General features: G+C 38.6%; 3 protein-coding genes and 1 pseudogene across 4 annotated transcripts; all 4 read right to left on the minus strand.

Moving 5' to 3' along the window:
* Window positions 1-6,393: 6,393 nt before the first annotated feature.
* On the minus strand, window positions 6,394-36,605 carry TAAR5 (trace amine associated receptor 5). 2 transcript variants are annotated; one of them, XM_004044692.4, is made up of 4 exons: window positions 36,540-36,587; window positions 28,983-29,160; window positions 28,303-28,399; window positions 6,394-7,535 (listed from the first exon to the last, which is right to left on the minus strand). In XM_004044692.4, exon 4 carries the CDS (start codon window positions 7,486-7,488, stop codon window positions 6,475-6,477), a length of 1,014 nt encoding a protein of 337 aa, XP_004044740.2. In that variant the 5' UTR covers window positions 7,489-7,535; window positions 28,303-28,399; window positions 28,983-29,160; window positions 36,540-36,587; the 3' UTR covers window positions 6,394-6,474. The 2 variants fall into 2 exon arrangements, 1 of the variants encoding a protein (XP_004044740.2); XR_010134126.1 differs by lacking the exons at window positions 6,394-7,535; window positions 28,303-28,399; window positions 28,983-29,160 and adding an exon at window positions 17,930-18,476 and having other exon boundaries at window positions 36,540-36,605.
* Window positions 12,111-13,362, minus strand: TAAR4P (trace amine-associated receptor 4 pseudogene; annotated as a pseudogene).
* On the minus strand, window positions 28,046-29,075 carry LOC101124226 (trace amine-associated receptor 3-like). Its single transcript, XM_055391442.1, is given in 2 exon segments — window positions 28,046-28,940; window positions 28,942-29,075. Coding segments are annotated over 2 exon segments (1,029 nt in total).
* A 384-nt stretch (window positions 36,606-36,989) lies between the features above and the next one.
* Window positions 36,990-44,133, minus strand: LOC101123867 (trace amine-associated receptor 2). The gene is made up of 2 exons (XM_004044693.4): window positions 44,074-44,133; window positions 36,990-37,985 (listed from the first exon to the last, which is right to left on the minus strand). The coding sequence occupies exons 1-2, from the start codon at window positions 44,131-44,133 to the stop codon at window positions 36,990-36,992; spliced, it is 1,056 nt and encodes a 351-aa protein (XP_004044741.4).
* Window positions 44,134-62,902: the final 18,769 nt, after the last annotated feature.

Here is a 62,902-nt window from a genome sequence, read left to right on the forward strand (position 1 = left end):
AGCCCCTTTGCAGATTTTTTGAATAAGCACTCAAGTTTAGTAAAGGCGGTTTTAAGTAGCTATTAGTCTGTATACCGCTCTTTTGGTTTAACTTCAAAGTATATTTTTCTACCTTTTATATCCATTGGGAAGCGACCTATCTTTAAAACCCAGTCCAAATTCCACTTCTTTTTAAATTAAGTCTTTGTGATTGTGACAATTTATGGAACACTTACTGTGTGCCAAGTACTTCAACAATTGGTTTATTCACATGATTATCTCACCTCATTTTCACAACACAATGAGATAGGTGTTACTATCTTCATTTTTCAGATGAGAAACCTGAGGCTAAGGAGAGGCAAGTCACCCAAGACACAGGAAATGGAAAGGGTTAAATCTGAAATTGTCCAGGCCTGTCTGACTCCTTAGCTCTTGCTTTTGAATACTGGCTTCTCTAGAAATAAGCCACAACTCCCTCCTGTGATCACTGTAGCTCTTTGTTCTACCTTTGTTGAGAACTGATTTTACACTGCTTTGTTTGTTCTTACTTATAGTTATTTCTATTCCTTTGGACTGAAAGCTTTTTGGGTGCAGTGTTGACATTTCTGGAATTTTTGATTCAACAGATTTTAGCATCACATTCTGCACATAGCAGGTTTTCAATAAACATAGAGAGGCTGACAAAAATCACATTTGAAGTATTTGAAGTAATATTGCACTTCTTCAAACCTAAGCCCTGGGAGAAGTAATTCAGGGCCATGCACTCCGGACCTCCAGCCACATATGCAAGGCTTTCAGAACTCCTGGGCTTTCTGTTCAGGACCCAGGTCCACAGTGGTTGTCCAAGCCCTCCCGAGGAGGGAAGAATTGAATAGGCATGCAGGAAAATTGCCTGCCCTGTGAATTCGACCTATTCCAGGATCACTGGTATTGCCCCTCACAATACACTTAGGTGAGGTCAAGGTGTGAAAATTGAGAAAGGTCACTCTTAAGACTGGCAGGTACTTTCAATGTTAGCAGGACAGAAACAGAATAGGCAGAGGCAGCATGGGACAGACACAGGGATTTTGCCTATAATTAGTCAACTTTCCAGCCCAAAAAACAGACTTTCAGTGGTTTATGACAATAAACATTTATTTTTGCTTACATTCCATCAGGGCTGCAGGATGGCTACAGCTCTGCTCCAGCTGCGGGTTAATTGTGGGCCTGCTCTTCTCATCTTCTTACTCTAGGACCCAGGCTAAAGGAGCAGCTCTGACTGAGACAATCTGTTCTCAGGGCAGAACGAAGAAGTGCAAAAGTTGGACTGAACCATGCAATTATATTTAAAGCTTCTGTTTGAATATAACAAGTGCCACATCAGTCTGTGTTGATTGATCGAGGCAAGTCACATAACCAAGCCCAAAATCAGTGGGTCTGAGACATTTGCTCCTTCCAAGAAAGTAAAGAGTGAGGGAAACTACAGTGGGAAAAGAGCATAAAATAGAGATGGAAAGTGTAGAAAACAAACCTCTTAGTGGCAACATACGATAGGTGCCCAGGGCCAGCTCTGAGGATGGTGAATCCCTTCTCTTTGGTGGTCAGAGGTTTCCTCTACATTTCCAATGTCACAGCCATCAGAGTTCCAGAGACAAGATATGCAACCTGTAAAGCTCTGCATAGGAGAAGGGGCCTCATTCTCTCTCTCACTTTGTAGGCTGCTGTTAGTGTGACCTCTTGATTCTCGACGCTCTCTACAGAACTAACTTTATAAAACAGAGTGAATCAGAAGCGATACAGAGGGGAACTTGCTAGGGAAATTGCCTTCCTCAGAACCCTTGTCCATCTATATGGCATATAGGTCATATATTTCTATGCATACACACAGCATATACTCACACACATACACAGCTATTTCTACTCATACACACATACACTCAAGTGTATTACATACTTACACATGCTGCCAGCTGGGATGAGTTATAATGTGGTTTGACTAAGTTGTAGGAAAACAATATAATTAAGTTGAGAGGTCTTTGTAGAAAAATACAATGATCAGGTTTATATAAAACAAGAAAGACCTATCATGAAATTTACAACCATGCTGATACATTTAATGAAGCAGGATTTTTTTTTAAATACCAAAAAATTCTAAGCAAGCACAAAAGCACCAAGAAATGATTGTGCTTGTCAAGTAATCTTCCAGTGGAATGCTCTTGATAAAGATTTTTTATGAGGCTTCAGCCTTTCAGCAGTTAATGGTGAAGTGTGACTGTCACCGCCTTCTGTTCACATATGATCACAAAGCTTTCATGCTCAGAAGAATGCCCCAGTGTTCACATTTAAAGGAAATTCTTAAATCAGGAGGTCCCTAAACTTACATAGGAAAAAATTTTATCTTTATATTTACTAACCTCCATCTGAAATTTTATCACCTCCTTCCGTTTTAAATATAGGCAAAACCACAGTGGTATTAGCACTACCTCTCATGTTTGTCACCAATAGAAATTAATAGTTTCACATCTCAATATAGTTGTTGCAGATATTATAAAATTTCATTTATGCTCATCACGACTCTGAAATTACAGTAGTTTTATTGTACCTGTCAGCAGATCTTGTTATCTGATGCTTTCATAAAGAAGCACACGTATGATAATATTACAAATTTGACTATTTCTAAATAGTTATATAATTATATTTTAACAGTTGTTTTTCTTTATAATTCCATGTTTCTAAAAAAAACTTTATTCCCTCAAAAGTTTTCATCATGAGTAGGGGTCTGTGGTCTTTACTAGAGTGTCAAAAACGTCCATGGCACAAAAAATCGATAACACTTGCCTTACATGTGGTTAACTCTCACTCAACTAGGGAGAGTGAGTAAGGGTTATTATCACCACAGACATTCTACTAAGATCTCAAGAGAATGTCATTGAGTATATGCTTTCATTTGTCCAAGGGCCTAACCCAATTTTCTGGGTGCAACAGATTTGCTTCTTACATTCTGTTCTCCTATCGAAGAGGATGAAAGAGCTGAGCTTCAAATCCTGGGGTCGGGTGCCTCCCCTCTCCAACCATCAGCTCACGCTTCCGTTTGTGGTGTCCACTGAAGGTGCAATTCTTTTTCTCATTCTCCCCTGGTTCTTTGGTGATGCAAACATTGTATCATGACACGCATGTCCTTGTGTTTCTGTGATTCACTGGAAACTGGAGTCTCCTATCTGGTTTTCAGTGTTAGTCCTATTCACAGATTTATTAGCTGTCCAGATTTCCCTAATATTTCAGAGAAATAGTAGACAGGTTAACAGCTTTCAAGTAAGAAGATAGATTAAGAATTTTCAAGTAAGGATGCCAAGGTAGATTACCAGATCTTTGCGTGCCTCATCTGTGTGCCCTGTAAGGGTAATAATATCCACCTCACAGGTTTATAGGCATTAAGTGAGTTGCAGAACATCATAGGTTCTCAGTAACTGTTAGTTGCTTCCCTTCTCTTCATTGAGGGCCTATCTGGCTAAGGCAGCCTTCTCCACCTAACAGGAAACAATAATATGTGCAAGAAGCAGAATCATTTCTTGCTTCTGTTGAAGTGACTAGTTCAGAGCTCCACCTTGTGAAGCAGCTGGATCTTTTACTTCCAAGATGGAGACTGCTATGCCCAGTTGATTGGGAATGGGGTGGCTTGTTTCTAGAAAGGCAAGAGAAAAATATGCATTTTAAAGTAATGACTCACTTATAGGTTGCAAATTATATTTATTGTTATACAAAAGGCATAGTATTTCTAGCTTCTTAATAACTCAAAACTATATATACTAGGATAAGTTTTAGTTTATAATTCATCTGTAATTTAATTATTTAATAATGTCTAAAAGTTAACAAAAATAAACTATAATTAATTCCAAAGAAAAATGAAGCACTAAAGAATACGTGGAAAAATATTTTTACAACAATTATTTTTAAATAAGGAGGAAAGTTTGGGGTTAATAGCGCTTCTCTCTCTCTCCATATATCTATATATAAATAAACGGAATAAACCCATTTTAGCTAACTTCATTGACAAAATAAGATTTTTACTCCTTCAATTATTATTATTATTATTACCATTATTATTATTATTATCACTTTGAGACGGAGTTTCACTCTTGTTGCCCAGGCTAGAGTGCAATGGCACAGTCTTGGCTCACCACAACCTCTGCCTCCCGGGTTCAAGCGATTCTCCTGCCTCAGCCTCCCGAGTAGCTGGGATTGCAGGCATGTGCCACCACGCCCAGCGAATTTTGTGTTTTTAGTAAAGACAGGGTTTCTCCATGTTGATCAGGCTGGTCTTGAACTCCTGACCTCAGGTGATCCGTCCGCCTTGGCCTCCCAAAGTGCTGGGATTAAAGACGTGAGCCACCGCGCCCAGCCACTCCTTTAGTGATTATTATTGACATGTGAATGGTTGTTTTAAGTATTTGCTTAACGTCTACTTATCTGACTATTGACATATGAATTGCTCTTGAAACACATTCCCTCCTTCATTGTCTAAGTTTACCTACTGAGATTGATACACCTGTATCTGCATCTATAGCTACAGCTATCTCTGCATCTGTAGTTGAGAGGCTTTGAGGCTTTGAAGTAATTTATAAAGAAGTTTTTCAAATCTCAGTAATAAATATAAAGGAATGGTGATTAGAGGCTTTAGGAAAATATTCAGGAGAAGACAGGCAGGCTGTACATAAAGGTGCTAGTGCCCTTACTAGTAATTGCTGCTGAGAAACATTTGGTTCAATTCTGAGCAAGCACATGGCATGGGGACTTGTTTTTATAAAAAGCAAAAACAAAAACAAAAACAAAAACATGTACTGGTGTTCCTAGAAAGATAGCAGGTCTAACTCGTGTGAGAAAAATTTAAAGAAAGAAATAATAAAACGGAAAGATGTGGATAATTATCACTTAACAAAATATTCCAACTATGTTCAGGTTTAAATTATTCAAAAAGATAAGAAAAAACATTCCTTCAAGAATCTGATGCTTTTACTCAGTGATTATCACAATGGACAAACCTGGCTGACAAATCTGCTTAGTGCTTTGGTTTTTAGGAGACGAGGTTTCTAAAATGAACATTTTGAGGAAGAGACATTCTAAACAATTGATTATGATTATGAAATATGAAGCGAAATTATGATTCAAACTAGGTTTCCTGAAGTTAGATTATGCCATATTTTCACTTAAGAACACAGTAGAAAGGAAATATTACAAACACCTGATTTTAGATGAGGAAACTCTGTGGTGGGAGGAGGGAGGATTCAAAGATTGCTGAAATCTCTCTTGGCTGCTGTGTGTGGCAGAACCAGTGTGAGAACTCAGAAAGCCAGACCTCAGGGCTCTGTTCCTTCCGTTGTTGCATCTTAGTTGTTTCAAGGAGGCAATGAATGAGGAACTAAATATGTGCACAGTGTTCTGGCTTATCCAGTGGATATTAAGATGATTTCTTGCTCTCCTTTTCCTCCAACGTACTATAAAAAAGAACACTTTTACACTGTTGGTGGGACTGTAAACTAGTTCAACCACTGTGGAAAACAGTGTGGCAATTCCTCAGGGATCTAGAATTAGAAATACCATTTGACCCAGCCATCCCATTACTGGGTATATACCCAAAGGAATATAAATCATGCTGCTATAAAGACACATGCACACGTATGTTTATTGCGGTACTATTCACAAGAGCAAAGACTTGGAACCAACCCAAATGTCCAACAATGACAGACTGGATTAAGAAAATGTGGCACATATACACCATGGAATACTATGCAGCCATAAAAAATGATGAGATCATGTCCTTTGTAGGGACATGGATGAAGCTGGAAACCATCATTCTCAGCAAACTGTCGCAAAGACAAAAAACCAAACACCGCATGTTCTTACTTATAGGTGGGAATCGAACAATGAGAACACTTGGACACAGGAAGGGGAACATCACACACTGGGGCCTGTTGTAGGGTGGGGGGAGGGGGGAGGGATAGCATCAGGAGATATACCTAAAGTAAATGACGTTAATGGGTGCAGCACACCAACATGGCACATGCATACATATGTAACAAACCTGCACGTTGTGCACATGTACCCTAGAACTTAAAGTATAATAAATATATATACATATATATACGTATATATATATACACGTATATATATACACGTGTATATATATACACGTATATATATACACGTGTATATATATACACGTATATATATACACGTATATATATATAGTATATATATACGTGTATATATATATAGTATATATATACACGTGTATATATATATATATACACACACACACACACATATATATATATATAAAACATTGAATGTGGGGAGTGCTTTATCCCTTTCCAAGTTAAGGAGCTTGTCTTTCTCTTCTACTTAACCCATGCTGTCCTGGAAGCATGCCCACAAACTCAACACCACACAGCCCATGGTCACAGTGCCACTCATCTTTCCTGTGAGGTCCTACTCCTTGCCTGCATTTAGTAGAAGGAATCATTCTTGGTACAAATCAACAGTGCGTGTCTGCGGTAAGAAGACCTTCTGGCTCAGCGTGAGTTTCAGTGCCTTCCGAAACCACTGGTAGGAAAAGACATAGATGATGGGGTTGCAGGCTGAGTTGAAGTAAGCAAACCAGATAAAGATGTCAAAGACCAGTGGGGGTGTGATAAAGTGAAGGAAGCTGTCGACCATCGTGTCTATGGTGAAGGGCAGCCAGCACAAGAGGTATATGCCCACAGCAATGCCCAGGGTCTTGGCAGCTTTTCTCTCATGCTTGGCAGCCCCAGCCAGGCTTTTGCTCAATGTGGTAATCTGCTGAGCCTGTCTGGTAGCAACCACAAAGATCTTCACATACAAGCTGATCATAATGAGGCAGGGGACAAAGAACAAAGGGAAGTTTAACCAGCCCCAAAATTTATTGAGCAGCAGCTGGCAACTGCCCACACAAGGCATCTCTTCCAGCCACTGGTTGAGCCTTGTCTCTACCACATCTGTGTAGAGGAATAAGGAAGTGTATGCTGCGGGCACCCCCCATCCTGCCAGGATGTACCTGAGAGCCACCCTCACTGTGAACTTGGAGGGATAGAGCAGGGGGTCACAGATGGCACAGTGGCGGTCAATGGAAATGAAACAGAGATGGAAGATGGAGGTGAGGCAGAAGAGGGTGTCCAAGTAGGTGTGCAGGCGGCAGAGGAAGTCCCCGAAGAACCAGCAGCTCTCCACTGAGCGAATGGTGCTGAGGGGCAGCACCAGCAGACCCAGAAACATGTCAGCCAGGGCCAGGGAGAGCAGCAAGAAGTTGGTGGGCGTGTGAAGCGCTTTGAAGTAGGACACAGCAAATGCCACAAATAAATTCCCTAGCACGATAATCAGCATGCCTGCTGCACAGGCCAGGTAGATGACCAACTGGATGCCCAGAGTATGTACTGTCCTGGGGCAAGACCCATTCACCTGGTAGCAGAATGCCGCAGGGTGCTCTTCAGCACCTTGGACGAAGACAGCTCTCATTTATGGTTTCTACTCTTCCTCTGTCTGAGAACTGGCCACCTTCTCCACTGGGGGGCAAAAAAAAAAAAAAAAAACAAAAAAACAAAAACAAACAAAAAAAAAATCTGTCTGCTAAATAATCACAGAGTGAAACGAAGAGGAAGAAACTAAAGTACAGTTTGGAACCTCGTACAGTGCCCCTGGGTACTGAATCAAATGTGCCCTGAAAATCAAATGCAGCATAGTATTCAAGGTTTCATGAGAGTTACTTCTGCTAGCCCTACTTTATATGACTAGGTACTTTAAAACTAGTGTAGGTAGTATTCTTAAAGAAAGAAAAGAAGGATGTAAGCTGAATGTTTCCTCAAAGAAAGCTTGATTGTATCCATAGGTAGTATTAAATAATAGAGAATGTCTCTTACATTTTGATAAGGTATTTTTTGTCAAATGTAAAGTGAAATTTAAAGCAAAGATCTGAACGAAGTGACCAATTAATTCTTGTTAATAAATTATTCCTTGGAAAAAGTGTACCTTCTAGCTTCTCTCTTTAAGAATTACATACATTGACAATAAAGTTAGCAGATTAAGATTTTTAGCTACATGCCAACTCTTCCCAAGAGAAGAATTCAGCATGCAAATATTAATAATTAAAAGAGTAGAAAATTGCTCTATTTTAGCTTTAAATGCTGCACATTTTATGATGATAACACAAAGTGTTTACACATCTTGGTATAACTATTTGATAGGCAAAATGATTTTATCTATTTAACATCTTAATGTAAGTCTGTGAACTATTAACCAAGTCCTAATATATTGAATTCAGGGTTTCTAAGTTACTTACACAGGTAGGAATCAGAATCCTGTCCTGGGAAAAAATGTTTCTTGGAGCAGATGGACACAGGGAATGTCAGAGTACTCTTCTGTTGGCCACAATGACAGATGTGCAATTAGTTAACGATTTTATACTCTCAATAGAAACTACTCCTTCATGTGCTATGATACAAATAAGCTGTGAAGAGGCACCATGGGACCTAGTTTGCACTATTTGCAAGTCTCAGTTGTTTAAGGTTCCTCCTCAATACAGAATCACTTACCCTGACAATTAATTAGAGATAAAATTTAAAGACAGTGGATGTATATATTCTTTTTTAATTTTTCAGCTCTGGGATGTTTTGAAGGTATTCTTGCCTGCTAATGGCTGCTATATATTTTCTAATTTCATTTTTAGTGAGTTTCTTATTTCTCTTCTGCTTTAGGATTATTTGTGTATATTTCTCTCAACATGAGAAATAGTTGAGAATAATTGATCATGGGTTTTTTGGTTCATGAAGGGGTGGTTTGTGACTTCCACACAGGATTCATCATTATGTGTTTTTTGAGCACTATATTTTGTGATGGTGAAAGAAAGCATGGTAGATGAAGCAGTTCACCTGGAGGAAGAATAGTTAAATTCCTGTTTCATCCTTTCTTATGCCATACCTAACCTCTCCCTCTGCTTCCCCACTGGTAAGAGTAGGTACAATTATACCTGCGTAACTTGATTTCACAGGGATATTATCAAGGTAAATAACATGTTGAGTCGTATTCTGCTCTCTGCCTCTTGATATCTTAGAAGGTGGTATGCCTCTTTATGGTTACAGAGAAACCATTTCACAGTATCAGTCAAACTAAAGTTGTAAAAATGACAGAATTCTAGAGGTGACACCAAATTACATCTGCCAGAGGGGCCTGGAAGAGGAGGTGGGGCAGGTCAAAAAGAAGGAAGGAGGTTGGTATGCACCTCTCCTTTCTCTACAAATCCATGGCTAAACCCAGTGTTTTCCAAGGCAAAGCTCCCTATAGCCTGGTGACCGCTGGAATCTTGCTTTATGCCAGCTTCATATGTGTGGAAATACATATCTGGCTCCAGAACTTAATCGGACACAAGGAAGGATATTGCATTACTAGGTACCTTGAAACCCCTTTAGCTTAAAAGTCATAATCCACATATAATTGGCTAAGGAGTCCTATGGCTTTATATTTAATTTGACCAAGAACTTGTGAAAAATACAAACGAATGTCCTGTAGCTGGAATAAGGCTGAAGAAGAAACAGGGAAAGGTTTTCTGTTCTGGGATAGATTACAGAAGACCTACTAAAATGTCATATGTAACACAATTGTATGATCTCTATGTCTCAGATTACTTAACACCACTGTGTCCAGTTTTCTCATCTATTAATTGAATATAATACATGATCTGTGTCACAATCTTGTTGTGAATATTAATGAGTTAAAATTCGTAAAGTGCAGTCTCTGGCATGTAGAAAGTTGAGTTGGGCAGACAAGAGTTCGAGTGGATATCTAGTGCAGATAACTGTTAACCTTCCCAAGTTAGGGCTTTTATCCGTTCTTCCACTGACTTTTAGAAATACATTCCATTACATAACAATCACAGGCAAAAGTAATTGGATTCTGGATCTACTAAGGTTTCCTGCTTACCTTGGGGATTCATTAATGTTGCAGCAAGCTGCTAAAGGTCTTGAATAGAGGAACATTTTTATTTCTTTTAAATCTCCCCACTGCATCATGTGTAGCCTCCTCTGCACTTTACTTACTAGAAACCAGATTTGTTTTCAAATTACCACCAACTTTAACAAAATCGATTATAATGAGACTGTGCTAATTATGATAACCTGAAATTATGAAGCCAGATGGAAGTGTTCTTAGTACAAGCTCAAACTGGCAGACGTCACTCAGGTTTAGAGATTCTCTTTCTATAGCCTGTTGTCTATGGACAGTCTTTGCCTGCCTTTGAGAGCACATAGGACAGAATAATTCTTGATTCCTCAAAATCTGTCTGATATGATTTGGGTCTGTGTCCCCGTGTAAATCTCATGTCAAATTGTAATCCTCAGTGTTGGAGGTGGGGCCTGGTGGGAGGTGCTTGGATCATGGGGGTAGATTTCCCCTTTGGTGCTGTTCTTTTGATAGTGAATGATTTATCATGAGATCTAGTTGTTTACAAGTGTGTAGCACCTCCCTTCTGCCTCTTCCTCCTGCTTCAGCCTTGTAAGATGTGCCTGCTTTCCCTTTGCCTTCTGCCATAATTGTAAATTCGCTGAGGCCTCCCCAGCCATTCTTCCTGTACAGGCTGCAGAACCATAAGCCAGTTAAACTTCTTATTTATAAGTTCTTATTTATAAGTTACACTTGGCCTAGCTCTACTCTGCACCCGACTCTTCTTCCTCTCTGCTGACATTGCTAAGCAACAGTGGTCCCAGATCTACCACTGAATTCCTGGGTAAGGACCACAGAACAGTAGCTACCCAGGGGCAACAGCTTACCACAGACTTTGCCACATGCCCTGTCTTTGCAATTTCACTTCAGTGGGTGAAAGTACTTGCTCAAACTTGCTTCCTCATGCCGATCTTCAGGAAGTTGGCTTAGTGACCCCTTCTCTGATGCTCTAACTCCACTTCCCCAGCTTTCCCTTGACTCTAATAGAGGCTCTGGTTCCCTTACAAAACCTGAAGCTACAGTCCTTTGGTCAAAAATGCAGGCAGTCTCTCCACAACCCCATGTCAGGCTAAATTTTCCTCTGCCATGCTCTCATGGCTTCTTGTGCCTGGCTCTGTCACAACACATATTACCCTGTAGTGTAACTGAGTGGCTATGGTCTCTCCTATGAAGTCAAAATTCCCTTGAGGCCAGGGTTTGAGTTTTATTTATCTCTGAACCACAATCAGAGCAACACTTGGCACATAGTAGGTGCTCAATAAATGTTCGTTGAACCGAGTGACTTTTAATACAGACAGCAAGTATCATGGAAATTACCATTCCCCCTGAGATAATGGTTGCTCTGCTCAACTTAGATGAGTCCTGGGAAGAGGAGATTTGGTTTAGGAATGAAAATGGCTGCTTCACTCTCCTTGGCCTAGCCTAGGAAGAGCATGTGGAGCCGTTTTGAGAAACTATTGAGCTAATGTTTGTGGACACCCTTGTAAAGTTCAGTCTGGGAGGATAATGAATATATGTACACACATGAAAGACATGGACGCATCCCCACTATGTGTACACGCAGGCTGCATACATACATGGATCTAAAGTGTATATTGGGAGAAAGAAAGCATATTTTCCCAAACTCTTTATTCGTTTTTCTCATTTAATAAGACAGTCCAATTTTATCAAATATTGCAAATCTCACATCAATTGTTTCTGAAAAGGGATTTAAGCCAAAATCATCACAATTGGAAGTAACTACAACTGTCTGTGTCTTTCTCCCTTTCCGTATCACTAGCATGCTCCATAACTCAGACTTCCTGTATGCCCAGGCTCTCTCCCACTCCCCTAACAAGCAATAACAATCTCAAGAAAGATTTAGATAAACTCAGATATACATGGCTGTCAATGATTGTGGAAACCAACTTTGCTTTTGCATCTGATGTTTTCAAGTTAAAGTAAGAAAACCTCTATATGATTTAAGCCAAAAGACTAAAATTCTAGATCCCTAATTTGGAATCTCAGGAGTCAGCAAGACTTGGGAGAGATTCTTTTTATTGGAGTTGTCTTTCCCCAAAGCCCAGAAATGGACCGCTTTGGTAGCTTTAGTATACCTGGAAGGCTCATCTATGATTCCTACCTAGATGTTCACTACTCCAACTGGAAGGATCTCCTTATCTGGTCAATTCATGCCCCTACTTGTGTGGAGAAAGGGCATCCAAGATTCCCCACCAGAAAAGAGTCCTATTGAATGATGAACACAGCCTAAGCATGGGCAGGAAACAGGCTTAGGGTGGAAGAGTCAGGGTGGAAGATCATGCCTGTGACAATCATCCTCAATGCCTTGCGAAACCAAGGATAAAACATGCCATATAAAATGGGATTGAAAGCAGAGTTGAAATAGCCTAGCCAGAGGAAGACATTGTACAGATCTTCAGGGGTTGTAAAATTAATGAAAGGATCTGTGATCGTCAAGACAAAGAAGGGCAGCCAGCACAACACAAACACTCCCATGACTATGCCTGAAGTCCTGGTGGCCTTGCTTTCTGTTTTAGAGGATGCCTTTTTTTTTTTTTGCTTTCTGACCCAGCCTGTTTAGTCCTAGAACCTGTGCCAATTTGCATAGCATGCTTCCTGGCTACTGTAAAAATATGTATGTAAATTCCCACCATGGTTGTCCCGGGGAGAAAGAAAGCTATAAAGGAGGCCAGTACCCCCCAGAGCTTATTAAATATTAACACACACAAACCTGTGCAATCAATGGCTGCAGCAAACTCTTCTGCACCAATTATGTTTAGCTTTGAGAATATCAGGCCAAAGGCAAAAAGGATGAGAATGGACCAACTGATGAGTAGAAAGAGTTCTATGACAGGGATGGTAATTCTGGTGACATATTGCAATGGGTCGCAAACAGCATAGTAACGGTCAACTGAGATGAAGCAGAGGTGAAAAATGGAGGTGGTGCAGAGCATGATGTCACAGCAGCTGTGGACTTTGCAAAAGAGGTCTCCAAAATACCAGCAGGACTCGATGGATCTGATTACACTGAAGGGCATGACCACACAGCTCAGCAAAAATTCAGTGATGGCCATGGAGAGGATCAAGAAGTTGGTCGGGGAGTGGAGCTGCTTGAAGTGAGCGATGGAAATCATTACGATCATGTTGCCCAGCATAGTCATCACTATAGCCCCGATCATGACCAGGTACATGGCCCAGACACTCTGCACCGGCCTCACATTTCTAGGGCATGAATTGTTAACTGAACTAAAGCAAAATTGTACTGTTGGGGGGTTCTGAGGGTCAGGCAAATTCATCATCTTTGTCTCATGGGTACTATGAATCTTCTTCAAAAGTGCTGTGTTCATCTCAGTTCTGTGTGAGAAAGACACAGTACAACAATACAAATCACTGGCAGCACAGCTTTTTTCAGAGGCCAAACTAAGCCTGCATGTACAATCCAAATATGAATTCCCTACTGACCAGGAACACTGCTTCCTAAAACTTTGCATACATACAAGTCACCAAGGGATCTTTTTAAAACACAGATTCTGATTCTAGGGGAGGGCTGAGAGTCTGCATCCAAGCTCTCAGGAGATGCCAGAGTTGTTAGTTCAAGGACCACCCCTTGAATAGGAAGGGGCTAAAGAAAACTGGATTGCTATTAGGTCATCGTCGTATCAGTAATACAGGTGAACGCATGTTGCAGTTGCCCTGATATTAACCTTACTCAGTATTCCAAATCCATAGGCAGATTGAGTTTTTCCTGTCCCACTTATATTGGACAGTTTTTAAACGATAAAACTCCTCAAGGATTATGAAGAACTGTGGAACTATTATTTAATGTTTAGCTTAAACAATAATTATGATCTGAATATTATGCTGATGCTTCTTTTTTAACTTTATGTGTGAGCATTTGCCAGTGCTTTCCATCCTGCCACTTATGACATACTGTTCGATGAAGGAAACATTTATCTCTCCAGTGTGGAGAACAACATAGTTTTTAGAGTTTTGAGCTATATTATGGCAAATTAAAAATATACTGAGGATCACAAAGTTAGACGTGAATAATCAAAAATATAAAGGAAAAACCCACAAATAACAGATTCTATAAATCTGTGGCTTATCTCCTTTCATTTAGCAGCTGTACTCATGAATTCAAGTTCAAGTTGAGGTCCTTTCTCCCTGTTTTTGTCTTATATTCGTAACAAATGTGATATGTGTGAGTGCTCATTGTTTAATCTATCATTTTGTATAATTAATGCCATTGCCCTTGTAATGTGAAAATAATGGGACTGACTCATCCAGAGAATGACATGGTTTGATTTGTTTTTTCCAGTGCCGGAGCTGGATGTGTAATTCTGGTGACCAATGCGATCTAAGGCCAATTGAAATGGACTTTGGCCTGAGAATAGGCTAAAACTGAATGGTCCTTTGGGAAAATGAACCCACAAGCACGTCCTCACCAGATTTAATTGAAAAAGACATTAATAAAAATACAAGCACCTTTAAAAATACTATTTTCACTATTTGCTACAATAGCTTAGCAATGATCTCCAATATTGTATATTATTTTAAATGTTAACATTATGACATGTTTTATTTGCTCTGGATATAGTAACTTGATTTCTTAAAATTTTTTAGGGTTTTTTTTAAAATACCAATCACATATTAAACAATTAAGTTGTACTTGAAACACCAAGCCATAGGGAAATAAAACGTAAGAAGAACAAAGATGTGTTCAGCTCCTTTATAAAGTGCAGACTAGCAATCAGAATACACTGAATAAATTGTTTACTAGTCAGTTTGGTTCCAAAGTTCTAAAAGGCTGCAAATAATCAAATCTTAATATCTAATATTTTATTTAATAAGTTAAATTTAGCCTGCTCTTTATCTCCCCTGCATTTGTAATTTAAAAACCTTTCTTCAATTCTTTTTAAATTATTTTAAAAATCAGTCTTTAAGAAAGCTAACAATTACAAAGTCACTTCAGCATTTGCCACTATATATTCATAAATAGAGCATTCCCCATAAAAAATTTTACATTTCATTATACAGTTTTAAAGTTTTAACTTCCAAGTTTGAAAATCTAATCACTGAAAGGATATAATTTAACCTCCTCAGTTTGTAAAGTGAATTTATTTATTTATTTATTTATTTATTTGAAAAACATGGCATGAAACAACTTATAGAAATTAACAGTATTCTCTCATATATTACAGTTACATATACTAAGGAAATGTTTAAACATTTAAGTGTTAGATTAAGACAAGAAGATAGAGTAAGACACACACATATATGTTTAAAATTATTACATGGGTGAATTGTTAAGGTAATGTCAAAGATAAGAATAATTTCAAACTCCTATCTTAAGCTCTTGGTGAAAAGTTATGAAAACAAGTAACCACACGCAAATATGACTGCTGGCTTGCTCGTTTGCTAAAGGGAACTGAGTATAAAATTAAATCAAATTGGAGTTTTGTTTATTATTTAAAACTTAACAGAATAAAGATTCCTTTTATTTGGAGATTCGCCTTCAGAAAAGACAGATACAGCATTTTTTTAAAAACAAAATAAAATAAAGTTAAGCCCTTTATGGCATCTCACTTTTTTCATGGGATATTATTGTGCCTTTTTCTCTTTTTTACCAATAACATTTCCCCCAAGCATCAGCAACAAAGGGCTAAATTAATTACAGCATTGCAAACAACCACCCATGGAAATTATTAGTTATTTCTTCTAGGAGGCAGAAAGAAACATCCGTTGACAATTCTGGAGATAAGAGCAAGAATTGCATAGCTTTTTCGTTCAAATGTAGTTCTTTAAGGGAGAAGACGATAGACTAATGAAACATAAACAAGAACTCTGAAATAATAATTTTGAAAATGTAAACAATTATTGGAATTTCAAGGAAAAGGGGATTTATGCAATACTTTTTTTCTCCAGTACTAGAACCCTGAAATATGTTAGTGTACACATATTTCCATCAAATAAGAAGGGGGAAATATAGCTCAACTAGTTCAGCAATGCATTGTAAATAAATGGAAAAAATTAGGGGAGGACATATCATACCTGCTTTATCAGGCATGGTTTTTCTCTTACTGGTTACATAGCCCAAACAATCTACTTCTGCAGCCATTTTCACAAAAATAATAATTTTATCTTACTTTGATATATCTCATCCTTACAATAGTGGCATAGGTAAGGGAAGTTATTGGTAAATTAGATTTAAGAAAGATTTGCTGTGGGTCTTCCCATCATTGTTTCTTTCAAATCTCAGTGATTTAAGAAAATGAGCCAGATTTATTTTTATGGGTCAGTATTTTATGGGGTATCTTTCAACATGCAAAAATAGCAAACAAAGAAAATAAACCTATCTAATTTTTTTCTGTCCTAATATATTCTCCTTTGGCTTGCCAAAATTTGGCTAATTAGGCTGGTGAAATTAATATAATTGAAAGGTGAGTTATCTGTTACACTACGGTTTCTTACCAAGCAAATTTGCACTGTGTTCTCTTGTTGTCTGCCCTGCTCACATCCTAGGAACTTGGGGCCACACTATTGTAGGTAGGCTCCTAGCAGGCTGTGCTGCTGCCAGTATTTATGCCTAAAATATGCCTCTAGGGGCAGTGTCCTATGTCCTGCTTTTGACCCGTGTGTCTTTTCACAACCTTCAGTGTGCTGCCAGCAAGATATTATAATAAGTCACCAGAGAAATGGCTCTGGGAGGGAGCTTCAGTTCTGTGCAAACATTGCTATGACCTAAGAGGGACAATAAGGACTAGCCTCACACAAGGCCAAAGGTAGGAAGAATGAAAAAGAGGGAAGGAAGGGAGGAAGAGAGGAAGAGAAGAAGGATGGGAGAGAGGAAGGAGAAAATGTAGCTGAAATACAACCCATGCTTCGTCTACTTATTACCAAATGCTTGATAATGCATTGATTCCATGAATTCTTTAATCTCTAGTGAAAGTTTGACTCATTTATATCTTTTTCCTGCCATGCAAAAGTCAGTGATATTCCTTCATACTGCAGTCCTTTTAAGTTCATAATTTTTCAAATAAAGGTCTTAGCCCAAGCTAAATGCAAATAGAACAGGGCTTCAACACAATTGGATGAAAAGGGGACTCTTCATCACCACCACGGTATTTTCATGATCACTGGGGAAGACATTTCCATTAGTGTGCCATAATTCCAGACACTAAGCTTCAAGGAGTTTCCATTGATAATTTTGTTATTCATCAACACCACACAGTTGTTTTACTTAAATACACAATACTTTGGAGAACAGCAAAGCTTTTCTTTTCTTTTCTTTTTTTTTTTTTTTTTTGACGGAGTCCCGCTCTGTCACCCAGGCTGGAATGCAGTGGTGGATCTTGGCTTGCTGCAACCTCCACCTCCTGGGTTCAAGTCATTCTCCTGCCTCAGCCTCCCGAGTAGCTGGGATTACAGGCACCTGACACCATGCCTGGCTAATTTTTATATTTTTAGTAGAGATGGGGTGTCACCATGTTGGCCAGGCTGGTCTCGAACTCCTAACCTCAGGTGATCCACCTGCATCGGCCTCCCAAAGGGCTGGGATTACAGGCATGAGCCACCGCTCCCAGCCCAAAGCTTGCTCTTGTAGAAATAGAAACAAATTATTCATATTTAAATCAACTGGTAAGGACTAACTTTATTATGTCCTCTGTGGATATTCTTCATGAAATTAAATGCCTTCGGGAATGGGGATGGCTGGAAATGTTGGATTTCTTTTATATGCTCATCTGGGTTTATAAAGCTTCTCTTTCCAAATTTCTGTCTTAATAGTATATTTTTATAAATTTTGATTGCTTCAGTCAGGGTCCAGTCAGGAGAATAGAATGGGAAATTTTTATTTCAACAGAAAGAAGTTAATTTAGAAAATTAGTTTAAAATACATTTGAAAACTTAAAGAGCAAAAAGCATTTGTAAACAAACAAAAAATAAGCCAAAAAAACCCTGCTGAGGTTACTACTAATAGTAACTGTAGGAGGCATCTACCTCCCTAGATTGGGGAAAGAAGTAGTGGTTGAATTATCAGAACCTAGAAGCACAGAACAGGGGCCCCTCAGAATGTGTTCTCAGACTCCTGAGGGAAGGATGCTACCCAGCTACAGCTGGTTCCTTGAGAGTTTGGAAAAAGTCCCTTTATAGAGGCAAATTATTATTAGTAGTAGTATTGTTTAACTTCTTTTACCTAAAGAGCTGGTTCATTATTGTTTACAGTTTGACAATAATGTAAACATTTACATGCCTTCTTTGAGGGAGAAGATCTGTTAATGGCTTTAGGTATTTGGCCAGGTCCAGGTCCAGGAAAGAACTCAAATGTTTCAATGGTATTTGGCTAAATAAGATGATTTGGCATGAAGATCACTCCTCAATGCTCTCCCAACCTGACAGCTTAATGCACAGGCTCTGAACTCCCCAGTCGGCCATGAGGAGGAACTGCTCTGACAGCAATGCTGGAGCTCCATGGAGAATAAGATGACTCCTGGAATCGCAGGATTTGATGATTTCTAAAAGTAGCAACAACAAAGGTTAATTTGTAAAAGGAAAAACAATTACATGCTTTGGACATTAAAAAGACATGATCTTTCCTTGAGATTACCATACCAGTAAACCACTCTTAACTGCTCATCCCCAAAGAAGAAAAAAACTAATATAGAATAAAGATAAAAGGACAAAGTAAACAAAAAGAAAAAGAAAGAAAAAGGAAAGAAGGAAGGAAGGAGGGAAGGAGGGAGGGAAGCAAGGAAGGAGGGAAGGAAGGAAAGAGGGAGGGAAGGAGGGAAGGAGGGAAAGAAGGAAGGAAGGAGGGAAGGAGGAAAGGAGGGAAAGAAGGAAGGAAGGAAGGAGGGAAGGAGGGAAAGAAGGAAGGAGGGAAGGAGGGAAAGAAGGAAGGAAGGAAGGAGGGAAGGAGGGAAAGAAGGAAGGAAGGAAGGAGGGAAGGAGGGAAGGAGGGAAAGAAGGAAGGAAGGAAGGAGGGAAGGAGGGAGAGAAGGAAGGAAGGAGGGAAGGAGGGAAAGAAGGAAGGAAGGAGGGAAGGAGGGAAGGAGGGAAAGAAGGAAGGAGGGAAAGAAGGAAGGAGGGAAGGAGGGAAAGAAGGAGGGAAGGAGGGAAGGAGGGAAAGAAGGAAGGAAGGAAGGAGGGAAGGAGGGAAGGAAGGAAGGAGGGAAGGAGGGAAGGAGGGAAAGAAGGAAGGAGGGAAGGAAGGAAGGAGGGAAGGAGGGAAAGAAGGAAGGAAGGAAGGAGGGAAGGAGGGAAGGAAGGAAGGAAGGAGGGAAGGAGGGAAAGAAGGAAGGAAGGAAGGAGGGAAGGAGGGAAGGAAGGAAGGAGGGAAGGAGGGAAGGAGGGAAAGAAGGAAGGAAGGAGGGAAGGAGGGAAAGAAGGAAGGAAGGAAGGAGGGAAGGAGGGAAGGAGGGAAAGAAGGAAGGAAGGAAGGAGGGAAGGAGGGAAAGAAGGAAGGAAGGAAGGAGGGAAGGAGGGAAGGAAGGAAGGAAGGAGGGAAGGAGGGAAATAAGGAAGGAAGGAAGGAGGGAAGGAGGGAAAGAAGGAAGGAAGGAAGGAGGGAAGGAGGGAAGGAAGGAAGGAGGGAAGGAGGGAAGGAGGGAAGGAGGGAAGGAGGGAAAGAAGGAAGGAGGGAAGGAAGGAAGGAAGGAGGGAAGGAGGGAAAGAAGGAAGGAAGGAAGGAGGGAAGGAGGGAAGGAAGGAAGGAGGGAAGGAGGGAAGGAGGGAAAGAAGGCAGGAAGGAGGGAAGGAGGGAAAGAAGGAAGGAAGGAAGGAGGGAAGGAGGGAAGGAGGGAAAGAAGGAAGGAAGGAAGGAGGGAAGGAGGGAAGGAAGGAAGGAAGGAAGGAGGGAAGGAGGGAAAGAAGGAGGGAGGGAAGGAGGGAAGGAAGGAAGGAGGGAAGGAGGGAAGGAGGGAAAGAAGGAAGGAGGGAAGGAGGGAAAGAAGGAAGGAAGGAGGGAAGGAGGGAAAGAAGGAAGGAAGGAAGGAGGGAAGGAGGGAAGGAAGGAAGGAGGGAAGGAGGGAAAAAAGGAAGGAGGGAAGGAAGGAAGGAGGGAAGGAGGGAAAGAAGGAAGGAAGGAAGGAGGGAAGGAGGGAAGGAGGGAAGGAGGGAAGGAGGGAAGGAGGGAAAGAAGGAAGGAAGGAAGGAAGGAGGGAAGGAGGGAAGGAAGGAAGGAGGGAAGGAGGGAAGGAGGGAAAGAAAGAAGGAAGGAGGGAAGGAGGGAAAGAAGGAAGGAAGGAAGGAGGGAAGGAGGGAAGGAGGAAAAGGAAAGAAGGAAGGAGGGAAGGAGGGAAGGAAGGAAGGAAGGAAGGAGGGAAGGAAGGAAGGAGGGAAGGAGGGAAAAAAGGAAGGAGGGAAGGAAGGAAGGAGGGAAGGAGGGAAAGAAGGAAGGAAGGAAGGAGGGAAGGAGGGAAGGAGGGAAGGAGGGAAGGAGGGAAGGAGGGAAAGAAGGAAGGAAGGAAGGAAGGAGGGAAGGAGGGAAGGAAGGAAGGAGGGAAGGAGGGAAGGAGGGAAAGAAAGAAGGAAGGAGGGAAGGAGGGAAAGAAGGAAGGAAGGAAGGAGGGAAGGAGGGAAGGAGGAAAAGGAAAGAAGGAAGGAGGGAAGGAGGGAAGGAAGGAAGGAAGGAAGGAGGGAAGGAGGGAAGGAGGGAAAGAAGGAAGGAAGGAAGGAGGGAAGGAGGGAAGGAAGGAAGGAGGGAAGGAGGGAAGGAGGGAAAGAAGGAAGGAAGGAGGGAAGGAGGGAAAGAAGGAAGGAAGGAAGGAGGGAAGGAGGGAGGGAAGGAAGGAAGGAGGGAAGGAGGGAAAGAAGGAAGGAGGGAAGGAAGGAAGGAAGGAAGGAGGGAAGGAGGGAAAGAAGGAAGGAAGGAAGGAGGGAAGGAGGGAAAGAAGGAAGGAGGGAAGGAGGGAAAGAAGGAAGGAAGGAAGGAGGGAAGGAGGGAAGGAAGGAAGGAGGGAAGGAGGGAAAGAAGGAAGGAGGGAGGGAAGGAGGGAAGGAAAGAAGGAAGAGACAAAGAAAGAAAAAACACACCAGACCAACAGGTACTCATAAACTGAAATCTTGAATTTTTAACAGAATTTTTTCTCATACACTAACTAACAAATAAATCTGAATTAAATACAAAATTCAAATGATTCAAATCAGATTTCTTTTACTTTATTGGACAAAAGCCTTGCAAAGTATATATTCATCTGTCCACATGTTTTATTTTCTCCCAGCAGAATGCAGATAGCCAGAGGACAGGGTTTAATTCTAGCTTACCATTGTGTTCTGTGCTATATGCCCCTTGGTGGGCAGCAAGAAATATGTACTTTACTCAACCACAGACAAAGCAGTGATATTATACAATCATTGACATGCAGTAAAATACATTTCAAAAATCAAACAACCATGGTATTTACTGATGCATTCTCATAAAGAAATATGTTTGTGGATATTTATTGTAACATTATTTGTTGTAGCAAAAGACCAGAAACAGTAGGGATCTAGTTAAATAAATTAGGATATTTCCAAATAGTGGAATATTCTGTAGACTTTTCAAAAAATTTGGCAGGTCTATGTTTACTGACATAAAATGAAACTCTAATATGTGACAGTATGTAAAACAACCAAGATTAAAATTAGCATGTGTAATATTTTGCCATTTTTTAAAAGTGTGTGGGAGCAATATGTACATACAAGATTGTTTACAGATAGGCCTGTGTTTCTTACGTATCTTAAAGAAGTGTCTACCTCTAAGGAGAATGTCTGAAAGACCAGAGAACAGAGATTAAGGAGAGACTTATTTTTAGTGTGTAGACTTTGACTCTTTTTGAATTTTTTGAATTCAAAATATTTTTGAATGAATGTGCTAGATTTTTTAAATTATGATTTTTAAAATAAGATTTTCTTTATTTTTATTTTTATCAAATTCTATTTAATTTAACTTAATTTAATTAAAACCTTATTTTAGCTGTAGTCTAAAGTAGCCATCCCCAACCTTTTTGGCACCAGGAACTGGTTTCTTGGAAGACAATATTTCCACAAATGAGGTGGGGGAACATGGTTTTGGGATGACTCAAGCACATTATATTTATTGTGTACTTTATTTCTATTATTACATTGTAAATATGTAATGAAATAATTATAAAACTCACCATAATATAGAATCAGTGGGGGCCCTGAGCTTGTTTTTCTACAATTAGATGGCTCCATCCAGGGGTGATGGGAGACAGTGACAGATCCTCAGGCATTAGGTTATCATAAGGAGGGTGCAAGCTACATCCCTTGCATGCGCAGCTCACAATAGGGTTCATGCTCCTATGAGAATCTAATGCTGCCACTGATCTGACAGGCAGTGAGCTCAGGCCATAATGCGAGCAATGGGGAGCTGCTATAAATGCAGTACAGATGAAGCTTTGTTTGCTTCCCTGCCCCTCATCTCCTGCTGTGTAGCTCAGTTCCTAACAGTCCAAGGACTATTACCCATCCGTGGTCTGGAGGTTGAGGACCCCTGGTCTAAAGGACCCTTATCTTTAAGTTTGTGAAGGCTTGGAATTAGGTATAGAAAATGACAATGTACAAGTAAAAACACTTTAAGAACATTCTGGAGCTCTAAGACCTTTAGAAGTCAAAAAAAAAAAAAAAAAAAAAAGACAATACCAAAAAAATAAATACTGATCAGAAAGGATTAGGGCTATGGATTAAAAAAAAAGTTTTGTTTTATTTTCATAAGAGTTTGCAGAAGGTTGTACATGAACTAAAGAGCTCATAAAACTGCAAGCAGTTAACCTCAACCTCATTGAGATGTTTCAGATAACATTGCAATAAGAAACATGGCCTTGCTGCAGTTCAGCGACAAAGGGAGTTAAGAAAATTGTCGGCTAGGCACAGTGACTCAAGCCTGTAATCACTTTGGGAGGCCGAAGTGGGTAAAATGCTTGAGCCCAGGAGTTTGAGACCAGCCTGAGTAAGATGGTGAGACCCCATCTTGACTAAAAGTAAAAAACTGGCCTGGTGTGGCAGTATGTGTCTGTGGTTTCAGCTACTTAGGGGGCTGAGGTGGTAGGACAGCTTGAGCCCAGGGAGGTCAAGACTGTAGTGAGCTGTGATTGTGCCACTGCATTCTAGCCTGTGTGACAGAGTAAAACCCTATCTCAAAAAAAAAAAAAAAAAGAAAATTGTCAGCAATTATTTGGGACAAATCTAATGATGCAAAATTAGTATTCTTATTTAGTACAAACAATATATGGTCATTCAAAGCCAGTTTTTCCCATTGTAAATCTTGGGATATGTGCATTTGCAGGAATGTATTATATGCATATGATTAACACATTTTCTCTCAAAAAAAAAAGAAATGACAAGGGAAATCAATATCGCTTGTATTCATTTTGGAAATGATCTTTATATATTTGTCATTTATAATATTGGTAATGTTTAAGAGAATTTAGCATGTTAAAAGACTTAAAATAACTGTGATTACCACTTAGAATATATTATTAAATAGTTGATCTAGACATAATTTTTAAGTTGAAAGGCACAAGAGAAGTTTAAAATGTTTATAAAAGGTACTGTAATTTCAGGAATCTTCAAATTCACTGTATTTGTAAGTAAGTCATTGAGTTTACAATTTAAGTATTATGGAAGTTTTTATGTGTCTGATAATTAAAACATCAGTAAGAGAACTTGAGCATTTTAATGTAATAAATTCAAATAAAATATTAAGGGAATTCAATTTACTAGCCTGTAATTGTCACGTGAAAGGTGTTAAAAGTTGCTAAACATATATACAGAATAACTTCTGCTTATAAGTTATAATCATAAGTTAAATAAAGTTTATAAATTATAAGTTAAATAAAAGTTACATGTTAAGTGAAATTTTAAGGAAGAGCTAGGTTTTTCAATATTATTTTATAAATGAAATATTGGTTATAAAAGCCAAAATAAAAACCAAAATTATTTTAACATATTTTTTGTTTTCTTTTTTTCTTTTTCTTTTCTTCTTTTTTTTTTTTTGAGACAGAGTCTCTCTCGGTCGCCAGGCTAGAGTACAGTGGCACGATCTAGGCTCACTGCAACCTCTGCCTCCTGGGTTCAAGCAATTCTCCTGCCTCAGCCTCCTGCGTAGCTGGACTGCATGACCGTGCCACCATGCACAGATAATTTCTGTATTTTTAGTAGAGACAGGATTTCACCATTTTGACCAAGACGGTCTTGATCTCTTGACCTCAGGTGATCCGTCTGTCTCAGCCTCCCAAAATGCTGAGATCACAGGCATGAGTCACTGTGCCAGGCTGACGTATCTTTTCTAAAAGCAAAAAGAACACAGAAAACTCAAACTGACAAACTGATCTTAAAAATTAAAAAAGAAATTAGCCAAATGGAAGAGGATGGTGAATAGTCCCCCACATAGGGCAAACGGGGTGAATGACTAACTGAGGAGGCAATGATTCCTTCAGAGGAGTGTGCAGCTGAGAGGAGAGATTCGACGTGCAAGGACAAAGAAGACCAAATTGAGTACGTGCAAAACTTGATGTCTTCGGGAAGAATTTCAAAACTTTATCTCAGAGCAATGAAAAGCTTTCTTTATCAGGTCCAACAGGAAACAGATGGCACAGTCAACCTGGGTGACTGAGGAGAGTTTAATAAAGGACCATTTACTAGGGTGTGGTGTGGGCAGTGTTTAAGGAAACCAGGAAAAAGCAGTCTCATAGCCAGGGGCAGCAATAGCAGGGAACCACCACCTCAACTAGACCAAAAGTGTCAGGGGAAGGAAGCAGTTATGGGAATTTTGAGAGGATGACTGCATGGAGAGGGACTCCAGATGGCCTTTCCTAGAGGAACACAACCAGCCCCAGGGCAATGTGGAAGAAAGTTTGCCTGGGATAAGTACCCGATTTCACCCTCCTTCCACCAGCTGATCTCCTGCAGGTGCTTCCCAATGGTAAACTGTCATCTGAAACCCTGAGCAGGAGAACTCCTTAATCCAGTTTGTACAGGCCAGCCCCATGCCCAGACTGGGTGGAGAAGGCTTGGGGCCTATAAAAGGATCTAGCATAGAAACTGTTTAAAATACTTAAGAGAAAAGTGTCAATGCCAGATAACTGCAGAATCGATTGGAAAACTGTGAAACGGGAGAGAAGAAGACAGGGGTGGAAGGGAAGGCATGTTACAGATGAATTTCCAAATGAATATTTATATTCTTTAATGAGTACTCAATGTCTATCTTAATGAATATACACAGATTCCATATAACCTTACAGCTATAGGTTTCATTCAGCTAGTTAGCTAAGTCTATCCAAATAGATTACTGCATGCCTATCTAGGTATATCTATATCTACAGACAGTTCTCATTCTAACAGCCATGTGCCAATGTCCCAACTGAAGCTAGCTGTCCCTATACTGCTCCCTCCCCTCTTTAAATCCTCTAATCCTGATTCCAGAGTAATACATGGGCACACACACATGCACACACACATACACACACACACACACACAAACATACAGACTGTGAAGTTTTTTGAGTAAAGAAGTAGACACTACCTGGGTAATGGGATTATTTATATCCCAAACCTCAGCATCACACAATATACCTATGTAACAAACCTGCACATGTACCCCCTGAATCTTAGATAAACATCGAAGTTATTTTTGAAAGAGACTCATGCATCTGTATGTTCATCTCAGCACTATTCACAATAGCAAAGACATGGAATCAACCCAGGTGCCCAAAAACAGTTGATTGGATAAAGAAAATGTGGTATATATACACCATGGAAGACTATACAGCCATCAAAAGAATGGAATAGCATCCTTTGCAGCAACATGTATGTAGCTGGAAACAATTATCCTAAGCGAACTAATGCAGTAACAGAAAACCAAATACCGCCTATTCTCACTTATAAGTGGGAGCTAAACATTGGGTACACATGGTCATAAAAATGGTAAAAGTAGACACTGGGGAATACAAGAGAGGACAAGGAGGGAAGTAAGCATTGAATAAAACTACCTGGAGTTCACTATACTCACTACCTTGATGACGGATTCATCCATACTCCAAACATCAGCATCGCATGATATACCTAGGTAACAAACCTGATCATGCATTTCCTGATTCTAAAATTAAAGTTTAAATAAATATCCCTCCAAATTAAATAAATAAATAAGTAGAGAAACAAATAAGAATTTTTAAAACAGGAACTGAAAAGAAGCCAAAAGTAGAAGGACCACCGGGTATAAACGATCTATCACTACAGAAGTGGAGAAAGTTAATTTTAATGTCCTCACCTGTGAAGGGAGAGGCATGAGTGTGTGATGTCTACTGTCCTATGAGACTATCAGAAGAAGGCACTTGGCAGTTCTTCTCACCTTAATGTCCCTTCCTAGATAGAGCCAAAATTGTTCAAATGGAGATCAGCCCTTAGACTGGATTATCCTTTGGTAATTATGCAAAGGTAAATATCCTTTGGTAAAAATGAGAATATTTTACTGCTATCAATTATGCATTTATTAGGCACATTTACTTTTTGCCTAACAAGCAGAGGGAATAAAAACTGTAACAATGGTGACAGGGAGGTAGCCCTTACTGAATTATAATGCCCTTCGAGACGGAAGTTGAGCCTGGATAATTTTCCATGATTGGATCTAGGACAAAGAGTATCTGGGTATTGGGAGAGAAGAACTTAGAAAAGAGACAGGAAAAAGACAAAATTAAAATTTCCTATTTCAAAGTTTCACCTAAGGCTGACCTTGGTCAGGAGAAGGGGAACATTTGGCTGGGTGCACTGGGGGTGGATCATGCCTGTAATCCCGGCAATTTGGGAGGCTGAGGAGGGCAGATTGCTTGAGCCTATGAGTTCAAGACCAGCCTGGACAACATGACGAAACCCTGTCTCTACTAAACTACAAAAGGTAGCCAGGTGTGATGGCACACACTTGTAATCTCAGCTACTTGGGAGACTAAGGTGGGAGGATTTCTTGATCCCAGGAGGCAGAGGTTGCAGTGAGCCGAGATTGTGCCACTGGACTCCAGCCCGGGTGACAGAGTGAGACCCTGTCTCAAAAACAAACATACAAAAAAGCTTTAAAATTAAAAAAAGGAAGAAAACGGAACATTCTACTCTCCTTCTCCTCTTCTTCTCCCTCCTACAACATAATCCCAGGTATGAGGGGTTGTGGACATCACTGACATGTGTGCTCATGTATTTCCCAATTCATGAAGGTTCTACTGACCTCTTAATACTTCACAGAAAAATCAGTGAAAAAATGTTCACCAAAGTTAATGATCTGATTTAGATCATAGGTATTATGGTGTCATGAAATTTGTTTGGGGGTACCCTAAGGAAGACTTTTGGAGAAAGTGGTTGAAACAAGCACAAGGAGAGACCTTGTGATTGCTGGCCAATCATGGAGACATACCAAGCAGATTAAGATTCTAGAGAAGCAGGAACCAGAAAGTCACTTCAAATGTAAACCACAAAGTAAATAATTGCAAAGGCAAAAGCTCAAATTGCACATGGTGATTCATAATCAACCTGCCTCACCTATGGCAGTAGTGAGCCTAAAGGTATCAGAAAATAACTGAATAATTTGTAAAAATGATGGTTAATGATTCTCCCAAAACATATGATAAGGCAGGCCACTAGTTGATAGTAAAGGTCAACCTTAAGGCACACTTCCTTCATGGACCCACAGGCCGCAATGATCTTCCTTTTCCTGAATTCCTAGAATGGTATCAGATAGGAACCAAAGCCAACACTTTTTAAAAAATTCTTATATTACTTTTTAATTATCTCATGTATGTAAATCTAGGCCAACCTAGTCTGAACTATGTTTTATATTTCTTTTGTACATTTTCCCTACCAGTCAGAGGTGAGTGTGGATTGGAAGTGAGTTAACAATTAACAAATAATTGAGTAACTGATTTACTAGTCAAAGATAGTGAATGTACCTCTTGTGTAGGTGATAGAACACTTAACGTTGATTACTGAAATTTAATAGTAACATGTTTGCAGTGATCTGGGGTTGTAAGGTATGTGCTGCAAGTCAAAATAATAACAATCTCATTTGCAATATTCTATTCACTTTTGCAACAGCTTTTTATTAATGTGCTTCAGGAAACAAACTTGCAGTTTCTGAATGGGAGCTAAATATTTTTCCTGACACTATGTACTTGAGTGCTTTCTGAAACCATGCATAAAAAAAGCCATGAATAAGAGGGTTGCAAGTAGAGTTGAAGTACCCGAGCCACACTAAAACATCCAATATTAGTATGGGAGTGGAGTAGTCTAGGTATGGGTCAATCAGAACAGCAAGAAAACAAGGCAACCAGCAAGCCAGAAACACCCCCATTACTATACTCAGTGTCTTCGCTGCTTTCCTGTCCTTTTTCTTGGATAGGTGTTTTTTCACTGCCCCCTTTGTGTCTTCAGGCACATGGCTGATGACTCGAGCATGCTGTTTGGAAATGATAAAAATTTTGCCATAAATACCAACCATGATGGAGCCAGGGGTAAAGAAACATGTAGTGAACAATATTGGCCCCCAGAATTTGTTGAAAGTAAGGGCACAGAAATTGAAGCAAGCAACAAGTATCTTATAGCTCTGCATACCGGAAACATTGGCCTCGGATAGAACTAAACCAAAAGAAAAAAGAGCAGGAACTGACCAGCAAAATGCCAGCAGTCGCTTTATGGTGGAGTTCGTCATTCTGGTTGTGTAATGTAAAGGGTAACACACGGCATAAAATCGGTCAATAGCAATGGAACAGAGGTGGAAAATGGAGGTCAGGCTGAGCATCATGTCAAAGCTTGTGTGGAATTTACAAAAGCCATCCCCAAAGTACCAGCAACTCTCCACTGATCGCATTATGCTGTATGGCATAATGACAAAACCCAGCAGAAAGTCCGTGGTTGCCATGGAGAGGATCAGAAAGTTTGTGGGAGAGTGAAGCTGTTTGAAATGCGATATGGAAACCATTATAACCAAGTTTCCAAATAGTGATAATCATGGCTCTAGTCATAACCGAATACATTATCACCCGGACATGAAAAGAGCGGTTGGTGGGAGGACAGGATTTATTTACAAATTTTGGACAACTGGATAGGTCTTCGGGAATATAAGTTAGATCCATGGTGCTTTATCACTTGAAATTTCTTTCCAGGAGGATGAGTCACTGTTTCTTCTCTTCTTAAAATGATTCCAGTAAATTTCAGCTCCTAATAGTACAAGATTGTTCAAAGTTATCTATTATTAATTCACTTCAGTTGTAATTTATTTAAATATTTTAAATTATATCAACTGTGTTTGCTTTCTGAGTTACTTGGTACATTAGAAAAATGACAGTTTTCAGCTGTGTATTCTTTTCTGTGTTATTCTATTTAACTCCATTTCATCCATCTATCCATCCATCTATCCAACATAGGTTTATCTATTGACTGCTTTATTCCTGGTAAGGAATTGGGAGATTTTCAAGAATGTTTGGGCAACTTTCACTTTTGAACAGATACATTCCTATAAACTGTTTTGAATGTGGCTGCTAATATCTCTTGCATCATAAAAATTACTCAATACACAAAAACTAAGTGAAATACCAAAGTTTTTCCTTAGGCATTCTTTTGACAATTTGAAATCTTCATTTGTAAACAGTGTGCAGATGTTTTAAGAGTTATAAATGGCATATTGCTGCCGAAACATGCAGTACCATGAAACATGGCTGTTGAAAGCCATGTACCTATAGGTTAAAACATGCACCTGGGTCAATGCTTCTTAGCTTCTCTGTTTGCTACTCTCTTCCTGTCCTTCCCTCTGCCTCTCGTGTCCTCTACTCTTCATGCTCCTTCCCTGTATTTCTTAAGTCTTATAGCTTCTCTGAGATTCTAACTAGTGAAGCCATGTCATATGTTCCATCCCTGAGAGACCAATAAAAATTACAAATTCCACACTCACAGACCCAGTTACTCAAATCTCACATGACTCCTTTTGGTCACAGTGGGCTGAATAAAGGAGGGTGGACAAATGGCATAAATAAAAACTTCCGATAAATTGTCACGCTTGCTTTGCTATTTGCTTCGGAATACACATCACCCTGAAAAGCCACTCCCTAGCAGCTTCAAGAGAAGCTTGACACTGTGCCTATAACAAAGCACAGAGTCTGCTTAGTGGGCCACAGAAAAGCAGGCCCAATCTTGAGTGAATCAGACAGAGGAGACACCCTGGGCCTATGTTTAATTCTCCCAAGCTATATAAAGACTCAACTGCAGTGTACATTTAACAAGTTCATCTATTTAGGCAGATTTGGTTTAGTTTTTGCTTTAGAATCCTAAGAAAGAGCACAGAAATAACCCCCAAGAAAGAGCAAAAACTGGCCACTTCCTCATCTCAAGGTGCTAGAAGTTCCCTTCCTTTTTTTTGATTCTGTCATTCTTCCTGACCGACGGGGAAGAAAAGTCACCTTGTTGTGATAAAAGAACCTGAATTTTGCTGGTTAGAGACACTTCTTATTACCAAGTCACAGGAAGGTGTCTCCTTGCAAAGTCTTAGGAGGACCTTTTATAGAGCTGACTGTTCCATGTGACTCCCTTGTTTCTCTAGGTTAAAGGTTTACATCACTGACTTCCAAAGAGGAGGTAGCAAAAGAGCCTTGCATTGAGAGTTCTCCTAGTCCAGCTTCTGCCATCAGCCAGCTGTGAGCCCTTGGTGATGGGAGGTGTGCTGGGCTAGATGAGCCTTGCGGGCTTTCCAGCTCTGAAAGTCTGGGAATCATTAGTAACAGAAAGGTGGTTCATTTTAGATCATCTTCTTGTAAACAAATAGGAAACAGAAAAGCAGAGAAACAAGATGAAAGAAAGATAGGAAATAAAGTTTGGGACTCAATGCGGAGATTCTATGAATGGTACTTGCAGTCCTGGGATATGCCTGATCAATATTAGTTATCATTTAGCCATAAAAAAGAATGAAATCTTGTCATCTGCAACAGCATGAGTGGAACTGGAGGACAATATGTTAGTTGTAATAGCCAGGCATAGAAAGACAAATGTCTCATGTTCTCACTTATTTAGGGAGCTAAAAAAAAGAAAAAACAAAAAGGCATTGAACTCATGGAGATAGGCAGCAGCATGATGGCTATCAGAGGCTGGAAAGGATAGTGGGGAGAGGGGGATAAGGAGGGAATGGTTAATAGGTACAAAAGTACAGTTAGATAGAATGAATATGATCTAGTATTAAGTAGCACATTAGGGTGATTATAGTTGATAATAACTTATTGTATATTTTAAAATGACTAAAAGAGTAGAATTGGAATATTCCTAATGCAAAAAAATAATAAATGCTTGAGATGATGGATACTCCAGTTACTCTGGTTTGACCATTACACATTGTATGCCTGTATCAAAACATCACATGTACCCTATTAATATGTACAACTATTATGTATCCATAGTAATCTTAAAAAATTTTAAAGGAAAAGTTGATCGGGCTCAGGATAGGGTACCCCAAAATATGGCACCTTGGCATTTGAGGAAATAGTGGAAGCAAGTTTACTCTGGCCTTCTCCCACTTTTTCCCTGAAGAGACCCTAAAAGAATGATCTGGTCTTCTCCTAAAATAGGTCATAAGACTCTCTTGTGTCCTATACTCAGGGGAAAAGAATGTCACACAGAAACATCAAGAAGAATTTGAACAAACAGGCCTTGTTAAGTTAGCCCCCAGTTTATTACTACTGTATCATATCCTTTTGTCATACTTTTGCATGACTATTCAGAAAAATACACAGTTTTTAGAGTTTTGAGGCAGTATTCATTTTCAAAGTCTCCTGTGTCATGTAAAATTTATATTAAATAAATGTGTGTGCTTTTCTCTTGTTAAAAATTATATTGAGGATATGTTTCTCTCCATTAGAGGTAGTCCTCCACTCATTGCCTCTCTTTATTCTTTGATTTTCACCAAGGAAATGTTGTGAATATCTAGCCTGGGCCCCATATGAGCACATTAGTGATAGCCTTAAGAAATAATTGTTGAATTTATATCTGTGTTAAAAAATGTATGAACTCACCACCATGAGACAAGTAACTTGTCTATCCATCACCACTGGATTCTCAGTATATAAGTTAAGGCTTCTAGTATACACTAGAGATATATGTTTGAATGAATAAACATACACATAAATTGTAAATCATTACTGCTTTAAAAATATCTGCATTGTTTCAATGAAAGCAACTAATTCAATGTGCTTAAAATGTCCCTATAAATGAATGGACTCGTTTCAGGAGCACACTTCATGAAAATTTCTTCTGGTATTGAATTGTTGATGGTATTCTTATAAAATAACCCCTCCCAAAGTAGCATTTAGACAGGAGGAGCTGAGAGATTTTGTGTAGACATAATTTACTGATCCTATATCATGAGAAAACCAGAGATTCTGAGTCTGGGCAGAGATAGACAGTGTTAGTAGAAGAAAACAAAAGTGGAAGTATTTCAGCTAAATGCAGTTGGGAGGTGCTGCTGCTAGTGGCATGACACCCCTCAGTGTCCCATTGAGGTGTGAAGATGGGGTTGTCTTGGCTCTTTTCAGTCCCGTATGTAATGTTTGCACCTTATCTACCACTTAGAGGAGTTGGGGATTTTCTTCCAGTTAAAACTCACATACTCTCAAAGATAAAAGGAAATTTTCTGTTGCAGAATACAGACTTGCAGTTAAACTCATACAGTATTTAAGTCCATGAATACATACGCAGTTAATGATTACACAGGAGACTCTGCCACACCCTAGTTGTCCCTATGACCTTATTGATCACAGTCACAACATTTAAGCAACCTCACATAGGTCGTACGTATAAGTAACTGTTCCTTGTTTTAAGTATTGGGAGGATTCTATAAGGTGTTTCAACATGCGATCAAATCTTTCACTATGTGCAACCTCCTATATACATAAGGGAAAATTCATATACTTTCAGAACTGGAGAAGGCCATAAACGAAATATTTACAAAGATATATTATGTGATGCAGTTTCTAGCCTCATCGTTATCTTAACATTCCACAGTGGGGCATCTGTCTAGTAAGAACACAACGAGGCTCACAATAACCAGCTCTAACAAACTAACAATGTTCTTTGGGAAAACTGTATTCTAATTTCCAGATAACTGATTTGCAAATAAACTTTTACTGTTTCATAACCTGTTTATACGTTTGAAGTTGACATGCAGATCTTTGCAGCCATTAACATTGTTCCTGCCTTCCTCCCTGCTTTTCCTCATAAAAATTATGCTAGCTCCTTTGATTTTTTTATGGAGGCCAACAAAATTTTTATGTTATCTATTATGTTGAATCACATAGCCTCTATGGAATTCTCATTTTTTAAAGTTACAAAGGTTCAAATATTAATAATTACAAATAATTTCCCACTGGGACCTTTTCCTTTTCCTCCTCAAGTTTTAGTTTTAAGCACTGACTAAGGTTGGCATATCTCCAGCCACATACATTTGGAAAAAGTCAGATTTGCAATGCAATATATCACGGAGTTAATGCTTGTTGAAGAGAATCTTTGATTGTCTGGACACATTCATTTTAGTAGGAGGCAGAGATGACTTAATAGCAACACCAAGTTAGGAATCTAATTTTCACAGCCTTCCAGGATGAATACCATATAACCTGTAGTAGACTACAATCTGGTTCTGACCACAGAGGCAAGCATTTGTACGTGTGCTCTACATGGCACCAAATAAAAGTGCCACTACTGCCATAAAATATGTTCTCCTCTTCTAGGATCCCCCTATTTGGGCAAAGAACTTACAATTGCCATTGCCACCTATGTATGTATGTACAAGCATATAAATAAATGTAAATTATAATTTCCTTTCAGTTTTCTTTGTTGGAAAAACAGATAAGAAAGATCAGCAAAGGAAGATATGAGCTGTTAGTGTTCCACTTCTTCAATATATTAACTCAAATTACATGTACAAAGAAGCAGATTTTTAAACGTTTCTCATTTGAACACAAATTTGGATAATGTCATAAACAATTCTCCTTTAAATTCTAACAGCCCGAGGGCTCTTGGAATTTAAGACTGAAATCTAAAATTATTGATACATAATGCCAAAGAGGAAAGTGCATTTTAGCATTGTTGAAATACCTAACTACATTTACTGAATCATGTCTCGCATAGTTCTTGTACTTTGCAAAAGTATCTTATATGCCACTATATAAAAATTTACCAACCTTGTCAAATGAATTTTGATGGAAAATTTAAGACCTTTCACCAGAAAATTATGATTATTTTTAGTTAAAAACTATCTTCTCAATTGCAACCCATTTCAACAATTTCTGATTCTTTATAAAATACAACAATCACTATTCAATTATTTTGAAGAAGAGAATAAATCAGCAATAATTTAAAAACAATAGAACATTTCCAATTCTTTTTATTGACCCAGTACCTTCCCTTTCCTGAAAAGTTAGTTGTGAATCAATGACCGTCTTCTTGTGGCTTTGCAGGTGCGACATCAGGAAATTCCAGAAAGTTTAGTGTAGAGGATTAAGGTATCTGATTCATATATAAGTTTGCTTCTGCTCTCAGGAGAATTGGAGTAGAGAACTCAGATCCAGGAGCTTCCAGATAGGCACTAACTGTGGAGCCCCAGTGGGACTGCTCTTTTAACTTTCTCAAGGGATATTGAAATACCCTGGGTTTTTTGTTTGTTTGTTTGTTTGTTTTGGTTTGGTTTTGGTTTTGGTTTTGGTTTTCTTTGAGACAGAGTCTCACTCTGTCACCAGGCTGGAATACAGTGGTGCGATCTCAGCTCACTGCAACCTCCGCCTCCTGGGTTCAAGGGATTCTCCTGCCTCAGCCTCCCAAGTAGCTGGGATTACAAGCATGTGCCACCATGCCCAGTTAATTTTTGTATTTTTAGTAGAGACAGGGTTTCACTATGTTGGCCAGGATGGTCTCCATCTCTTGACCTCATGATCCGCCTACCTGGGCCTCCCAAAGTGCTGGGATTACAGGCATCCCTGTGTGTTTTTAATGACCCAGTTTGTTTTATTTTTTTCCAAATGAAAGGCAATTTTATATCTGATTTCATGGTCATTCTGGAAAGATTAAGTACAGAAGTTTCCATATATTGAAAATACACAGGTTTGTGGGCTCAATTAAATGCTGGCTAATATCCAAGGGAGGAATAATTGTCTGAATCATAAAATGTTTCTGTTTACACTTTGATTCCTGAATGTAACAAGAAAGTATTGGGATGTGAGAGAATTTTTTTTACTTCAGTGATTTGTACAAATTTGAATTTTGAAAATCTTTATTTAAAAAAAAAGCCAGTTAAAATGTCACAAATCTGAAAAAAATAAAAAAGTTCAGTAAACAAAGAACACAGAATAAGAAGTGAAGAGAGCTGGGCTCTAGTCCTGCTCTTACAACTATTTGTATAATCCAGGGTAAACCACTAAATCCCCCAGGCTCAGTTTTCACATCTGTAACTTACTATAAAATTCTCGGTGTTGAGGAACATGATTTTACTAATCCTGGGAAATGAAGACAGAGTGAATGGTAGAAGGAAGCCAGTATACAGGACACTGGATCACTCTGTCATCCTCACTAGAACACAGTAGGGTGATTACGTTTTGAAACATAAAAGGACATTGAAAAGGTACTGACAGATTTACTTTCATAACCACACCTGGATATAACTACTCTCTTCTTGAAAACTCACAATTTTCATTGCTATAATGGAAATGAAGAAATTAAACAAGGAATATTTCAGTGAAACACAGTTCACTACCATGTATAAACACACACACACACACACACATGAGATATAACTGAAAATAAAACTTCATGAGGCTATACTTAGCCTCGGTGCAAGTGATATATTTTGAAATTATCTATTTTCTTCTATTCTAATTTGCTTTTCATTAAAAATATTGTTCACAGCCAGTGGTATGCTGGAACCACCCATGATTATTTTCAAGAGAAGTTTTTTAACTTTTCAGGACATTACATTTATAGGTTAAAATCACTCATAAGGAAAGATTTTTTAAATGTATATACCATGGAAATCATCAAACTCTACAAATTAGGACTGTTCTTTTTAGAGCCCAGTGTTGAACTTAAACCAACACATCACTGGTCACAGCCCATCAGTTATTAATGAGTCTCAACCTAAAGTTAATAATTTTCTTCTTTATTTCTTCCTCTCATTCCTCAGTTATTAAAAAATACGTGTATAAATATCAAGCAAAAAGGAATGATGGATTGAAAACAAAACTTTAGTAGATATTTCACATTTATTAAAACACCAGAACACCAAATAGCAATACAAAATGTGGATGAGCCCACGGAGGAAAGGAAGACACTGGACAGAGTTCTACTGCATGTAACATGGGAACTAACTAGCTGCTGTGATTAGGATGGCTCCTGAATGAAAACCTGCCTGGAGTCTGTCGCCCCAGTTACTCAGTTTGCCATTTCTTCTTTTAGTTAAGAAACGTTTGTTCTCACAACAGCAGAATCTAGTAAAGGCTTAACTCTCAGCTAACACATAACTGACTCCTGGAAGAATATGAGTTTTCGAAATTGTTATTTCCATATTTACTTACCTGTCATTTTTAGTTGCTGATGCTTCAAAGTACATCTGGTAAGATACTGAGGAACAAAAATGAAATGGGAATATCACACAAAGTGTCTGTGATGGGGAGGGGGACAAGCAGTTCCCAAGCTCAGCTTATGTTTTGACCCCTTTTGAACAGTATAAAAGCTTTTGTGTGTCCTCTTTGTTCCATCTCTGGCTTTCCCCCATGTTCTCTTTACTTTTCTAATTTTCTTTCTTTTCTCTCTACCAGGAAGTAGTGGGTGTGTAAAGAATTCTGAAAACTATTGGAGGGATTCTTGGCTCAAAGAGAAGCTTCCTTTTTTTATTCTCGTCTTAGAAACCAACAGCTTTCTATGGTAGCTAAAATAATACACACATGCACAAAAACACACATTTTAAACAACTTCATTCTTCTAAATTCTAGTTTTTTGCTTCAATTTATTCATGCAGAAAAAGTCTACTCACTCTCTTTTTGCATACACAAATTAGTAGTACGGAAATGTGAGCTGAAAATTTTACCTAGCAAAATGTACTTCAGTGCTCTGCGAAACCAGGGATAGAAGAAACCATATATTAATGGATTACATGTGGAGTTAAAATAGCCAAACCATGTCAAGGCATCAAACAAAACTACAGGAGTAGAGAAGTTCAAAAAGGGATCCAATAAAATTGTGAAGAAACAAGGAAACCAACATAATAAGAAAACTCCCATCACTATTCCTAAAGTTTTGGCAGCTTTTTTGTCTTTCTTCACTTGATTATTTTGATTTTCTCGCAAGTTATTGATGGCATGAGCATGTTTTCTGGATACTGCAAAAATTTTGCCATAAATCCCCACCATCATAGACCCAGGAGTGAAGAAACCTGCCATAAACAAGGTGGTCCCCCATAGCTTGTTGAACATCACTGGGCAGGAACTGGAACAAGCAACCAAGATGTCATAGCCCTCTATTCCATCTGCAGAGGTCTCTGAGAAGACCACCCCGAAGGCAAATGCTCCAGGGACCAACCAACATAGAAGTAGCAATCTTTTAATGACTGGAATAGTTATTTTGGTGGAATAACGTAATGGGTAACAGATAGCATAAAATCTATCAATGGCCACCGAGCAAAGATGAAAAATGGATGTTATGCTAAGCATCAGGTCAAAACTATAATGAATCTTGCAAAATGTAAGCCCAAAATACCAGCAGTTCTCCACCAATCTGATCATACTATATGGCATGATGGTGAATCCCAGGAGGAAATCAGTGATGGCCATGGAGAGGATGAGGAAGTTGGTTGGTGTGTGAAGCTGCTTGAAGTAGGAAATGGAAATTATGATGGCAAGATTGCCAAATATTGTGATGAATATGGATCCTGCCATAAATGAATACATAGCCACTCGGACACCCAGAGATCTTTCATTTTCTGGGCAAGATCTATTTCCATATTCAGAGCAATTGAATGTTTCCTTCAAAAAACAAGAACAGATAGAATTTTGTCAGAATATAAATATTCTATGTTTTATATATGCTTTCATAGAAAAACTCAAGAAAGGCAGAGAAGAATCAAGGAAGATAATTTATGCTGCAATATTACTCATAATCTTTCCCATTTACTTATTTTAATCTTTATTTGTAATTTTGTAGAATTGTAACCTAATTGGCTTAAAAGATAATTATTGGCCAGGTGCGGTGGCTCATGCCTGTAATCCCAGCACTTTAGGAGGTCGAGGCAGGGGGAGCACCGAAGGTCAGGAGTTTGAGACCAGCCTGGCCAACATGGTGAAACCCCATCTCTACTAAAAATACAAAAATTAGCGAGGCATGGTGGCATGTGCCTGTAATCCCAGCTACTTGGGAGGCTGAGGCAGCAGAATCACTGGAACCCAGGAGGCAGAGGTTGCAGTGAGCCGAGATTGTGCCACTGCACTCCAGCTTGGGAGACAGAGACTCCATCTCGAAAAAAAAAAGAAAAATCATTATTTACTCCATACTTTCCTCTATGCTACCAACATTTAGGAAGCTCTTACTTTATGCCAGACTTTGAAATTTAAAAGAAGAAAAAACAAATTATTGAGCTGTCTCTTACGTGTGTAGGAAGAATAGATATCTATTAGACAATACATGTACTTCTTCCTCCAAGGAGTCAGAAATATATAATCAGATTTGATTTGATTGTGATCTATTACCTGTGGGATCAGGAGGTTATTATTTGAAAACAATTTCGTTCTTGTGTTCTATTATTTTCACTGTACTGTGTTTTGTTTTATTCATACCAATGTTGTTTTAAGGGGGAACAATCATCTAATGACTTCTAATTATCTGGTAGAGTCAATCTATAAGGCAAATCATGAAGTCTTAACAAGCATCGCATCAGCCAAAGCAGCTAAGTCAGAGGTGGGCAGAGACCAAAGCTGGACCACCCTCAGTTATTTGTGAAGAGCAAGTGTAACTCAGAGCCCTATGCAATGACAGCTTGACAAGTTGCCATGCGTAGGCCACACACAAGGCTATGAGCAGAGGGCTAGAGAGCTTTTAGAAAGCAAGCCATCTCTACTACAAGAAAACTAAGCCCATGCCCTCCTTGTGTTGGGCCAGAATGCTCATTTTACATATTAAAATCTGCATGTTATTCTTTCCATATATATTTGAAATGTAACACGTTCATGAGTTAGAATGATTTTCTTTTTAAAAAGTACATTAGGAAAAAAAGAGCTGCCTATATGCAAAGCATAACTCTTAATATTGAAGAAATGCCTTTGGCCTTCAGTGACCTCACACATATCAGACCTTAGCAGTTACCAAGAGATAAACAAATAAATTACCAGCCTCTGTGATATAAGAGTGTATCACAAAGAGAGTAAGACATTTTTCTTGAATGTCCACAATATGAAAGATACAAGGAAAGGAAGAAGAAAGCATGAAGGTCAACCCTGCAGCAGAGATTCTACAATGCAGCTGAAGAGACAAAGCACATCAACACTTAAAAGCTACATGATTCTGCACCTCAGATGAAAGCAACAGTGGCGATCACCTGACCAAAAAGAGATCCAGGCAAAATGTACAATCCTAGATCAAAAATGGACAAGATCTTTTCAGGCTGGACTGCACAGGAATGTTCCAGCAAGGATATGACTTTTGATCTGGGTCTCAATGGGTGAGTAGGATTTGAACAGAAGAGAAAAAGCCTGTTCTACACAGAAGGTATGATGAAGAAAAGACACAAGGCTGTATGTGTTCTGAGACCTTCTAAAAGGAATTCTCATGGACCCCTAAAACAACGCAGAGAAAATACAAGGTGGAGGGGAGTATACAGGGAGAGAAGAAAGTGCTTCTAGTTTCATTGTTGTTCCTCAAGCCAGTGTTCTTAGCCAGCATTAGTCAAAAGAGATTTCCCATTTTGTTCTTAAATTTGGGTAACGATTTTTTTAAATTAAAGTAATTAAGTTAGTTACAAGAGAGTGAGTACAGATTTGAAATGAAAAGCTTCCTCCAACTGATGCCAAGTGGCGACTCCAAGGCAGTTTTCTCCTCGTTATTCTTCCTCCTCAGGGGCCTCGTCCCCACTTGCAGAGAACTAATGGCCTGGTGTATGATGGGACGTATTTGAGCAATAGAACTAAAGATCTTTATATCTGCCACCTGGGTGATTGCATACCACAAAATAGAAACACTACCAAACTGCATCTGAGGTCTCTGCCGACGCCCTAAATGATGTTTACAGAAACAGCTGACTTATTCATGAAAGAGTTTCATCAGAACAGTTTTATCCAGATCTGTCTAAAATGTGTACAACCAATTCTTAAACTATATTCATTTTTAACAGCTGAAATGGGGGTTTCTAGCCAAATACTGCACGCTCTCACTTATAAGTGGAAGCTAAATGATGAGAACTTATGAACACAAAGAAGGAAACGACAGACACTGGGGTCTACTTGGGGCCGGAGCGGGGAGGAGGACGGGAGGAGGGAGAAGAGCAGAAAAGATAACTATTGGGTACTGGGCTCAATACAGGGGTGATGAAATAATCTGTACAACAAACCCTCGTGACACGAGTTTGCATATGTAACAAACCTTCACATGTACCCCCTGAACCTAAAATAAAAGTTAAAAAACATAAAAATAAAAATGAAAAAACAGACACATTAAAAAGTAGAGGTTTCTAATATGTGCATATAGCATTTTGCTATTCCTAACATTGTCACAAAAAAAAAAAAAAAGACGGAAAGAAAAAAAAAAGAGAAGTGAGAGATTTTCCTCCCTCTTGGTACTAAGCTTTTTAACTACTTGTCACTTCTTGTTAGCCACCTACTGACCAGTTAGGCATCACCAGAGAAGAAAATACTGAGGGAAAATGCAGTATTATCAAAAAGAAAAAAGGATTTCTGACCATCTTCAGTATGCTCATTAAAAAGCGTAGGAAATCCAAAGCAAATTTTGTTGGTTTATTTTTAAATCACTTTACTTCTTAGGAAGTGAAGCTAAAAAAAAACAAAACAACAGCAACAAATAACGAACGTCCTTTTAAAACACATACAACATTCTTGTGCTTAAGGCAATTTAACAACAACAGTACTTTTTTTTCTTTTTCTTTTACTTTAAGTTCTGGGATACATGTGCAGAACGTGCAGGTTTATTACATAGGTATACATGTGCCATGGTGGTTTGCTGCAGCTATCAACCCACCTTCTAGGGTTTAAGACCCGCATGCATTAGGTATTTCTTCCTAATGCTCTCCCTCTCCTTGCCCCCCATCCCCTGACAAGCCCTGGTGTGTGATGTTCCCCTCCCTGTGTCCATGTGTACTCTTGTTAAGCTCCCACTTATGAGTGAGAACATGGGGTGTTTGGTTTTCTGTTCCAACAACAGTATATTTTAAGATTTAATTGCCTGCAAACTTCTTTGTGTTCCTGGCTTAATCACTTTGATATTATTAATCATCTTGCACCCCACTTTTGTTAAAATCATGCAGAATCTTTCTAATTCTAAAATCATAGGCTACAGGGCTTGACTAATTTTCCCTCTAACTGTCAGAAACTTTAATTAGATAATTAGTTCTAAGTACTAACGTTCTTGAAACACATAATATGATGTCTACATTCACACTTGAATTCCTCATACACATGCCACAAAGTATGGAGGGGTGTATCAGATGATTATTTGATGCATTCATCAAATAATAATTTTAATTCCATTTAAATATCACATCCCCCATAATTTATTTGACATAGTTCTTTCATGTGACATCTATCATCAGTTTGAACCTTTCAAAAACCGTATCTTTCATATCTTTCATATTTGTTGTCTAAGGAAAGCTAAATGTAAAAGCAGTATTTTAAAGGCTATAGCTTTCAAGGGTCATTTTTTCTATTTTTAAACTTGTTAACATAAGCATCTATAGATACATGGATTGCCATAGAGTTAAATGGAATGTCAGATCTTTTCGCCGTTACTGTTATGTCTCTAAAAGAAGCTCAGACACAAAAAAATAAAGATTTGTAACATAATGAATTGTTTGCCCATTCTGCTTGTGAATAAATAAATTTTATTCTACTAAATTGTTAAAATAAAAGTGTTTTCTATATTCCCTGAGAAAGTGATCAAGCTACAGAACCATGACCACAATGATAAAGAATTTTCTATTTTTTCTAATTATTTATTATTTATTATTATTTTTTCTTTTTTTAAGGGGTAGGGAGGAGGAAGCAGAATTTTCTGATTTTTCTTTGTGATGTCTTTTCTTTTTGCCTAGTCTTTATATTTGATGATTAATGCTTCATTGGTAAATAAATATTCCTCTGCTTTAGTAACCACTTTTTTTTTTTTTTTTTTTGTGGCGGAGTCTCCCTCTGTAGCCCAGGCTGGAGTGCAATGGCGCAATCTCGGCTCACTGCAACCTCCATTTTCCAGGTTCAAGTGATTCTCCTGCCTCAGCTTCCTGAGTAGCTGGGACTACAGGCACGTGCCACCACGCCTGGCTAATTTTTGTATTTTTAGTAGAGACATGGTTTCACTGTGTTAGCCAGGATGGTCTCCATTTCCTGACCTCATGATTCGCCCACCTTGGCCTCCCAAAGTTCTGGAATTACAGGCGTGAGCCACCATGCCCTGCCTAGTAACCACTTTTAAGACTTAATGGATTTCACTATGTCTTTCTGCCAGCTAATCATTGTTTCTCATTTCCTTGAATTATTTTGCCCTTACCCAAGCTGCTGATTTCTTTTGATTGTTCAATTTCTATCAAATATTTAAAGTTAATGAATCTTAACACATTAAATGGATGGTATAATATATAATACGAATAGGCTTAGCATAATGCCTGACATATAGCACACTATCAAAAGAAAGCTACTTTCTTTCCCTCCCTCCTTCCTTCCTTTTTTCCTTCCTTCGTTGTTGTAAATAATTAGCACGTTCAAGTACACATTTGACCAGAAAAGATTTCTCCTAAGAAAGAGAGGAAATGGGATTGTAAGGAAAAAGGCCAGGTAACTGTCAATACTTAAGACAGTTATAAATACTTAATAGTTAAGACAGTGACAGATCATTTGCTCAGCCACTTATAAGGAGGTAACCTTTTCCAGGATTCTAAATATTCTTCCCAGGAAACTTGTTACACTGCCAGAAGGCAGCATGTTATTTCGTTCATATGTTAAAATGACTGCCTTTTATTACAAATTCATATTAAGTCCTGCACCTTCCACAATCTTCCACATGCCTACACATTCTCTCTGCACAGGACCAAAATTCAGAAAGGAAGACCTAATGCAACAGCAATCGACAGCATTATCAGGATGGCAATTTACTTCTTAAGAAAACCTCAAGGAAGAGAAAACACAGATCTTTGTTTCATAATCCCTCATCTTCCACATACCTGTCGCACTGCAGAAGATTCCATTGTTAACTCCTTACCGAAGGAACTTTTTTCTTTGTTTCTTCTCTAACTACTGTTAATGTTTATATGGAACCAGAAGACCTAAACTATGTGAGTTGTGCTGATTTATAACTTAACAATTCGTCTTAAGGGGATTAAATCTGAAAGTGACAAAAAAAAAAAAAAAAGAAAACAAAATCCTTGTCATTCAAAAGTTTAACAGCTCAATGAGCTTAAACCACTCCTCCATCCTCCCAGGAGTCTCTGCTTACCTAAGATTTTATCACCTACAGCACTTAAGGCTCTAAGTCTGCTATTACATAAAGGCTGTGAAAACAAATCTGAGCCCTTGAGTTATGGGGGGACCTAAGGAGCCTGATCTCAACCACACATGGATGGGACCTCTGGTTCAAGCAGAAGAATGCACATGTGTCCTCCATCATTTCAGAAAGAGCTGACAGTCACAGTCCATATTTTGTCTCACATGCTAGTCACTGAGGCTTTACCCATTGTCTTCCTCATTTTTTCTTTGATAAATGTGATTAAAAGAACACATTTCGTCAACCCTTTTAGATCTGGAGGAATTGAGCATAATTATTATCTTTGTAAATAATTCACATGTTTATGCCAAAATCTTCTCAGATGCTACTTGTTTAAACTTAGTCATATGTTTAAGGGCCTACCTTTTTTGTCTGTGTTCTTTTGAAATATGAAAGTTCATGTTGCTCTGATGAGACAGCCATGGGAGGCAAGATACCCCAGATGTAGATGAAATATAACCCTGGTCATTAGAAGAAACTGGGGTCCTGCATGAATAAAAATTACAGTGCTCTGTGTGATCTCCGTTGGCTCTGCCTACGGCCACTGCATGGGCGTGCAGATTGTGCCGTCATAAAGGGAGCTGAGCTTTGAAGAAGTCACGCTTAATGCTTTGATGTGATCTCTTGAAATTCTTAATAACTTTCTAACAAGGGGCTGTACATTTTCATTTTGTACTGGACCTTGTGAAAATACATAGCTAGTCCTGGCTGAACCTCCCTTAGTAGTTCTTTCTTTTCTTTTTCAGAGACGAAGTCTTGTTCTTACACCCAAGCTGCAATGCACAGGCGTGATCACAGCTCACTACAGCCTTGAACTTCTGAGCTCAAGCGATCCTCCAGCCTCAGCCTCCCAAGTAGCTGGGACTATAGGTGCATGCCCCACCACGCCTGGCTAGTAGTTCTTCTTGAAGAAGTGAAAGAGGAGCAGCAACAAAAAAATCTCTTTTCATCTCAAAGCATATTCATAGTTATACTGTGAATGAGATGAGATAAAATAATGATTTATATTATGAATGAGATAAGATGAGATCATGTATATGAAAGTATTTTAAAAGAAATCTTTATACCTATTAGCCAAAAGGGTAGAAATAGCAAAACACATTGCTACTCAAAAGTTGCCAGCAACTTCTATCTCTTCTGGGAGAGACCAAAAATCATTTTGGACAAACTTTCTGGTTTCTGTAAAGAATTACTTAAGTGTTCTCTTTTAATTATGTAGATGGGAGACGAGTAGCAGGGGAAGGTTAGAACTTAATGTGTATTTTTAACATGCAAAGGAACTTATGTGGAGCAAAGGGAATGAGACTTGTCAAACCCAGGAGTTCAAAACCAGCCTGGGCAACATAGTGAGACCTCATCTCTACAAAAAATTTTTAAAAATTAGCTCAGGACAGACCATGACAGATGGCAGGAGGAGAACCAGGGATGAAAAGTTAAAATCAAAGCCTGGAGACAAACAATATACAGCTGAGCCTAAGAAAAGTCTTCAGAACCAGTGTCTCCAATCCTGAACACAAGATTTAAGAATAACAGCTCTGTAGTGATGCAAATGTAATGAGTACCAGCTCATTCCTCTTGGTTTTTTCTAAGCCCTTAGAAACCACAGCTTCCCCCCATAACCTGGTGTCTCCATGTCATGGCAGTCGGAATGGCATCAACAGAAAGGGGGACCACCTATTTTCAACAGTGACACCTGCTAGCAGCCTGGGAAAACAGTCTTTGGATTCAGTCCCCAGAGAATATAACCAAAAGACGAGACCCTAAGGGAAATGGGAAAAATGCAGATTAATTTGAATATTACAAAGAGATATGATCTTATTTTGTACCTTAAGCTGAAGAAAAGGGGTATGTCACGAACATAAGTTCACATTTTTTTAATGAAACCCAGGTACAAAGAATTTGAATTAATTACAATAATTATGCCAAGTATGTCTTGCTTGCCTTATTTGTTTCTAACAAAATGAACATACATGACTGAGAACTAGATTAACAATAGCTTACATACATCTCTATGGTATTTTCTGCCTATTGTCTCAGGTAGCTACTCTCTTAAATTTTGTGCTTATCATTTTTGCTATTCATTTAATAGTTGTGACATGTGTATTTATATAAGTAAATCAAAACATTGTTTGGCTTGTTTTTAGAACTCTTTATAAAACGGATAGCATGTTGTCTTTTGGAAAATGTTTTACTGTCTTTTGGAATTTGTTTTGCTCTTATTTTTTCATTTAACTTTATATGCACAGATCTAAAACTTTAAGCGTAGATCTAAAACATAAGAATAAAGAAAATTTGGAAGTAAAAAGATTAAAAAAGCATATACCAGAAAAAGCATAAACCAAAGAAAGCATCCATACTCATACTAATATCAGAAAACAAATATGTTAAGGCCAAAAACATCGCAAGTTAAAAGGATACATAGTAAAAAAGAGTTTCATTTACCAAGAAGATATATTTCTAGATTTAATAATAAAGTTTCCAAGTATTAGGGAAAAGTGACATCTACAAGAGAAAACAGACAAAACCTACAATCCTTGTGGGAGATGTTTTAATATACATCTAGCGAAATTAATAGAATAAATAGATTAGATATTAGTAAGATTTTTTTATTATTATACTTTAAGTTCTGGGATACATGTGCAGAATGTGCAGGTTTGTTACATAAGTATACACCTGCCATGGTGGTTTGCTGCACCCATCAACCCATGATCTACGTTAGGTATTTCTCCTAATGCTATCCCTCTCCTTGGCCACACCCCCCCACAGGCTCTGGTGTGTGACATTCCCCTCCGTGTATCCATGTGTTCTCATTGTTCAACTCCCACTTCTGAGTGAAAATGTGCAGTGTTTGTTTTTCTGTTTCTGTATTAGTTTGCTGAGAATGATGGTTTCCAGTTTCATCCATGCCCCTGCAAAGGACATGAACTCGTTCTTTTTTATGGCTGCATAGTATTCCATGGTGTATATATGCCACATTTTCTTTATCCAGTCTATCATTGATGGGCATTTGGGTTGGTTCCAGGTCTTTGCTATTGTGAATAGTGCTGCAATAAACATATGTGTGTGTGTGTCTTTAGAGTAGCATGATTTATAATCCTTTGTGTATATATCCAGCAATGGAATTGCTGGGTCAAATGGTATTTCTAGTTCTAGATCCTTGAGGAATCGCCACAGTGTCTTCCACAATGGTTGAACTAATTTACACTCCCACCAACAGTGTAAAAGCATTCCTATTTCTCCACATTCTCTCCAGCATCTGATGTTTCCTGACTTTTTAATGATTGTCATTCTAGCTGGCCTGAGATGGTATCTCATTGTGGTTTTGATTTGCACTTCTCTAATGACCAGTGATGATGAACTTTATTTCATATGTTTGTTGGCCATATAAATGTCTGCTTTTGAGGAGTGTTTGTTCATAGTCTTTGCACACTTTTTGATGGTGTTGTTTGTTTTTTTCTTGTAAATTTGTTTAAGTTCCTCGTAGACTCTGGATATTAGCCCTTTGACAGATGGATAGATTGCAAAATTTTTCTCCCATTATGTAGGTTGCCTGTTCACTCTGATGATAGTTTCTTTTGCTGTGCAGAAGCTCCTTAGTTTAATTAGATCCCATTTGTCAATATTGGCTTTTGTTGCCATTGCTTTTGGTGTTTTAGTCATGAAGTCTTTGCTCATGCCTATGTCCTGAATGGTATTGCCCAGGTTTTCTTCTAGGGTTTTATGGTTTTACATTTTATTTTTAAGTATTTAATCCATCTTGAGTTACTTTATGTATAAGATGTAAGGAAGGGGTCCAGTTTCAGTTTTCTGCATATGGCTAGCCAGTTATCCCAATACTGCTTACTAAATAGGGAATCCTTTCCCCATTGCTTGTTTTTGTTAGGTTTGTCAAAGATCAGATTACTGTAGATGTGTGGTGTTATTTCTGAGGACTCTGTTCTGTTCCATTAGTCTATGTATCTGTTTTGGTACCAGTACCATGCTGTTTTGGTTACTGTAGCCTTGGAGTATAGTTTGAAGTCGGGTAGCATGATGCCTCCAGCTTTGTTCCTTTTGCTTAAGATTGTCATGACTATACAGGTTCTTTTTTGGTTCCATATGAAATTTTAAATAGTTTTTTTCTAATTCTGTAAAGAAAGTCAATGTTAGCTCGATGGGAATAGCATTGAATCTATAAATTACTATGGGAATATGGCCAATTTGACAATATTGATTCTTCCTATCCATGAGCATGGAATGTTTTTCCATTTGCTTGTGTCTTCTTTTATTTCCTTGAGGAGTGGTTAGTAGTTCTCCTTGAAGAGGTCTTTCACATCCCTTGTAAGTTGTTTTCCTAGGTACTTTATTCTCTTTGTAGCAATTGTGAATGGGAGCTCACTCATGATTTGGCTCTCTGTCTGTTATTGGTGTATAGGAATGCTTGTGATTTTTGCACATTGATTTTGTATCCTGAGACTTTGCTGAAGTTGCTTATCAGCTTAAGGAGTTTTTGGACTGAGACTATGGGGTTTTCTAAATGTACAATCATGTCATCTGCAAACAGAGACAATTTGACTTCCTTTCTTCCTATTTGAATACCTTTATTTCTTTCTCTTGCCTGATTGCCCTGGCCCAAACTTCCAATACTATGTTGACTAGGAGTGGTGAGAGAGGGCATCCTTGTCTTGTGCTGGTTTTCAAAGGAAATGCTTCCAGTTTTTGCCCATTCAGTATGATACCAGCTGTGGGTTTGCCATAAATAGCTCTTATTATTTTGAGATATGTTCCATCAATACCTAGTTTCTTGAGTGTTCTTAGCATGAAGTGGTGTTGAATTTTATCAAAGTCCTTTTCTGCATCTATTGAGATAATCATGTGATTTTTGTCATAGGTTCTGTTTATGTGATGGATTAAGTTTATTAATTTGCATATGTTGAACCATCCTTGCATCCCAGGGATGAAGCCGACCTGATTGTAGTGGATAAGCTTTTTGATGGGCTGCTGGATTCGGTTTGCCAGTATTTTATTAAGGATTTTCACATCAATGTTCATCAGAGATATTGGCCTGAAATTTTCTTTTTTTGTTGTTTCTCTGCCATGTTTCAATATCAGGATGATGCTGGCCTCATAAAATGAGTTAGGGAGGAGTCCTTTTTTTATTGACTCATAAGGAATCATACCAGCTCCTCTTTCTACCTCTGTTAGAATTCAGCTGTGAATCTGTCTGGACCTGGGCTTTTTTGGCTGGTAGGCTATTAATTACTGCCTCAATTTCAGAACTTGTTATTGGTCTACTCAGGGATTCAACTTCTTCCTGGTTTAGTTTTGGGAGGGTGTATGTGTCCAGGAATCTATTCATTTCTTCTAGATTTTCTAGTTTATTTGCATAGAGGTGTTTATAGTATTCTCTGATGGTAGTTTGTAATTCTGTGGGATCACTGGTGATATCCCCTTTATCATTTTTTATTGTTTCTATTTGATTCCTCTCTCTTTTCTTCTTTATTAGTCTGGCTAGCAGTCTATTTATTTTATTAATCTTTTGAAAAAACCACCTCCTGGATTCATTGATGTTTTGAAGGGCTCTTCATGTTTCTCTCTCCTTCAGTTCTACTCTGATCTTAGTTATTTCTTGCTTTCTGCTAGCTGTTGAATTTGTTTTCTCTTGCTTCTCAAGTTCTTTTAATCGTGATGTTAAGGTGTTGATTTTAGATCTTAGAATGAACTAGAGGGGTGAAGACTTGAGGAATAAAAACCACTTTGGGAATTAATCCAGAGTCCCTAGAAGGGAAAGTTAAGACTTGCATGAAGATGCATTGCCCATCCTTGACTGGTGGATGAGGAGTAAGGAGAAGGAGGAGTCAAGGATTACCCCCAGGTTTTCAGCTTGAGCAATTGCAAGGAGAGCGATTCAATAGAGAACGTGGGAAAAGAAGGGTGAGTAGTGAGATGATTTGGTTTAGTTCAGCACATGTAGAATGTTGGGCACGTACTGCAAAGGAGAAGACCAATTGGTGGGAAATCACCAGTATATTTTATGTGAGGTGGACAGACAAAGAAGGAAACTAGATGTCAAGCAGAATATGATCACAACGGTAAGCTTCAGAGTTTCCTACAATATATCATATAATGATATAGGATGATGTATCCTGTGATCTGGGCTCAGAATTGGCAGTTAGGGATATAGGTTTTAATTCTATTTCTGCGCCTATGAACCAGGTACAATGGCGAAGTGAATTGTAAATAATAATTATAAATCAAATTTATTAATCATGTGCTATGAACTATATGCTGTACATTATTCAAATACATGACAAGTATCTCATTTCATTTAGCAAAGGTTATCATATGTGACTGAAAAAATAAGTGATAAAAATAATTTCCATTTTTGGGAAAGAAAACTTCATTTAATTCCCATGGAAATTCCAGAGGGTTGGAGAACATAGTGGTCTTGTTCACATCTGAATCCTTAGCATCTAGCTAACACATCTATAGGCATATAATTCATGCACAATAAATACTTGTTATAGGAATAAGTAAATAATTTAATTAATGAATACCTCTTCACAAGAACCCTGAAAGTTATGTATTATTTGAACCTTGAAAGTTATGTATTAAATATGAATGTAAATATTATTCATATTTCTCTAGAAGTGAGAAAACTGATATTTAAAGAGGTTTAGTAAAATACTTTCTGTTGTGAAATATTGCTAGGCAGCCAGTCATCACAAGTGTTTGAAAACAAACTCAGGCCAATGTATTTCCAGGTATATCATAAGTAATGATTCTGGCTTCCTTTGTTTGTTGGTGGTAATAGGAGTGATCAAGAAAACAATTCAAATGATTTAATTACCCAGGTAATGATTGCCATTTTGCATTTCTTTTTTTTTTTTTAACGTAGAGCTAATCTGTGATCTGGCTGCACATGTTCTAATGTAGCATTCTGGTAACTCCACCTCTAGTCTAATACGGTTGTGAAACACATTGTACTGTGGTGTTTCATTGTGCTTTGTTGTGTGTTTTATTTTATTGTTCCTAGTAATACAAACCATGGAAGGAAGACCAGGTGATGATCTGTGTGTTTTTCCTTAATCTCAAAACTTTCTGTAACGTCCCACACTTAGGAGAAGACACAGACAAGATGAAAACTTTAAGCCATTTGGACTTAGAGTTATCAACACATTTCAAGCATATAAGATTGAGATCACTGTTTACAAACTCTCTGGTTGTTAAAAGGAGTCTTGAGAGGATTGCTTATAGAAGTAACTAAATGTGTTGATTGGCTATTTACCAATGCCTACCTCAATTCATTTACAGTTTGACACTTTGAAGCTGTGATTTGGTAAACTTGAGTCCCCAGTCCAAAGAGACTCCTATAAACAGCATCTCTCTCACATTACTCTTATTTGCCAAACTTCAGAGTAAATAGAGACCAGAGGGCATCATTAACACATCTGCTATTTGGCTTTGATGATGATGGGAAATAACTTCACACTAGAAGTCACTGGGGAAGTAGGTGTAGTTAGTGGAGAGAGGAAAACATTTATCACCAAACTTTATATGAGGAAACAAATACCTGGGGAATTCTCAGACTATTAAGCAAAGGCCAAATGTAAACCTGAGAAAGAAAACTTTAGCTGATGCAAGATAAGCAAGACAGTGACCTGTGCCTTAGTCTATCTACTTATTTGATGTAAATGTTTATAGATTTGGCACATGAGCAAAGAGCAAGGAGTTTCTTATCTGGAAGATAACAGAAGTTTCAGGAAAACCATTCAACTAACATCACGCCTCAGCCCTGGTTGGCTGATACAAGAAACCCTTAATTAAATACTCATTTGGTTTGTCCCTTAATAAGTAATTGCAAATAATATTAAAATTATAGATATACTGCATATATTGAATAAGGTAAGCTCCTCTGCCAAAAGAGGGAATAATACAGAATAAGGCCAACTTTTTTCTTAGTAGCAAGAATTTGCCTGTGTTTGGCTGTTGCCTTTATCACCAGTCTCTAGTGGATTGTGACTGTGGGTTGTTAGGAGTCCCTGTGCTTTTACTTTCCTTGATGGTTGGCACTGACCATAGTCTCCCTGGTCCTTCTCAAGCCCACTATAAGATCTTGTTGCCCCAAACACCTTTCTTGCCACTAGGGCAATTGAAAAGCTGAAATAGTGCATTCTGATATTTCATTAATAAACATTTAAAAAAAAATTTGGGGGGACAAATGTAGGTTTATTCAATACTTTCTATTATCACTATATTTTCGTAAATGAAAAGAGCATATTAATCTTGGAAATTCAGGAAGGACATAATCTTAGACAACAAACAGTCTATTAAATTGAATAAGTTTTCCAATATGAAAAGCTCACCACATTGTTTTGATTTTCTCACTTTACAATTACCTATAAAAAGTTTGTCACAACTAACACCAATCTTCATACTGAGAGGATTTGGGAATCCCTGACTTAGACGATCAAGGTACCATTAGTTTGAGAAAATATTAAAACACTGAAATCTCAAGAACTAACTTCAGAAATAAAGCTTTTCCTTGCTGGTTTAAAATTGTTGCATTCTAGTCAATATGTCTTTTTTCTCTCCCTTCCTTGACAAATGTTCATCAAGCAGCAACCCTGTACCAGGCTCTGTGGCAGGGAGGGGGTATAAATGAGGCTGCCTACAGGAGCTCACAGCCGAGGCTTCTGAGTGAAGTGTTAAACACTGTAGTCTTCATAATTCCTCTAAAATTTTAACCTACTATATATACTGAAAAGCTTAGAATTCCTTTTTATTAAAGATCTAAATCAATGGTTCTTAGAACTGCATTCATTTCAAAGAAACCAAGTCACGTATTAAAATTGCAGATTTCTGAGTCTCAATCCCATCCTCCCAAATAATTTCAATGCAGTTAGGGCTTCCAACACAGGCCCAGGTAAAAGGCCATAAGTCAAATCTAGTTAATGGTTTCAGAATATATGTTTTAATAACTTTGCTTTTAAAATTGTATTATATTAATAAAGAATACAGTTTTTTTGCCAAAATTAAACCCACATAGGCACATTCTCTTAAATTTAATTGGGGATAAAATTATGAATCCCTACAGTATTCTCACAGTTGACCCTACTTCCTGAGACAGGAAAGTGGGTAGAGTTTGTAGCCTGATATGGTTAGGTTTGTGTCCCCACGCAAATCTCATCTTAAATTGTTATTCCCCATAATTCCCATGTGTCAAGGGAAAGAATGGGTAGGAGGTCATTGGATCATGGTGGCTGTGTTCCCCATGCTGTTCTCGTGATGGTGAGTGTGTTCTCTCAAGATCTGATGGTTTTATAAGTGTCTGATTGTTCCTTCTACATACACTCTTTCTCTTCTGCCACCTTGTGAAGAAGAATGTGTTTGCTTCCCCTTCCGCCATGATTATAACTTTCCCAAGCCTCCCCAACCATGTGGAATTGTGAGTCAATGATACCTCTTTTCTTTATGAATTACCCAGTCTTGGGTAGTTCTTTTTAGCCACGTGAAAATGGACTAATACATAGCCTGACAGATTTGGGCTCAAATCTTACCTCTAACATTTATTAATTGTGTCCCCTTGGACACCTTATTATTTATTATTTATCCAGCTAAAAGACATACAGTGGGTGACTTTCTCTGTGCCAAACATGATGCTAAGTACAGCAGTACTTAATAAATCACTGTCCCTAGCTTCTGCAATTCACTGTCCAGTGAGGGCAGAGGGCACCACAATCAATACATGCACTGACAGGGATGGGCGTGGGATATTTTGAGAGTTCAGAGAGACACTTAGCTGGCCTGAGGGGATAACAGGATGCTTCCTGGAGAGTAATCCTCAAGATGAGCCTTTTCAGTTGAGTAGATGTCAGCCAGTTACAGCGAGGGATCTGGGGGAGGCATTTCAGGCATATAGGGCTGCGGAGCAAAAACAGAAAGGAGGGAAATCATGGGAGCGACAAAGAGAACCAGGATTTTAACCCCGGCTGACGTGGTTCCAAAGCCTGAGCTTGTCTCCATATGCCAGGGTGATTCAGAGTGCTCTACACAAGTGTGCTTCAGAGATTACGCAGAGTTTTCATGAAGCTTAATTACATTGGTGGATAATAGGTGTTTTGCAGATTGATATCAAAATATAAATTACTTTTATAGCTTTACAATTTACGTATTTATAGATTATGTGCTATATAATTATATATACATATGCCAATAATTTCTTATATAAATTATCTTATGTGTATATATACATGCTATATAAAATTTTTTCAAAATAAAATCCCCCCAGTTTCTCAAATAACTGACATATCACAGATTATGCACAAATGTGCCACCAGGTTACTTCCTTTTGCATAAAGCTTGAAATAGATCTTCTTCTGCTATCCTTTTTTGCATAATTATAATTGTAAAATTTGTTAGGAAGGAGGATACTGGGATTCCACACTAGTTTTTCTTTTTAAAGAACTGACATGTAATGTCTGTGTATGTTAACATCTCTGTGTGCAGTACCATAGCATATGCTGAGTAAACACCACTATAGCATACACCAATAAAATGACAGAGAATACCACTAATACTATATGTTCACCAAGGGATTTTACATGTAAGATCCATGCTAGGTGATAACTTCTCATCTACTAATCAACAATCTACTGAAGGAGGTGAGATCACTGCCCTCACTTTATAGCTGAGTAAACGAAGGTTTTGCATTTTTAAATAACTTTGTCCAAATAATAGCTGATAAATATTGGAGTCAGAAATGCAGACCCATGGCGTCTGGCTCCCAAGCCTGCCCTTCTCACCATAGATCATCTTCAATAATGAGGGCTTGAATATTCTCATTAATTAAAATCTCCCTAGGAGCAGCCTGGCTTGAAAAATACTACTTTACCACATCACATTGTTAAAACATTGATCAAAAAACAAATTTTAGAGTTTGGCATCTCTGTGATTTCTTATCTGACTTGTACATTTATTAAGAGGGATACCGGGGGATTCCTGGACAAGATGGCCAAATAGGAACAGCTCCAGTCTGAAGCTCCCAGTGAGACCAATGCAGAAGGCTGATGATTTCTGTATTTCCAACTGAGGTACCTGGTTCATCTCACTGGGAATGGTTAGAGAGTGGGTGCAGCCCACGGGGTGAGCAGAAGCAGTGTGGGGGCATTGCCTCACCCGGGAAGTGCAAGGGGTTAGGGAACTCCCTCCCCTAGCCAAGGAAAGTCTTGAGGGAATGTGCCGTGAGGGACAGAGCTATCCAGCTCAGATACTACACTTTTTTCACAGTCTTCACAACCGACAGACCAGGAGATTCCCTTGGGTACCTACACCACAAGGTCCCAGGGTTTCAAGCACAAAACTGGGTGGCCATTTGGGCAGACACCGAGCTAGCTGCAGAAGTTTTTTTCATACCCCAGTGGCACCTGGAATGCCAGCAAGACAGAACCATTCACTCCCATGGAAAAGGGGATAAAGCCAGGGAGTCAAGTCTTGCTCAGTGGGTCCCACTCCCATGGAGACCAGCAAGCTAAGATCCACTAGCTTGAAATTCTCACTGGCAGCACAGCAGTCTGCAGTCAACCTGGGACACTAGAGCTTGGTGTTGGGAGGGGCGTCCACCGTTACTGAGGCTTGAGTAGGCTGTTTTCCCCTCACAGTGTAAACAATGCCTCCTGGAAGTTTGGACTGAGCAGAGCCCACTGCAGCACAGAAAAGTCGCTGTAGCCAGACTGCCTCTCTAGATTCCTCCTCTATGGGCAGGACATCTCTGAAAGAAAGGCAGCAGCCTCAGTCAGGGCCTTATAGATAAAACTCCCATCTCCCTGGGACAGAGCACCTGGGGGAAGGGGCAGCTGTGGGAGCAGCTTCAGCAGACTTAAATGTTCCTGCCTCCCAGCTCTGAAGACAGCAGCTTATCTCCAAGCACAGTGCTCAAGCTCTGCTAAGGGACAGACGGCCTCCTCAAGTGGGTCCCTGACCCCCATGCCCCCTGTCTGGGAGACTCCTCCCAGAAGGAGTTGAGAGACACGTCATACAGGAGAGCTCCAGCTGACATCTGGCAAGTGCCCCTGTGAGACAAACCTTCCAGAGGAAGGAGCAGGCAGCAATTTTTGCTGTTCTGCAGGCTTGGCTGGTGATACCCAGGCAAACAGGGTCTGGAGTGGACCCCCAGCAAACTCCAGCAGATCAGCAGTAGAGGTGCCTGACTCTTAGAATGAAAAACAGAAAGCAACAGCATCAACATCAACATAAAGGATGACCATGCAAAAACTCCATCCAAAGGTCACCAACAGCAAAGATCAAAGGTAAATAAATCCATGAAGATGAGGAAAAGCCGGTGCAAAAAGGCTGAACATTTCAAAAACCAGAATGCTCTCCTCTTCCAAAGGATCACAACTCCTTACCAGCAAGGGAACATAACTGGACAAAGAATGAGTTTGACGAACTGACAGAAGTAGGCTTCAGAAGGTGGGTAATAACAAACTCCTCTGAGCTAAAGGAGCATGTTTTAACCCAATGCAAGGAAGCTAAGAGCCTTGATAAAAGGTTAGAGGAATTGCTAACTAGAATAACCAATTTAGAGAAGAGCATAAATAACCTGATGGAGCTGAAAAGCACAGCATGAGAACTCCGTGAAGCATACACAAGTATCAATAGCCAAATCGATCAAGCAGAAGAAAGGATATCAGAGATTGAAGATCAACTTAATGATATAAAGTGTGAAAACAAGATTAGAGAAAAAGAATGAAAAGGAATGAATAAAGCTTCCAAGAAATATGGGACTATGTGAAAAGACCAAACCTACATTTGATTGGTGTACCTGAAAGTGACAGGGAGAATGGAACCAAGTTGGAAAACACACTTCAGGATATTATGCAGGAGAACTTCCCCAACCTAGCAAGACAGGCCAACATTCAAATTCAGGAAATACAGAGAACACCACAAAGGTTCTCCTCGAGAAGAGCAACCCCAAGTCACATACTCGTCAGATTCACCAAGATTGAAATGAAGGAAAAAATGTTAAGGGCAGGCAGAGAGAAAGCTTGGGTTACCCCCAAAGGGAAGCCTGTCAGACCAACAGTGGATCTCTCTGAGAAAACCTACAAGCCAGAAGAGAGTGGGGGTCAATATTCAACATTCTTAAAGAAAAGAATTTTCAACCCAGAATTTCATATCCAGCCAAAGTAAGCTTCATAAGTGAAGGAGAAATAAAATCCTTTACAGACAAGCAAATGCTGAAGGATTTTGTCCCATCAGGCCTTCCTTACAAGAGCTCCTGAAGGAAGCACTAAATATGGAAAGGAAAAATGGGTACCAGCCACTGCAAAAACAAACCAAAATGTAAAGACCATTGACATTATGAGGAAACTCCATCAACTAATGTGCAAAATAACCAGCTAGCATCATAATGACAGGATGAAATTCAAACATAACAATACTAGCCTTAAATGTAAATGGGCTAAATGTCCCAATTAAAAGGCACAGAGTGGCTAACTGGATAAATAGTCAAGACCCATCGGTATGCTGTATTCAGGAGACCCATCTCACATGCAAAGACACACATAGGCTCAAAATAAAGGCATTGAAGAAGACTTACCAAGCAAATGGAAAGCAAAAAAAGGTAGGAATTGCAGTTCTAGTCTCTGATGAAACAGACTTTAAATGAACAAAGATCAAAAGATACAAAGAAGGGCATTACCTTATGGTAAAGGAGTCAATACAACAAGAAGAGCTACGTATCCTAAATATATGTGCACCCAATACAGGAGCATCCAGATTCAAAAAGCAAGTTCTTAGAGACCTACAAAGAAACTTAGACTCCCACACAATAATAGTGGGAGAATTTAACACCCCACTGTCAATACTAGACACATCAACAAGACAGAAAATTACCAAGGATATTCAGGACTTGATCTCAGCTCTGGACCTAGCAGACCTAATAGACATCTACAGAACTCTCCACCCCAAATCAACAGAATATACATTCTTCTCAGCACCACATAGCACTTATTCTAAAATCAACCACATAATTTGAAGTAAAACACTCCTCAGCAAATGCAAAGGAACGGAAATCAAAACAAACAGTCTCTCAGACCACAGTGCAATGAAATTAGAACTCAGGATTAAGAAACTCACTCAAAACCACACAACTACATGGAAACTGAACAACCTGCTCCTGAATGACTACTGGGTAAATAACAAAATTAAGGAAGAAATAAATAAGTTATTTGAAACCAATGAGAACAAAGACACAACATACTAGAATCTCTGGGACACAACTAAAGCAGTGTTTAGAGGGAAATTTGTAGCACTAAATGCCCACAAGAGAAAGCAAGAAAGATCTAAAATCGACACCCTAACATCACAATTAAAAGAACTAGAGAAGCAAGAGTAAACAAATTCAAAAGCTAGCAGAAAAGGAGAAATAACTAAGATTAGAACAGAAGTGAAGGAGATAGAGACAAAAATCCTTCAAAAAATCAATGAATCCAGGAGTTGGTTTTTTGAAAAGATTAACAAAATAGACTGCTAGCCAGACTAATAAAGAAGAAAAGAGATAATAATCAAATAGACACAATAAAAAATGATAAAGGGGATATTACCACTGATCCCACAGAAATACAAGCTACCATCAGAGAATACTATAGACAACTCTACACACACACACACACACACACACACACACACACACACACAAATCTAGAAAATCTAGAAGAAATGGATAAATTCCTGGACATATACACTCTCCCAAGAGTAAACCGGGAAGAAGTTGAATCCCTGAATAGACCAATAACAAGTTCTGAAACTGAGGGAGTAATTAATAGCCTACCAACCAAAACAAACAAACAAACAAACAAAAAGCCCAGGACCAGATGGATTCACAGCCGAATTTTACCAGAGGTACAAAGAGTAGCTGGTATGATTCCTTCTGAAACTATTCCAAATAATAGAAAAAGATGGATTCCTTTCTAACTCATTTTATGAAGCCAGCATCATCCTGATACCAAAACATGCCAGAGACGCAACAAGAAAAAGAAAATTTCAGGCCAATATCCCTGATGAACACTGATGCAAAAATCCTCAACAAAATACTGCCAAACCGAATCCAGCAGCATATCAAAAAGCTTATCCACCGCAATCAAGTCAGCTTTGTCCCTTGGGTACAAGGCTATTTCAACATACGGAAATCAATAAATGTAATCCATCACATAAACAGAAACAATGACAGAAACCACATGATTATCTCAATAGATGCAGAAAAGGCCTTCAATAAAATTAAACACCCTTCATGCTAAAAACACTCAATAAACTAAGTATTGATGGAACATATCTCAAAATAATAAGAGCTATTTATGACAAACCCACAACCAATATCATACTGAATGGACAAAAGCTGGAAGCATTCCCTTTGAAAACCGGCACAAGACAAGGATGCACTCTCTCAACTCTCCTATTCTACGTAGTATAGGAAGTTCTGACCAGGGCAATTAGGCAAGACAAAGAGATAAAGGTATTCAAATAGGAAGACAGGAAGTCAAATTGTCTCTGTTTGCAGATGACATGAATATATATTTAGAAAACCCCACCGTCTCAGCCCAAAAACTCCTTAAGCTGATAAGCAACTTCAGCAAAGTCTCAGGATACAAAATCAATGTGCAAAAATCACAAGCATTCCTATACAACAATAATAGACAGAGAGCCAAATCATGAGTGAACTCCCATTCACAATTGCTACAAAGAGAATAAAATACCTAGGAATACAGCTTACAAGGGATGTGAAAGACCTCTTCAAGAACTACAGACCACTGCTCAATGAAATAAGAGAGGACACAAACAAATGGAAAAACATTCCATGCTCATGGAAAGGAAGAATCAATATCATGAAAACGGCCATACTGCCCAATATATAGATTTAATGCTATTATTAATATAGATTAATATATAGATTTAATGCTATTCCCGTCAAGCTATCATTGACTTTCTTTACAGAATTAGAAAAAACTACTTTAAATTTCATGTGGAACCAAAAAAGAGTGTCTATAGCCAAGACAATCCTAAGCAAAAAGAACAAAGCTGGAGGCATCACACTACCTGACTTTGAACATGCTGCAAGGCTACAGAAACCAAAACAGCATGGTACTGGTACCAAAACAGGTATATAGACCAATAGAACAGAACAGAGAACTCAGAATTAACACCACACATCTATAACCATCTGATCTTTGACAAATCAAACAAAAGCAAGCAATGGGGAAAGGATTCCCTATTTAATAAATGGTGTTAGAAAACTGGCTAGCCATATATAGAGAACTAAAACTGGACCTCTTCCTTACACCTTATACAAAAATTAACTCAAGATGGATTAAAGATTTAAATGTAAGATCTAAAACCATAAAAACCCTAGAAGAAAACCTAGGCAATACCATTCAGGACATAGGCATGGACAAAGACTTTATGAATAAAACACCGAAAGCAATGGCAACAAAAGCCAAAATTGACAAATGGGATCTAATCAAACTAAAGAGCTTCTGCACAGCAAAAGAAACTATCATCAGAGTGAACAGGCAACCTACAGAATGGGAGAAAAATTTTGCAGTCTGTCCATCTGACAAAGGACTAATATCCAGAATCTACAAGGAACTTAAAACAAATTTACAAGAAAAAAAAACCCCATCAAAAAGTGGGCAAAGGATATGAACAGACACTTCTGAAAAGAAGACATTTATGCAGCCCACAAACATATGAAAAAAAGCTCATCATCACTGGTAGTCAGAGAAATGCAAATCAAAACCACAATGAGATACCATCTCACACCAGTTAGAATGGCAATCATTAATAAGTCAGGAAACAACAGATGCTGGAGAGGATGTGGAGTAATAGGAATGCTTTTACACTGTTGGTGAGAGTGTAAATTAGTTCAACCATTGTGGAAGACAGTGTGGCGATTCCTCAAGGATCTAGAACTAGAAATACCGTTTGACCCAGCAATCCCATTACTGGTTATATACCCAAAGGATTATAAATCATGCTACTATAAAGTCACTTGCACACGTATGTTTATTGCAGCACTATTCACAATAGCAAAGACTTGGAACCAACCCAAATGCCCATCAATGTTAGACTGGATAAAGAAAACGTGGCACATATACACCATGGAATACTGTGCGGCCATAAAAAAGAATGATTTCATGTCTTTTGCAGGGACATGGATGAAGCTGGAAGCCATGATTCTCAGCAAACTAATACAGGAACAGAAAACCAAACAGCGCATGTTCTCATTCATAAGTGTGAGTTGAACAATGAGAACATATGGGCACAGGGAGGGGGAACATCACGCACCGAGGCCTGTCAGTGGGTAGGGGGCAAGAAGAGGGATAGCATTAGGAGAAATACCTAATGTAGATGATGGGTTGATGGGTGTGGCAAACCACTATGGCCCATGTATACCTACGTAACAAACCTTCACGTTCTGTACATGTATCCTGGAACTACAAGTATAATTAAAAAAAGAGGGATACCTGCCATTGATAAATCATTGTGGGTGGCCTAATTTTAAGCTCCTACATCACTTTAATTTATAAATTTGTTGAGAACATTTTAATTTGTGTGAGTCAATAATGTCTTCCCACTGTGAAAAATGAAAGAAACAAAGGAAATGCTGAAGCTAATGTGAATCACAACAGAACCAGCCTCAATGGAATGAATGTTAGAGCAGCCTAAGTTCACTGGGAGCTTAAAGGCTTGAGGCAGGAGGTTTAGGAGGAAGAGAGATGTGGAGAAGAAGGTGAGGATCTGTCAAGTTTACTTCCAATATTTTTAATATCTGGCCACGTACTCAGTGAATTATATTAAAGCACTTTGGAAAATGCATATGTACTTTATCTTTTTAAAAAAGCAAAAGACAAAAAACAAAACTCTCAATCTGATTCTTACATCATCTACATTTTGAGTGCATATCTCAACTACTAAATAATTTTGTCAGTACACTTTATCATCTACTAAATTTAGAACCATAAATCATTCTGAATGTTTCTTTACACCTTTAATGTTCAAGTTCTTCTTGGGAACTAAAGGGACACTGTGGCTCATCAGAATGGACAATGAATTGGAGTTCATCTGGTTTGCACTACTTTTTTGGCAAATATTTATGAGTCTCTAAAGATTGGATTATTGACTTCAAGAACTGACTTCAAAATCAAGATGGACTCCAGTTCACTGATCTCTTAAGACGGCATTATTATTATTGCTAATAAATCAGTTCCAACAAACTTCCTTGCTAACACTTCTTTTACTGATCTGGAGTGGAAATTTATATGAATATTCCTCTTTGAGAAGAGGGTGGAGGTTGAGACCGTTTTGATTGCAAGTTATCTTGACCTGGGGAAGGAGTGTCATTGAAATTGCTTTCTTGGTGTTTGCTATAATCTTGTATGTCAACTTAAGGTTCTTTCTGTGGATGCAACCAAAAGCTATTCTCAAGAGGAATTAATTAGCAGGCTATCTGGGATTCGTGGAATCCATGCTGGATAACTGAATTTGGAAATGAACAGACAGGTGGGTAGTTCTGGAGTCTGGGAAGAAAGAAACCTTGATATTAACATGAGCAATCTGCTCAATGATCTTACCGCTTGGATAAAATGGACACCCACATGATTTCATTGTTTTCTGCTAATTATTCTGCTAAGAATCACTGTTTCTATCCCTTTGTTAGAGACTCAAATTCTAGAGAAAATTCTGAAAATATCAGTAATTTACTCATCTGTTTAGTTAAAGGGAGAGGCAGGGGGTCAATCTTTTTATTATAGTTGCAATGAACTAATACTAGTTGGAATAAAAAGCACCTCAAAAGTGAATTGGATTCCAGTTGTTATATAGACTCCGGAAAATCAAAAGACAAAAACACCTCTCATGAGGAAAGGGAAGCTACAGCAAAGCTGGGAATATGGAAAGACGAAGCAAACCTTTCTTTCTGTTTTGCTGAGAGGGGCAGTTATTACTTATTATGAATATTAAAAACAGAACCTACAATAAAAATAGACTGTAAGAGCTTTAGTACTGAGTGAAAAATGTAAAATTATTTGAGTCATGAACTTGTCCCAAGATAAATGTGGAATCAATGCTAAAACCTGTATAATACTTTAAAGTAAATGTAAGACAAAGATGATTGTTATCACCATTATCAATACTGATTTAGAAATTCTAACTAATG

The sequence above is a fragment of the Gorilla gorilla genome, chromosome 5 (genome assembly GCF_029281585.2).
Source record: "Gorilla gorilla gorilla isolate KB3781 chromosome 5, NHGRI_mGorGor1-v2.1_pri, whole genome shotgun sequence".
In the NCBI taxonomy this organism is placed as follows: domain Eukaryota; kingdom Metazoa; phylum Chordata; class Mammalia; order Primates; family Hominidae; genus Gorilla; species Gorilla gorilla.

Coding starts and splice junctions, on each gene's coding strand:
- TAAR5 (XM_004044692.4), bottom strand. CDS start 7,488: ATGAGAGCTGTCTTCGTCCAAGGTGCTGAAGAGCACCCTGCGGCATTC.
- LOC101123867 (XM_004044693.4), bottom strand. CDS start 44,133: ATGGCTGTCTCATCAGAGCAACATGAACTTTCATATTTCAAAAGAACA. Junction 37,986..44,073: donor AAAGAACACAGACAAAAAAG/GTAGGCCCTTAA, acceptor TGTTTTTTGAAG/GAAACATTCAATTGCTCTGA.